Genomic DNA, 70,973 nt, shown 5'->3' with positions numbered 1-70,973 from the left:
GATGATGTCTGTGCATGGCGCTAGTGATGGATAGGACCATGATGTGGCACCATCCCTATTGACATCTACAGGGTCGATGGGACCTGCACGAAGGACCCAGCGATCCTAGAAGCCTTCCTCTCTGTCATTCTTCTCCTTTCCCTCTGCTACAACCCATGCGTTCCCTAGGCCTATAAAAGGGAAAGCAGGGCGCCCCATGAAGGTTACGGATGATCTGATCTGACCCAATCTAGATTGACACAAGAGCACGACATGAGCACTCAGCTGAGCAGCAACCGAGCTCTCAGCACCCATTCACTCCTTTCACCAGAGACTTGGGATCCTTTCCCCCTCTCACCTGTTTGTAACCCCTGCTACAAACTTTCAGTGCTAATAACATGAGCAGTAGCGACAAACTAGACGTAGGAACATTCTGCCCGAACCAATATAAACCTTGTGTCCTCTAAGCACACCATCCGAGCCAGACGTGTAATACTAGAAATTTACTAATCGGTGGTAACTCGAAACACTGACAACCAGATTATAAAAAGCTTTGAAGGAGGTTTTACGAATCTAACAATGAATGGAGGTAAAGGGAGAATCTAAATGAATGACTTCTAGAGAAAGCTTGGATTCTCTCAACTATTCATTACTTATGATCGTTGTCAACTTCTTCATGGCCTTTTAAGGAATTTCTCTTCGGTTGGGTCAGGAAGATGCTGGTTAGGTGCTGATGGTGTCGAAGATTTCCTTATTGCATAATAATTCGAGGTGTTTCCAAAATTGGAGAAGAGCTCATCCTCGAATTCAAATATATTTTTCAATGGCGGAATTTCTTCCTCCTTTGGTGGTTTAGGAACTTGGAAGACAATTGAGGCTTCAAGTGGAGTAGCTAAAGGTTCAGGCTCAACTGTCAAAGGTTCTTCCTCAAGAGTTTTCTCAACTTCATCTTCTAGGCCATCATCACGAACGCTGGTGTAGGGGGTGTTTTCTAGGATTTTTCTCCCTTCACTAGCAGAGCAATGTAAGAAGACACCTCCAGAAGATGTATCAAGAAACTGTGCAGTCTCCCCACTAAGACCCATATAAAAGTGTTGTAAAAGCACAGGGTCTTAAGTGGTAAGGTCAGGGCCAGAATTGACTAGGTCATTAAAACATGCCCATGCCGCACTAAGAGATTCTTTTTCTTTTTGTTTAAAAGATAGAACCTCTATTCGAAGGCTAACCACTCCAGAGATGGGAAAGAAAGATAAGCAAAAGCTAGAGCATAAGGCTTCCCAATCTCCTCGTACACTCCCTATGGTTCGGGTATACCAGTGTTTATCTATTCCCATCAAAGAGAACGGAAATAGCTTCCACTTTAAAGTTTCATGTGACATGCATGCTTACGACAGGTTTGCTCAAACTCTCATAGGTGGGTATATGGGTTTTCATCACCTTCTCCTAAGAACGATTGTTCCTGGACCAAATTTATTAAAGATGGACACAACTCATAGCCTAGTGTAAGGTTAGGTTTCAAAGATTTCAGTGGCTCTAGTTGTGCGCCCGTGGGAGCAGCAAATTGATTGATAGGCATGATGTTATCCATGCTTAAAGATAAAAGATACAAGGACAAACCTAGTTCGATGAAATCACAGCAACCGTTTCCCCGACAATGGCGCTAGAAAACTTGTTGACACCTGTGGTGGCACACAGAGACAAAATCCACAAGCGCACGGGTATCGAAGTAGTTTTCACCTAGAGTATTATCGAGTATTGTATCCACAGGGAAACGTGTGTGTTGTCTAAACTCTAGTTTGTCTAGGGATAGCAATCAAGGTTTGAGATATGAGTAGAGACAATTCCTATGGTTATGACCCTATGCAAAGCAAGACTTATGATTCTAGTGTTCACTTTGGGACGCCGCTTAGATGGTAAAGCACCGCTAAAAGATAACTCTATCGACGCGACCACGGTCCTATTAATTTAAGAACCTGCTCAATTTGGCGTGGACTACAAAGGATAGACGGGGTTATCACCTCCCGCTGCTACCACACAACCAAGAAGCAGGGAGCACCACGCTTATGCTAACGATTAACAACTCTAATTCAGAGATCTAACAAGGACTAGAGCACTCAAAAGAACTGTGAACCCGTGAACAAAAGAGCACAAAACTTACTTTAAATAGAAATCAATTACCAGAAGTATCTCAGATGTAGACTTAGAGAAGCCTAGATCCACCAAAGTACAAGCCATAGAGGTAGCACCGACAGGCCGGTACTTTCCCCAAACTTTTCCCTTACTCTCTCTCTCTCTCTCTATTATATACAAAGAATAGATCCTAACTAGAGGACTAATCTCTCTTGAATGTGATGCCCTGATCTTGAGATGAGGATATGAATTAGGGTTTTAGATTGATCTCTAGGAGGGGGGGTACAAGGCCGTATATATAGGGGGTAGTGTTAATTCTAGACCCTCGAATCAGACTGACTTGAATAAACGATGTAGAAGTGATCTTTAAGGCGGTGGAGAACCGTCATTCGAAGGAGACACAGAACAGTGGGTCCCACAGACTGGCCGGTCTGCAAGTGGGGTCGGCCTTGGCAGCCCCTCACGGTCTTCTTCGGTGTGGTGTCCTCTGGGGTCCTCTGGAACCTTCTGGAGTTGTTTACGCCATGGTTAAGCACGATTTACTTTAACGAATAGGTCTGCCTTGATGGTTTTCTGGATAAACCCTGCTGAAAACACAAATTCAGCAAAACTCATGGAATTTATTAGTTTAAACCCCTAGACCTATGTTTGGTAATGGAATTAAGTATATATGCAGGTTATATTGATGGTTTATGATTGATGTTAATGACCGCAATAGTGTGCATGACTTGAATCTGCTGAGTGTCAGGAGATTGGCTGAGCTATTATCAAAGGTGATTGTTCTCCGCTTTAAGATCATCATTTTGACAAAGGAGGCACAAGCGCGCTTCGTCGATGGTCTCGTATGGGGCATCTGAGATGGTAACGTCTCTCGATGGCGGAGTGGCACTTTCGAGCATGAGCTTCTCGAGTGCTTCCCGAGGTGGCTCGGGATCTTGTAGATTCATATAACACTCGGGTTGCTCCTTGGACTTAGTGCCTCCTCTTTGGGTAGTTCCTTCCCTAGCTTTGGGTTTTTGAGGAGGAACTAATCATACTCCTCGAGATTAAAGATGGCAACGGGGCCCTGATACCCGACGGGTATTTGATCCATTAGGGGGCGGGGATGGGATCATATCTTTACCCGCGGGCATCTAAATGGGCAAGAATCCATCCCCGACGGGTATAGCGGGTACAAGAACATTCCCTGTTTACCTGTCCCCGTTACCCGTTGGGGAACCCGACTATTTGAGCTGTCATGCGAGTATTAGGCCTAAAGAAGCTCAACATAGGTATTTTGGTCCAAATTTGAACAATCATATATATAGTTTGTGTGTTCTAGGAACTATAGTTTAATTTTTCCTCACCATCTCCATCAGTAGCACAAGCACACTTGCCTCATGAGCGCTCGTGCCCCTCGCTTCCTTAGTTCGGTCTCTCTACCACCTTTGCTCGTCCTCCTCGCAACATCGCTCCTTCTCCTCGGCATCTCCGAGACTCCAACACTTATACCCGGGTGAAGAAGAAACGTCTCCGATTGCAAAGCTGCAACCCCAAGTGTCCTTATTTATTGGGTATGCAATACCCGTCGGGTATCTGTTACCTGACCGATACCCGACGGGTATGAGGATGGGTAAGAATCTATACCTGAGATAGTTAACGGGGACGGAGACGGGATGAATTCTCCATAGCGGGAAAGAGAACGTTCTGACGATACCCGACGGGTACATCCCCATTGCCATCAAAATATAGGATAGGCTCATCATCCTCTGCGTGTTCCCAATCTTCTGGCATATCAGCCATGTCTTCGTTGCCATTGGCGATCATCCTGATGAACTGGGTAGCCAGATTGTTGAAATGTTTGGGAGAGTGAGAACCGCAGATGGGGTGATCCTCGGTATGATGTTTGGTAGGTTCTGCCAAGGCTTGTTGAAGCCAACTAGAGTAAGTTGCCGCCGGTTTCCTTAACCCGGCCGGAAAGCCAGGAAGGAGATGATCGGGTGGCAATTATAGATCTAATCGGGGGTCTAGTTTTGATCTACCCAGAGTCGGAGGGTGGCCTCGAGATCACTTTTTTAGCCAAGCTTGGTGAAGACGTCATGTCCGTAGCAGTTGAGATGTTGAGTGAGAGCACAGGGCCCAACATTCATAGCTTCCTCCAATCCAACGAGGAACGCACAGATCGGGGGATGCTGCTCCTCCTCCTCCATGAGTAGTTTTGCTTCTTGCAGATACAAGTCCCCAAACTAGTCGGTGATGAAGTCGAGGCTGCCAAAGGTGATCTTCTTGTCCGGCTGCATCCTCTCCATGGCACACAAAAAATCTGCAAGTGCATGGATACCGCTGTAGCTTTCACCTAGAAGTATTCCAAGTATCATATCCATAGGGAAACATGTGAGGTTAACTACAATCCAACTTAACCCAGAGTAGCAACAAGACTTAAGAAAATCGGGAGTGTAGAGGAGATCGCTAAGGTCTTCTAATTCTAATCTCGATAAGCTATGTCTTCTATTGTTTAACTGGGGATATTACTAAGGGAAACACAGACAGAGTATATTTCCTATAGTAACTAAATTCTGCTAGGCCAACAAATGGGAGGTAGACTACAGAGGATTTAATGAGGCTATAAGAGTCACCCTCGCGAGCTACCACCGATCCAGAATATAGGGTACATCCACAAGTAACCCGGTCTAAGCACCACGCTTACACCTACAATTACTACTTTAACCTAGAGCGTCCTATAGATTAAAGCACTCAAAGAGTTATGAACCTGATGAACAATATAAACACGATGCTTACTTGAATTACAAGTTGATTACCAGAGAAATCTCACATGCAAGGTTGACTTCCGCCAAGGTACAAGCTGTAGAGAGAGCACCAATAGGCCAGCATATCCTCCAAACTCTTTCCTCACTCTCCATCTCTCTATTTCTAAAGACTAGATCCTATGGAGGACTAATCTTCTCTTGATAGCTGGCTCTGATCCTCATGAGGAGAATATGAATTAGGGTTTTAGGATCTGATGAGGGAGGGGTAGGGGCTGCTATATATAGGCTAGAGATAGAGTAGGGGGCAAGGAATCTAGGAGGAGTAAGGGGCAAGGAGTCTAGGAGGAGTAGGGGGCAAGGAATTACCACGTCATCGATCCGCGTCAACTCTCTCGACCACCGTTAGATGAACCGACCTAAAACTGCCTTAGAATCAACGGTATAGATCGTAGGAAGGAGTACGTGGCAGCGGAGGGTGATGGGCCACCCTCATGGGCCAGGCGGCCTCCCTAGTGGGCCAACCAGCCCACTATCGTGCAAGGTGGGCTCCTCCTTCTAGTGGCGAGGCTTGGGCTCCATCTTGAGTCATCTTTCGTAGGTTTCATGGGTTGAATCACTTGTTGATGTTGCTTTGCTTGTTTGGAGTGTATGATAGTGGTTCCGGGAGCTGTTTTCTAGATAAATCCTCCTGCAGTCATGAAATCATCAAAGCTTGTGGAATTCATTAGTTTAAACCCTGAAACCTTCATTGGTGATTACATTTATGCCCTTATACATGTTTAATTGATGGTTTATAATGGTTGTTAACTATCGTCAACAATTCCCCAAAGCTTAACCTTTGCTAGTCCCTTAGCAAAGCTAAACTCAGCAATGGATCAAGAGTTTCTACTATCCTTTCACGCCTCAAAAGTACACAAGTGTTCAATAAAAAATTCTCCTCCGAATTAGAATAAACTGATTTGACTTTCAAACTTACCCGTATTACCTTCAACCATGGGGCTTCTCATCCTTCACTTGGGTCTTGAGCAATTAAAAGACAGAACGATCAAGTTAAGCACTATGTCTCAAATTCTTTGTTACACTATTATTCTAGAGTTTTTATAGATTTTCAAAATAAAACTCAGAGCTTCCATTGTATGACACTCTCAAGTCTCTCAATATATGTGGTATTTGTGGATCCTCACCAAGGCAATAATGATGTTATGTCTTTTTCTCTTTCTACCACTAAGGCTTATATGGAGTTCATAGGTAGGGAGAAAGCTAGGGCATACTTGTAATGCATATATTATAAAGTCAAACAATGGATTCAAAGAGGATTGAGGCATACAATCAAATCAAGATATGCATGTATGTGGATATATGGTGGATATATATGATGGCTAACCTAATTCTACTATGCTCCTTGAAAACATATCTCTTCTTAAAACTCGAAAACACTTCTTATTCATCTCTCTCTTTTTTAAGGAGAGCATCTAAGTACCCATTGTTTTAAATATCTCGTACACTTGTCCATTTTTTTCTCAACTCTTTTTTTCTCTTTTTTTCATGAATAACTTTTGCATAGCCCCATGTCTCTTTTCTGCAACAAAACTTTGAGAGATAGTAACAAGAACTTGGAACATTTATTTGATGGACGGGAAACCTAACAAACATGTTTTTGTGTTCACCCCCAGTGTAGGAGTAGAACATTTTTGGGTAGATCTAGATGGAAGGCATGTTTTTGCATCTACCCCCAGTGTAGGAGTAGTGTATATGTGGGTGGTGTGTACATAATCTTGATTTTAAGAGCATGACAAATCTCACATAAGGGTCAACAAGGCTTGACAAAACTCAATGCAAAAGCAAGTAGCATATATGTGGAAGTTTTCCTAGCATAAATAACATGTATGGCTCTGGTGGAAATTCAAGCTTTGTCATACAGGAACTCATCATGTAACATTTTTATATTTTTTAAAGATAAATCTCCAGAACTTTAGTGTCACTAGGAACAAGATAAACAACAGCTCAGACCTTCTCATATCATATCCGTCAATTACCTAGACTTAGATCAAGCATTCGCTACCCACGAGTTTTAAGTTTAGAGTAAATCTTTATATCAAAATAGTCGTATCCAAAACTCGAGAGAATTCGAGGCTGAAAACTAGGTACTTGAAAGGAATTACAATAGAGCAACTATTTATCATTTCCATTTAAGAGATTACTCTGAGTCCTCTTTATTTTATTCAGTTCCTAAAAATGAATTAAAGCAAACTAGACACACCTTTTTATTTTGTTTTCAATTCTACCAGATCACATATTATTAGTATAACTATATATATTTATTATATAGATAACTTATTATTTTGTTTTTTATTCACCATTTTCTTAACTATTTAAAAGAAACTAAAAACTAAAACAAAAGGGGAAAGAATACTTACCTAGATATACGGGAGTGCTTCTCCCCCAAGCTAGCTTTTTCGGTGAGGGCTTGGTGTTGTAAGTCCTTCGAACCAGACTTCTCCATGTGAAGTTCATAAATTAAGTACCTCGGTTTAAAGATGAGGATTCTTGTGATGATGTCTCTAATGGTGATATCACCTTCTTCTGCCAAACCTGTCTTGGTTTTGAGTTTGATTTTTGGTTTGACAGGTTCAGGACCTTCACTTGTAAAAATTTGGAGAATCGACTGTTCTCCCCCACATTTTGCTTGAAGTGTGTCCTGCTCATAAAATAGGGTTAAGATCAAGTGCATGGGCTCTGTTGGTGGGAAAATACCAATAGAACCAAAATTTTACTTATTCTTCTCTAACCTTAGGCACATTGAATAAGATGAAGTTGATGTTATGTGTTTTGTTTAATTATAACATAAGTGGTACGATCAGAAGGTTGAGCATGAATGTAGCATTTAAGTTCATTTGGCAGAAAAGATTGAGTTGCTTAACCCATGGAAGAATTGTCTATAAGGTATTAATCTTTACATGATTATGACTATCATCTTCTGGAGATAAGATGTGCACTTTTTAACTCATTTGGTTAAGACTATGAGATCAAGAAAGTTGTGCTAGGAACAAACTTAAAGAACAAGACATGTTGAGCTAATTTGGTTTGATTAGGTAAATTGTAACTCAAACATATTTTGTTTCTTATTTTTGTGCCTACCAGAATCAAGGATTTTTTTTAAATAATGACCATTTACCTTAGGATGTTACCTTTGTCATTGGAGCGTAATGTCACAATATGATGAAGGGTAGATGACTCATGATGGTCCTTCCCTTTTTCTTGAAGTTTTCCTTATTCGGCTAGTCTCGCAGCTTGAGCTGTTCATGAGCTTCATGTTTCCTAGATCACACCTTTTTTCTCATCCTTTTGTCATGCCATCTTTCTACTCTTCGATCTTTTGTCACCTTGTTAGACCTTCTGTCTCAGTCATTGTTTTATTCCTACAAAGGATTAGTGGACAACACATACCCGAAGGAATATATAATTTTGAAATATGGGTTGTTTGTCTAGAATTTTGTAATTTTCCTCTATGCTAATGAAAAGATAGTGTTAGAATTATTTTAGTATAGTTTTTCATTTATCATGTTCTATACACGCATGGCTTCAAGGCAAAGGTAACTTGCAACAGAAGACAAAGTGAATGATCTTTGATACTTACAATTCATCCATCCATGATGAATGAGTTGTGTCTTTTTTGCACAAAGTTTCATCATGTGCCTTACTTCATCTCTAATTTGAATCCATCTCGTGACTTACCCAAATTGAATTGAGAATTTCCTACAGAGGTTAGTCCAACAAAATATCCAATGTCTACACAAGTAATTTTTAGTTCAATAACCAAACTAGACTCCATGTCTAATTTGGCTAAGGGAGGCTATTTAACCTAAACACCATGCTTAATTTAAACGCCTATGGAAGTATGCGCAGTACTTCCAAACTAAAGCTTACTATGGCAGGTATAGGTAGGATGAAAGCATTATAGAGATTTATTCAAATAGAGATGAAGGAGCATGATTGTTTATTTAGCAAATTGAGTATGGCTTAAAGGTAGAGACAACAAAAATAATTTAGCAACATGACAAGAGATTTTTTTAGAGAAGTCCACCCCCCATGCTTGAATTTTGGAAATGCAAAATCAAGTTTAGATGTATGTGATTAAATGTTGCATGATAATTGGTTGGACATACCTTGCGTCATCATCCTTCATCCATTTTTCTTTAAACCCTGAATGGTTAATGACAAAAATACCCGAAGGAATATTTTCGCAATTATATTTCTATGCTCACTTCACAAGGGCATTATAGCAAAAGAAGAAAACTCATATTATCTCTCGAAAGCGCTTGTTTTAGGACAGAAGCTCATCCTTGGGAAACCTTCTAATTGCACTCAAGTTGGTGAAGTGGTTCCCCTCCAACACAAACCTCTGGGTACCTATCTCAAGATTCACACAATGAGATCTGCAATATTTATGATAAACATATGCATCTACAACCACCCTTTCAAAGTCTTTATGAACAAGGAGAATGAGGGGTTGAAGATCTCATGTGTGGCAATGTTGGAGAGACCAATTGGTTCAGGAGATTTCTCATATGAGCATGGATTTGATGAGGTGTTCATGAAATAACTTTCATACTCATTGATGTTATCTTCCTTTTCAAACTCTAGAGGTGTTTCTTCATGAATGTCTATAGGTAGAAACATTGTCTCTATTATTCCATGCCTATGACATTCATTGGCTATTTTGTTGTCCAAGATTTTCCTTGGTTTGGTGACTCTCGGGTTGATCTTGTTCAAGGCCTCATCCATCCATTCAATGGCAATGACACATAAGTTCTTAATATCCTCTAGCCATTGTTGTTGCTCTTCTTGGTCATCCTTGTGGTCTTCAAGACTCCTATACTTTGGTTGTCTTAGTGGATTTTTAGGGTCATCATGAGACTTAGGAGAGAGAGCATAAGAGGGATCATCGGGGTTAAGGATGGGTTGAGAGATGGGTTCAGATAGAATATCTAATGTGGGCATAGAAGGGGAGAAGATAGGATTGGCTTCTAAATAGCTTAGCTCTCCTTCTATGGCATCACTAGACATGCCATCCTTGAATTCTTCCCTATGTCCTATATGAGAATAAAGATGCTTTCTAAGAGATCTCTTCTTGAAAGGATTTGAATTATATTCGTTTGAAGGTCTCTTGTGAAACTGAAAGTTAAAGCTTTTCCCAAAATCATAAAAAAGATCATCCTCGCAAGAAATTTCAAAATGTTGAATTTCTTCTTCACTTGGAGGATTTTGGGGTATTGATTGTTCAGGATTGACATCTAAATCTTGGGATTGGAGTGGTTGTGATTTGGCTATCAAAACTTCTTCTTCTTGTTCGGGAGATGATTTCTTCTCTTTCTCAGGGAGTTCATTATGAATGCTAGTGCAGGGAGTCTTTCCACTAATTATATCAAGCATAGCTCTTGCTTCACTAGTAGACAAATGAAGAAAAGCTCCTCTAGAGGCTACATCAAGGGATTCCCTAGTCCTTGCTAAGACCCATGTAAAAATGTTGAAGAAGCATAGGGTCTAAAATAGCAAGGTCCAGGCCAGTGATAATAAGATCATTAATACGATCCCATGATGTGCCAAGAGATTCTTCTTCTAGTTGTCTAAAATTTAGAACCTGTTTCCGAAGGCTAACCAATTTAGAGATAGGAAAGAAACATAAACAAATTTTAGAGCATAACGTTTCCTAATCTTCTTGCATACTTCCTATGGTTTGATTATACCATTGTTTAGCTCTTCCCGCCAAAGAGAATGGAAACAACTTCCATCTTATGGTTTTATCAGACATGCCAGCAATACGCAAGCATGCACAGGTCTGCTCAAACTCTTGTAGGTGTGAGTATGGGTTTTCGTTGCCTTTTCCCGAGAAGGATTTATCCCAAATCAATTTTATAAAACATGGGCGTAGCTCATAACCAGGTGTTAGGATAGGCTCTGAAGATTTTGGTGGCTCGAAGCTCGCGCTCGTGGGTTTAGCGTATTAATAAATAGGAGTGGAATTCATAATGGAAAAGAAAAAAAAAGAATGAAGGAATAAAAAGATAAAAGAGTATGATACAAGGTTAAGCTAGGTTCAAAGTTAACTCAGCAACCATTTTCCTGGCAATGGCGCCAGAAAGCTTGTTGGTATATTTAACATATATAGATAAATCTACAAGTGCACGGATACCATTGTAGCTTTCACCTGAAAGTATTCCAAGTATCGTATCCACAGGGAAATGTGTGAGGTTAACTACGATCCAACTTAACCCAGAGTAGCAACAAGACTTAAGAAAGTCGGGAGTGTAGAGGAGATCGCTAAGGTCTTCTATTCTAATCTCGATAAGCTATGTCTTCTATTGTTTAACTGGGGATATTACTAAGGGAAACACAGATAGAGTATGTTTCCTATAGTAACTAAATCCTACTAGGCCTACAAATGGGAGGTAGACTATAGAGGATTCAATGAGGCTATAAGAGTCACCCTCGCGAGCTACCACCGATCCGGAATATAGGGTACATCCACAAGTAACCCGGTCTAAGCACCACGCTTACACCTACAATTACTACTTTAACCTAGAGCGTCCTATAGATTAAAGCACTTAAAGAGTTATGAACCTGATGAACAATATAAACACGATGCTTACTTGAATTACAAGTTGATTACCAGAGAAATCTCAGATGCAAGGTTGACTTTCACTAAGGTACAAGTCATAGAGAGAGCACCGACATGCCAGCATCTCCTCCAAACTCTTCTCTCACTCTCCATCTCTCTATTTCTAAAGACTAAATCCTATGGAGGACTAATCTTCTCTTGATAGCTGGCTCTGATCCTCATGAGGAGAATATGAATTAGGGTTTCAGGATCTGATGAGGGAGGGGTAGGGGCTACTATATATAGGCCAGAGGTAGAGTAGGGGGCAAGGAATCTAGGAGGAGTAAGGGGCAAGGAGTCTAGGAGGAGTAGGGGCAAGGAATTGCCATGTCATCGATCCACGTCAACTCTCCCGACCACCGTTGGATGAACCGACCTAAAACTGCCTTAGAATCAACGGTATAGATCATAGGAAGGAGTACGTGGCGGCGGAGGGTGATGGGCCACCCCCATGGGCCAGGCGGCCTCCCTAGTGGGCCGACCAGCCCACTATCATGTAAGGTGGGCTCCTCCTTCTAGTGGCGAGGCTTGGGCTCCATCTTGAGTCGTCTTTCGTAGGTTTCACGGGTTGAATCACTTGTTGATGTTGGTTTGCTAGTTTGGAGTGTATGATAGTGGTCCTAGGAGCTATTTTATGGATAAATCCTCCTACAGTCATGAAATCACCAAAGCTCATGGAATTCATTAGTTTAACTGCTAAACCTTCATTGGTGATTACATTTATGCCCTTATACATATTTAATTGACGGTTTATAATGGTTGTTAACTACCGTCAACAATTCCCATATGAGACACGATATTAATCTAAACGCGAAAGGCCCCTATCTGGCGCACCAACTGTCAGATTCTTTAGCTTCGGCAATGCCTAGCAATGTGATCACATAGACTGATCCAGATGGTTGCACATGAGACACATAGATTTATACTGGTTTGGGCCCCTGGGAAGCGAGTAAAAGTCATACGTCTAGTTGCTACTTCTTGTATTCATATGCTCGATTACAGGGGCTGTTGCTCCTAGCTATGAGGTAGATTGGAATGAGGCGATGGTGTCGTGGTGGACGTGATGATCGCGGAGTCCTTACCCCTCTTTATATAGGCAGAGGGGTAGGGTTACAACAAGGGCGATTAGCGCTACAGATTTGATTCCAAGTTTGTTATAACAAATCAATTCTATCCTACCATAGCTGTGATGGTGGTAGATATCCTTGATACGTCATGATCTCTAAGTTGGTAGTTGTGCCTAGTCCTCGCAAGCTTCCTCCTTGGTTGTCCTCCGTTGATGGGCTAGATATATGGTCAGTGAGGGTACCCCAGGCCCATATCTCTGACAGTCGCAGCGGCATGCCGGACTAGGAGAGCAGAGGCCGATGCCAGCCCCTTGGAACCATGGCCCACGGGCATGTCCTTGCTCTTCCATTGCGCATTAGGCCAACTAAAAGGTCAAGATGGTGGACTAGAGGGGGGGTGAATAGTCCTTTCTAAATTAAATCGTGCCGGCTAACCGAAACAAATGTGGAATTAAAACAATCGGTCTAGCCAAGACTATACTCCTCTATCAAAGTTCACAAACACCTTATAAAGATCCTAATTAGGCAACAAAGGTATCGGGCTAGCTAGAGCTCACCTATCCAATTCTAGGAGTAAGGTCACACAAACCTATGCCACTAGTATTTTACACACCGGGGAGCTCCTACACAATTCTAGTAAGCAAAAGCACAAAGCTCCTAAGCTCACTAGCAATGCTCAATAACAAGGCAACCAATGCCAAATTAGAGAGTGCAAATACTTAACTACACAAACTAAGCAATGTGACTAACAAGGTTACACAAACCAAATTAGCCACGCAAGGGAGCTACTTCTATGCTACACAAGCAAGAAGGTAACTAGTGAGCTACGCAAGCTAACTAATTATAAGAGCAACTACACAAGCACAATGTATATGAAAGTAATTACAAGCTTGTGTAAGGAGATTGTAAACCAATGGGAAGAACAATGTTGACACAGTGATTTTTCTCCCGAGGTTCACGTGCTTGCAAACACGCTATGTCCCTGTTGAGACAAGCTCCAAGGTTGCCGCCAGTCCTCTTGCTAGTGGTGACCCGCAAGTCACACTCTCCCACGTGGAGTGCCTACCACAAGCTCTAGCACTTGACCCAGTAGGACCACTTGTCGCCCTTCGCATCTCGCTCTACTAGGGTTGCTCTTCGTAGCTCCCGTGGGGCGAGCACAATGCCCCTCACAAAGCTCTTCTTCGGAGCACCGCACAAGCTTCTTGCGGGCTTCGATAGAGACCACCACCAAGCCATCTAGGAGGTGGCAACCTCTAAGAGTAACAAGCACCACTGGCTTGCAAGAAGACCACCTAGTGCCACTCGATGCAACCTCATGATGCAATCGCACTAGAATCGCTCACTCACTCGATCGGATGAACACTATCAAACTCAAGTGAGTTAGAGGGCTCCCAAGCACTACCACATAAGCCACCAAGGCTCTAGTGTGCTCAGCTCTTCACCGCTCTCGGCCAAAGGCTGACCAAAGGGCTATTTATAAGCCCCCACATGAAAAGAGCCGTTGTACCCCTTCACTGGGCACAACTTGAGGTGACCGGACGCGCCAGTCAAGATGACCAGACGCACCCGGCCAGCGTCCGGTCAATGGATGCACGCCACGCGTTGCCCCGTTCAACCTCAATTGCTTGATCTCAACGGTCAGCTGCCGCGCGCCAACGGTCAAGTGATGACCAGACGCACCTCTACGCCAAGACCGGACGCGCGAGCCTCAAAGTCTGGTCGTTTTCAGAGAGTTCCTGAGCCTCTATTTTGCGACCAGACGTGCCCGGTCCCTAGTGACCGGACTCGCCTCTGCGTCCGATCCCCTCTGGATCAACTCAGTGTGCTACGTCAGCGTACGTCATCACTGACCGGATGAAGGCCCTGCGTGTCTGGTCTCTTTTACCGTGCAGTGACCGGTCACTTGACCGAGACCGCGCCCAATTGCTATCACTGACCGGACGTGCCGGTCCTGCCGAGGCCAGCGTCCAGTCACTCATAGTGACCTCCTTTTGCCTCATTTCTTCACCGAGTTGATCCTCATCAACTCTAACTTCTTCTCCTTTGCAAATGTGCCAACACCACCAAGTGTATGTGTGTTAGCTTTTCACAAACATTTTTAAGGAGTTAGCCCCTCAACTTGCCACGCCACTCGATCCTAGCAACGATGCAAAGTTAGATCGCTCAAGTGGCACTAGATGACCGATATGCAAACAAGTTTGCCCCTATTGATAGTACGGTCATCTATCCTAAACCCGGTCATAAACTTCTCTACGCACCTATGACCGGTGAAATGGAATGCCCTAGGTTATACCTTTGCCTTACACATTCCATTCCATCTCCTCCATTGTTGATGCAACACATGCACCAACCAATCACCAAATGATATGATCCATTCATATCATCACGTGATCATATTGGTTCATCGATCTTGACTTCACTTGCTCTTTACGATTGCCTTCATCCATCGGTGCCAAGTCTTGCTCAAGCTTCACCGTCACGTGGTCCATCGCTCCAAAGCCTCCAACTTGCCCTTCATGCTTGCAACCAGTCCATCAAGCCAAGTCATGTCTTGGTCTTCTCCACCTTGATCACATGACTCAATGTCATGTCTCATGTGCAATGAGCTCCTTCATCACCACACGTGTGAGCTTTGCAACATCTTCGAGCCATTTCCACCTCCATGGCATATGTTGCTCATACACATGTACATGTGGACTAATCACCTATGTATCTCACATAAACACAATTAGTCCACCTAGGGTTGTCACTCAATTACCAAAACCAAACAAGGACCTTTCAATCTCCCCCTTTTTGGTAATTGATGACTACTCTACAAACATATGGAAATTAAGCTCTTTTGGATTCATGTTGCTTGCCCAAGTAATTTTACCATGTGTAAATGATTTTGGACAAGTACCACAAACCCAAAATGGTAGTATTAGCTCCCCTACATATGTGCTAGAATGTTTGGTTTGAAGCTCGCACATATGCATAGATTGGAATTGTGGGAGAGTAATTACTACCAAATGATGCTAAGGTGTATAGAATAAACCTTTAAAGTATGATACCAATCGGAGTTGCACTTTTAACACCATCCTTAGCACCATGAGTAGCTAGACAACAAAAATACTAGAAACCCCATGAGATCAACATTATAAGCAAGGTTCTAGTACCACGTGTAAAAATACAAGTCTAGCTACCAACCTATGCATGCTAGTTATCAAATCATCATTCAAGTTCTACAACTAGCATACACCACACAAGCATGCATATCAAATTTAAGAAATTTATGCAATGTAAGCAAGCACATGACTATGCACATATCAAATGCAACCAATCAAAGTTCATGAGCTTTCTCCCCCTACTTGTGTGCTTCTCTTGTTCAAGAATTTTGATCCATCTCTTTTCTTCAATGTTACTCCCTCTTTGTCCATGTCCATGTCCAACCTCTACTTCTTTGTCTCAATCTCTCCCAAAGCTTTCATATCTTTGTACAATCTCTCCCCCTTTGTCATCAATTTTCATAAAAGGTGTGCTTCTTATTGATGCAAAGATTTTCATTTGGGGTAGATGGTTGATGCTTGAATCTTGCATTTTTATGGACATCACTTGATTGTTAGAATGACACCACTTGTAGCCCTTGAGATACCACAAATAGGATCTTTGTCCTTGATACCAATTTGTGGGACACCTCCTCCTATGTCATATCATGGGTCATCCATTTGCTAAACTTGAACTCTTGTAGGTGAGGGATGCATTCTTTATTTGATGATCACTTAAAGTTGAGGATCACTTATGGAACCATCGTCTTGCATGATTGATACCACGTGTAGATGTGATACCACTTGAAAGAATTTTCTAGTATGGAACCACTTGTTGGATTTATCAATAAAAACCATTTCTTGAACCTTTGCTATCTTCATGAGTACCACTTATAGGATATCACTTGTGAGTTGATCTAGACATCACTTGTGAATTCTTGATGAAATACTAGAGTCTAGATACCTCTTGAAATAAACAAACTAGATATCCATTTGCATTGTTGTCTTGTGCTTGTACTCTTATCATTATCATGAGCTTCTATGGTTGACTTGAACTAAATTGATTTCCCTAAGCTTCCAAGTCTGGTTTGAATCAATGACAAGCTTCTTCACACCTCTTGCAAGGGTTATCTTGCTAATGTTGTACTTGTCACTTGTTTAGCAATCCAAATTAAATCAAGTACTTGGGTTCGCTAGCTCATGAACAAATTCATATACTAATCACTAGATCAATTAATCATTTAAGCAATAGTGATAGGCTATGAATTTAAAACTTTCATTTGTTATGCATGATCCTATGAAGTATGAACTATATGCACTAACCGCATACTAGTAAGGGATAAAATGATCATGCATATTACAATCATACCTTTGCTATGTTGGAGTAGAGGATAGTCATATAGATTCCAATTCATTACTCCAATAGCAATGTGAAGTCCAATTAATAGCTTGGTGAAGACCAATCATCATAGATAGAATCCATTCTTCACCCATATGAGATGACAATCACTAATATGATCAAGTGCACTATCTTGTTGTGGTTAACTTCATCTTTTGATCAATGCTTGCATGAGAGAACTATTTGGAATACCACTTGAATTGCCATGACTAGCTCACTTTTGAGTGTTGCTTGCTTTTCTTGATCAAACCTTTTGATTGCTTCAAGTAAGCATCTCAAATGTTCCTCGGATCACCACTTCCATGTTAGCCTTCCAAGTACCATACTTGGTTTTCCTACACATAGGCGGCAAGCCTCTACACTTAGGGAGAAGTGACCTCTCTCCAAGAACCATTCTTGACACTCACTTGAAATAACTTGATTGATTGATCCAAGTGATGGACTTATCTTGATGAGTAACCTTGATTCCTTCTTTAAGTCCTTTTATTTCTACTTGTTTAAGTCATTTTCTTTCTACCAAATGATTTCCAATAGTCACTAGAACTTAAACTTCATCTTCATCTTAAGTTTGATCTTGATTTTCCAATTTGAGTACCAAATGTGTGCAAAGTACACTCCACAATCAAATGACCTTGTGCTCTTTGCTTGTTATGCTTTTAGATCATCTCAAAACCAAACTTAGGTGTCTCAATCACTTATAAACATGATTTCAATTTGAGGACCTTTCAATCAAAGTGACTCTTGATCAATCCAATAATTGTTACTTTTCTGATAGATTCTGTACTCTTCAAAGAAAAATACATATCTCCCAAAGTATAAATTCAAATACCATGAAATTTGGTGAAGATGTGATTCACTAAGTTATCTAGCAGCTATAAAAATTTGAGCTTTATTTCACTTTTAGATTGCTACCAGATTTCAATTCTTCCACCACTATTGCATGCTGAAAACTGCTGCACTATAGCTGAAAAGATCCACTCCAAAACCAAAGCATCTCTTATTCAATTCTCATGAAATTTGTACAGCATCTTATAACATAAGTCTAGATCATGTATACAAATTTTTATGCCAATCCAATAAGTTTTGATTACTCAAACATGGCTAAGATCACAGCTCACTCGGATTTTCAATATAGGACATATTTCAATCACTTGAGCTATACTTCATCAAATGTGAATCAAACTTGAAACCAACTTGTTTGAATACTTTCACAAGACATAAATCCATTCAACCACTCACTAAATGTCATCTTATGAACTTATCCAACACAAATCAATCCAAACTTGATTATTAAGCTATTTATCCATTCAATCATCTTATAGCAAGCAATATTGCAAATTTATCCAATTCAATCAACTCATATGCACCCAAATGAAATAATCAACAAGAGATATACCTTAGTTAGCTCATGATCAATCAATTTGCAAGCTTCAACTCAAATTCTTGCAAACCATCAAATATATATATATATATATATATATATATATATATATATATATATATATATATCTAATAAATCATCCACAACTTGAATATGTCACTTGTATGTTGAGCACTTTTGGACTTCACTAATTCTTGACTTGGCATTGGGATAGGATGTGCACGAAGCTTCATAACTTGACTCAATATGTGATGAACAATGTGAGATCAATTGAATCAAGCCTCCAATGCCATGGTACCTACAATTATTCATCCACTTTTTGATGGTATCCAAATAAGTTTGGGTTCTCTCAAGTTAGGAACAACATACTTAGGCAAAGCCTTAGTATGAGTAGCGGGTTGTTTTGCAATAGCAACCATAGAGGTACCATTACCATCCTTCCTAAGCATAGAATCATCATCAATTGAAATAGGCTTAGGAGTGTTACCTAGGGGACATGAATGTGCCATGTGTCCCATTTCCCGGCATAAGTAGCACTTTCTCTTTGATTGAGCCTTTTCTTTCTTGCTCATGTGGTGCTTCCTATTGCCTTGCCTTTCATGGATTGCTTGAGCCTTCTTCTCAAGCTTGGTAGGACACTTAGAGGCAAAGTGTCCCGTATTTTCACACTTGAAGCACTTGATGTGAGCATAGACTTTCTTCTCATCTTGTGTTTTGCTCATCATCTTGGCATCTTGAGTTTGCATTGGATGCCTTGCCTTTCCACTCCTTCTAGTTTTCTTCTTCGTTATCAAGTCACCACCATCTTCATGATATATCTTGACTTGCTCTTGGGGTGTCTTCTCTTGCTCAACTTGTGGGTTTGGTTGGGGCTCTTCTAGTTGCTTCACCACTTGCTTGGTTGGGCACATTGAGGTAAGATGACCCCAAGTGTGGCACTTGAAGCACTTCACATGCTTGAGCCTCTCTTTTTCTTTTATCTTCTTGAGCTTCTCAATGTTAAGGAAACCATTTGCAAGGTGCCGCTTCATGACATCGGTAGCACATGGTATGAGAGAGCTTTCTTTGTTGTAGCTTCTTCATCTTTCTTTCTCTCTTTCTTTCACCCTTTGTCATCTTCTTTTTGAAGCCAAGGCCACACTTGTCACCATAGTTTCTTTGAGTCTTCAATATGTACTCAAAGGTGACTTTTGAGTTGTAGCACCTCTCTAACTTGTTGCTCAAATTCTTCACTTCACTTTAAAGCTCATTGTTCTCCTTAAAAAGATTAGTCTCACAAGACACAGAAGTAGAACAAGCATTTATATGTGAAGAGCATGGAATATCTAATAAATCATCACAAGAGGTGGATACATGCTTCTTCCCTACATCACAAGAGTTAGTCACATGTTGCAATTGATTACTTGACTCATATGATGAGCTCTCATTATTTTTAAGTTTCTTTGAAAACACTTTAATGAGAGAAGCATGTTGTTCTAATAATTCTTCATGAGATGCAAGTAGTGTCTCATGAGTCAACTTTAGCTCACCATGTAAAGATTTAAGAACATCAAGTAATTTCTTATGTTCTTCACATGAGTTCTTTAGAAATGAGTTTTTATTTTCCAATTTCAATGTTTTAGCTTTCTCATTTTCTAAAGATGTGGTTATGCTAGCAAGTCTACTAACAAGCTCATCATATGAATCAACATGATAAACCACATTAGCATTTGATACCTTGGTGTCACCTTGTGACATGAAACAATGTGGTGTAGTGGAAGGGCTTGTAGTAGCATCGCAATCATGGCTCGAGAATGAACCATCATCACCATCAAGTGTGGATGGGGTAGGATCATCATGTACATCACTTGAGGCATCACCATCAATCTTGTCAAGTGATTTTATGGTAGCATCATCATCATATTCACTTGACCATGAGGTGGAGCAATCTTCCACAATCACCAAATTATGGTCATGCTCAACATGCTCATGTGCCTCCTCCTTGGGCTCCTCCTTCTTGAATTTTCCATCATCCCACATAGAAGAATCACCGAAAGTGTGCTTGATTGATTCCCATATCTCACGAGCGGTTCCCACATAGTTTATCCTTTTCATTAAATCAAAGCTCAAAGCATCCATTAGATAACAACAAGCATGTGCATCAAGTTCATAGAGAACTCTTTGAGCTTTGGTGAGATTTCTATGGTCCAAGACATGGGTGAGACCACTAGTGACAATCCACCAAAACTTAGGTCCCTTTGTACGAAAATGATCAAGCATGTGATTTTTCCAAAGTGCAAAGTTTGTGCCATAAAAAATATGTGTCTCACAAACATTTAGCCCACTAGACGCCATCCTCTCGGGTCGGTGAAGACCACAAATGAGAGACCTAGCTCCGATACCACTTGAAAAGTCGAGATGACGGACTAGAGGGGGGTGAATAGTCCTTTCTAAATTAAACCACACTGACTAACCGAAACAAATGCGGAATGAAAACAATCGGTCTAGCCAAGACTACACCCATCTATCGAAGTTCACAAACACCTTATAAAGATCCTAATTAGGCAACAAAAGTGCCGGGCTAGCTAGAGCTCACCTATCCAATTCTAGGAGCAAGGTCACACAAACCTATGCCACTAGTATTTTACACATCGGGGAGCTCCTACACAATTCTAGTAAGCAAAAGCACAAAGCTCCTAAGCTCACTAGCAATGCTCAATAACAAGGCAACCAATGCCAAATTAGAGAGCGCAAATACTTAGCTACACAAACTAAGCAATGTGACTAACAAGGTTACACAAACCAAATTAGCCACGTAACGGAGCTACTTCTATGCTACACAAGCAAGAAGGTAACTAGTGAGCTACACAAGCTAACTAATTACAAGAGCAACTACACAAGCATAATGTATATGAAAGTAATTACAAGCTTGTGTAAGGGGATTGCAAACCAATGGGAAGAACAATGTTGACACAGTGATTTTTCTCCCGAGGTTCACGTGCTTGCCAACACGCTACGTCCTCGTTGAGACAAGCTCCAAGGTTGCCGCCGATCCTCTTGCTAGTGGTGACCTGCAAGTCACACTCTCCCACATGGAATGCCTACCACAAGCTCTAGCACTTGACCTGGTAGGACCACTTGTCGCCCTTCGCGTCTCGCTCTACTAGAGTTGCTCTTTGTGGCTCCCGTGGGGCGAGCATAATGCCCCTCACAAAGCTCTTCTCTGGAGCACCGCACAAGCTTCTTGCGGGCTTCGATAGAGACCACCACCAAGCCATCTAGGAGGTGGCAACCTCCAAGAGTAACAAGCACCACCGGCTTGCAAGATGACCACCTAGTGCCACTCGATGCAACCTCACAATGCAATCGCACTAGAATCACTCACTCACTCGATCGGATGAACACTATCAAGCTCAAGTGAGTTAGAGGACTCCCAAGCACTACCACATAAGCCACCAAGGCTCTAGTGTGCTCAGCTCTTCACCGCTCTCGGCCAAAGGCCGACCAAAGGGCTATTTATAAGCCCCCACACGAAAAGAGCCGTTGTACCCCTTCACTGGGCACAACTCGGAGTGATCGGACGCGCCGGTCAAGATGACCGGATGCACCCGGCCAGCGTCCGATCAATGGATGCACGCCATGTGTCGGCTGCCGCGTGCCAACGATTAAGTGATTACCAGATGCACCTCTGCGCCAAGATCGGACGCATGAGCCTCAAAGTCCGGTCGTTTCCAGAGAACTCCCCGAGCCTCTATTTTGCAACCGGACACGTCCGGTCCCTAGTGACCGGACTCACCTCTGCGTCCGATCCCCTCTGGATCAACTCAGTGCGCTATGTCAGCATATGTCATCACGGACCGGACGCAGGCCCTGCGCATCCGGTCTCTTTTACCGTGCAGTGTCTGGTCACTTGACCGAGACCGCGCCCAACTGCTGCCACTGATCGGACACGCCGGTCCTGCTGAGGCTAGTGTCCGGTCACTCACAGTGACCTCCTTTCGCCTCCTTTTCTTCACCGAGTTGATCCTCATCAACTCTAACTTCTTCTCCTTTGCAAATGTGCCAACACCACCAAGTGTATGTGTGTTAGCTTTTCACAAACATTTTTAAGGAGTTAGCCACTCAACTTGCCACGCCACTCGATCCTAGCAACGATGCAAAGTTAGATCACTCAAGTGGCACTAGATGACCGATATGCAAACAAGTTTGCCCCTCTTGATAGTATGGTCATCTATCCTAAACCCGGTCATAAACTTCTCTACACACCTATGACGGGTGAAATGGAATGCCCTAGGTTATACCTTTGCCTTGCGCATTCCATTCCATCTCCTCCATTGTTGATGCAACACATGCACCATCCAATCACCAAATGATATGATCCACTTCATATCATCACGTGATCATATTGGTTCATCGATCTTGACTTCACTTGCTCTTTACCGTTGCCTTCGTCCATCGGCGCCAAGTCTTGCTCAAGCTTCACCGCCACGCGGTCCATCGCTCCAAAGCCTCCAACTTGCCCTTCACACTTGCAACTGGTCCATCAAGCCAAGTCATGTCTTGATCTTCTCCACCTTGATCACATGACTCAATGTCATGTCTCATGTGCAATGAGCTCCTTTATCACCACGCGTGTGAGCTTTGCAACATCTCCGAGCCATTTCCACCTCCATAGCATATGTTGCTCATACACATGTACTTGTGAACTAATCACCTATGTATCTCACATAAACATAATTAGTCCACCTAGGGTTGTCACTCAATTACCAAAACCAAACAAGGACCTTTCACCTACCCAGATTGATGTGTCGGTTGGTGATACCTAAGCCATCGAATGAGGTGATGGTCCAGGTGGAGCCCTGGAGGTAGGCGAGGGGGGAGCTAACGCTGAGGAGCGCAATGCACACCATGTCGATGGCGTTCAGGCTGCAGCCGGCGGTGCGAGGGCACTTCATGCGTGATCCTGGCGCCACTCACGGTGGTCACCGTGGAGGTGTTGTACCTAGCCTCCATGCGTCTAGAGGGGACCAGCGGGTCAGGAGGAGGAGGAGGAGGGAGCCTAGCGAGGACGTGTTCCTGCTGCATAGCGTGGTCGCGTCGGGCGCCATGGTGAAGGAGCCCGTGACGGCGCTGGACTCGATCAACTCGGAGTGGTACTCGGTGAGGAGGAAGCAGGTGTTCGTGGACAGCGACACTAGGGGAGCTTCGTGGGCGTGTCCGTGGTCGTGCGGCTTGTCGAGGCCGGCGTGGTCGAGGTGCTCAGGGAGGTGCTCGACTGTAGCTCCTCCTCGCCAACGGCGCGACGCCATCCACGTGGTCGCCGCCCAGGACCGCAACGACGTCCCGAAGCTGCTTCTTGGCAAGCCCCTCGTTCGCGTCCATGACCTTTTCATCTTCTTTTACATCTATTGATGCGGCAGGGAGGGACTACAAGAGTCCTCTACGGTTAGCGGTAGAGGCGGGGTAGCCAGACGCGGTGAAGGCGCTTCTCGCGACGAGCGTGAGGGTAGATGCGAGGTGCGGCACGGACGGTGCCACCACGCCCCACGCTACGGCGAGGCACGACGATGAGCAAGGCGGTCGCGCTTCTCCACCTGTCGCACGATGCGCGACGTGCCTGGGAAGACCACATTCTAGAACGCCGCAGAGGAAGGCCACGGCAGCCGGATCATGGACTTCTTGGGCCTCGCACGAGGCGATCCTGGTTGCTGCGCGCAAGGGCGAATGGTGATCGTGTGCAAGTTCACGGAGGCTGCCACGAGCGAGTGCTGTTGTGGCGCCGCGCTCACGCATAGTGGGCTTGTACGCGTATTCCTATACGCATACGTGCCTGACAGTGGACCCATGTACGCTAGAGGTGTTGAAAATGGCATTGATGATAGAGAGACGGAATTATAATGACGTATCTCCAAATAGGCGAATTGTAATGGCGTATCTCCAAATTTTTAAAAAAAACTTACCACCTTGCCTCCGATGGGGTAGGAGAGGTCGCCGATCCACAGAAGGGGGGCCGCAGGAGGGGAGTGCGACCGCCTAGATCCCGATGGATCCGTGAGATCCGCCAACAAGAGAGCAGTGGGGGTCGCGTGGCCACTGAGGTTGAAGAGAGGGGCCGCTGCCGGGTGGAGGGGAGATGCTACCGCCGCTTTTCCGTAATTTGGGAGGACAGAGAAATGAGATAGGGTTAAGGGCTATTTATATAAGGGAGGAAAAATTGAGGTATGACTACAGTAGAGACATTTACGATTGTGGATAATCCTTTTACAGTTGCGGGGTGGTAAGTTGGCCACTATTTTGTAGCTTTATTAATAATAGCAAATATGTTTGTGCGTTGCAACAGAGCGTACAACTTATTACGCTGATGGCTGCAAGGATCTTTGGAGCCTACCTCTTAGCCGACCCATATAGTAGTTACCTCTTCATTTTAATACATGACCCACTTATCTCTTTCACGAAGTTGCTTGATTCTCGTGTCTAAGTCGGTTGTAAGCTTGCAGCACGTTTTCTCTCTCTCTCTCCTCTCATCTTTCCATCTCCACATTTAGCGTGCTTATAGCCTGATACATACACCTGCTAATGCCTTGATGTTGACAAATGGCAAGCAAAATGATGCGCAGGCAGCCCCAGTCCACCCAAGACTTTTGGGAAGGCACCGATTGAAGCCTGACCGTTGAACCGGTAAACCAGGGAGTTGAAACCTTGTCGTGGTCATACACCTGAAAAATGCTCTCATGATTCATGAAAGTTGAGTCAATGTAAACGTCCTTGTCAACGAGCCTTGACTCGGAGGACACTCGGGGCGCTGACCAATCGGGCAGTACCAGAGCGGGCCGGAAAGATGGATTCGTTGCGTCAGAGGAAGCTCTCGCATCACAGACCAATCCAACAGTAACAAAGAGACCGGAGGGTGGTCAACCAGGAGACAGAGTCTGCACCAGCATGCCCGGCGCCGCTCCATCAGTAGGTTGACGTGCGGCACCCTAGTTCAAACGGTCCGTCTCGCTCGGGCATCCGGCGACCAAGTCAAAGTGTCGTCACGTCTCCATGATTTAGCAGGCCAGATCGACCTAGCACAAAGTTACGCATTTCTTGTCTTCATTCAGCCGGACCCGCCGCCCTCCCTCGCCGGGCCCGTCCGGAAGCGCTGCCTGGTGGCGACGGTCGAGCGAGCCGCACGGCCGGCGCGCGCTGGAGAGTGGAGACCTGCATCGCGTCGCGCGGGCATGTGAGCGGGGGCGCGTGGCTAACTAACCGCTCACATCACATGGCACTGGCACGCCCCCCGCGCGCGGTTGGTTGGTTTCGCACGGCCGGCCGGCTTGCGGTCCCCCGTCCCCGTCCTATGGGTGTGGGTGCTTGGTGTCGACCGGACGGTGCCGCGAGGCCGTGGGGGATGGACGGGCGCCGCACCGGACAGCGGGTGCGCGCTGGATCGCAGATTCACAGCCACGGAGCACGAGCGTGGATTGTACGCTGCCGCGCGCCGGGATGGGGCAGGTTTTCGGTCAGGGGGTTAGGGAGGATCTCGTCGCTTTCTGGTTCGGATCCAGGTGATTCCACCGTATGGCCCAGGGACAAACCGAGCTTTTTCGAGGGCAACGGGACGCCGGATGCTCATTCGAGACTATCCCGCTCCGTTGAAACTGGAGAGGCCAAACCGGTTGCTTGTCGTGACGCATCGTGCACTGTGCACATCACAAGCCTAAGCTAAGCAGCGCGCGTGTCGCTTGAGAGGGAAAAAGAACGAATGCGTGATCGGACAAGTCAACTGCTCGTCTTGGATGGAACGGTGCCGTTTTTCTCAAGTCATTACTTGTCCCTCTTTCGAATGCTTATCGTGCTAACAGGGAGATGCTTGGCAGTTGCCATGACAGAATACAGACCTGAACAAAACAGGGGAAATTAACCTTGTCCCCGAGCAATTCTTACGAGCAACAACCAACACAATAGTAGTTAATTAGCAAGCCCATCAATCAAGTCTAACGAACAAAGAAACAAAAGAAGGGAGATGGAACAGCGTGGTTACGTGAGCTCCCCTCCACTCCAAGACCAAGCAATATCTACAGGTTCTAGTACGAATCAAGCATGCAGCAGATGCAGTGCACGGCGCTCCATAGCAAGCCAGGTGCAGCAAGGACGACGGACACGGTCACCCGAGCGTGGTGGCGAGCCCGCCGGCGCGCATCATCTGGCGGAACTCGTGGAAGTCGACCCTGCCGTCGCCGTCGCGGTCGACGTGGCCGATCATGCGCCGGCACTCCTCCGCGGTGCGGCCCTGCTTCAGGCCCAGCGACGACAGCACCGCGCCGAGCTCGTCCACGGTGATGTACCCGTCGCCGTTGGCGTCGAACACCCGGAACGCCTCCCTCATGTCCTCGTCCTCCTCCGCGCCTGCCGCTTCCTCCCCCTCCCCGGCGCCAGCGCCGCCGTTGCCGTTGCCGTTGGCGCTGCTGTCGCCGGCCATGATGGTGCGGTAGAGCACCCCGAACTCCTCCACGTCCACGCACCCGTCGCCGTTGGCGTCGATGCGCGCGATCATGGACGCCAGCTCGTCGCCCGGCACGGACATGCCCAGCTTGCCCAGCGACTCCTCCAGCTCCTCCCGCGTGATGCGGCCGTCGCCGTTCTTGTCGAACAGCTCGAACACGCGCGCCAGCTCCGCCGAGTCGGCCTTCTTGCTGCTGCTCCCGTTCCCCGCTTGCTGCTGCTGCTGCTGTGCAGACGATGACGACATCTTCTTGGGAGAAGAAAGCGGCGTGGAGGGTGCGTCGGCGGCGGGCGTGGCAGTGCTCTCGCGGCCACTCGGGAGGATGGATGTGGGGAGGAATGAGAGGAGGCCGCGCGTCAGGAGGGCCAGCTTAACGAGAGGGGAGGAGGACGATAGCATGGTGGACGACACCGTGTGGGCTTGCTTGCCACTGTATTTGCCTTCTGGTGGTGGTGTGCTATAACTACAAGCAAAGCTTTCCTACCCATGGGCCATGGACCATGGTTGTATTTATATCACAATTTCTGCTTGTTCAACTTAGCCCTTGTTTAGGCCCCGTTTAGATCCAAATTTTTTTGGATTTTGGCTCACTGTAGCATTTCGTTTGTATTTGGTAATTAGTGTTTAATTATGGACTAATTAGGTTCAAAAGTTTCGTCTCGCGATTTCTCGACCAACTGTGTAATTAGTTTTTTTTTTCGTCTACATTTAGTACTCCATGCATGTGCCGCAAGATTCAATGGGATGGTTACTGCACAAAAATTTTTGGATTCTAAACAGGCCCTTAGTTATGCCAGAATCCAAATTTTGGCACTATGCAAAAAGAAGATTTCCCGTCACATCAAACTTACGGTACATGCATGGAGTACTAAATGTTGACGAAATCAAAAACTAATTGCACAATTTGGTTGTACTTTGCGAGACGAATGTTTTGAGCCTAATTAGTCAACAATTGAACAATTATTACCAAATACAAAAGAAACACTACAGTGCGCTACAGTACCTTGAATTTTGGCTGCGCCAACTTTGAGGGCAAACTAAACGCGCCCTTAGTTTTCTTTCTTACAGAAAGGAATCAGTAGACTTTACCTGTATGTCAGAAGAGCCGATGCAGCAGGAACTTTTTTTTGTTTCCACATCAAGAGTTGACTTTGTGATAAATAAAAGTAGAAGTCTATTATAATATCGTAGATAGATGCTGTGTACCCACAAAAAACGGTGTAAACACGACATGTTTGACTCTTTATTCGCCGGGATGTAAGGGCTATTGCATTTTGCAGTTCTTTAGAGGACGAACAGGAAGATAAAAGTTTCATGTGAAAACCTACAATGAAACAGACGGAAAGGGTTACCGAGTTTTCAACTGTTTGCGCTCCTTCGGTCTGACTTATGATAGATGTACATGTACTGACTTATGATAGATGTACATGTACTGTTGTACTTTGCCGGAATCGTGTTTTATGCTACGAAAGCATATAGTCATGTCAAATAAGTCAATTAATACATATTTCTAGAGAAAAAGGCATGTGACATGCCTTTTCTCAGACCCCATTTTTATGACTATCTAGAAGACAAAACTTCAGGAAACACCATGCTTACAATATCTGATCTGTTGACGAAAATGGTATCATTGCCCTTTTTTTGTGTTTATCCCTTAAAATGCTCCTACTTGTTTATAGAGAGGCGTAGAAGTATTTGCTGTGAATATTTCCTCATACTTGATGCCACGTTGAAACTCGCTGAACCAAACATATACATGGGGGTGCCAAGATAAAGAGAAAAAAAAAACACAGCTATTTGCCCTACCTGACTTTATTTTTTCAAAGCAAAACCTGATCACACAACACAACCGACAATTTTGTTCTTTACTACTAAAAGACTTGCCTCCACGTTTATGTTTAATACAGAGAATCAAAAGGGCAGTGGAAATGTTAAGCACTTAAGCCCCTCGATTCCCCGATGTCAACTAAAAACAAATTTGTGGAAACAATTTCAGCTTGAAATACACTATTCGTATTGTAGCTATCAGCCCACCTGTAGGCTAATTTAAATTGTTCATCATCTCCTCACGTCTCCCAATGGAAAACGGTAAGAAAAACTGAGCTTCTGAAGGAACAGGACAAACAGGTGAGAAACATACACCAACACCGGCTCCGAATTTTTTATACTTTGGCCCTTTTTTTGAAAATTTCTCACAAATAGACCTCTGGCGGAAAGAATTCAGGAAATGGACCCACGCCATTGATGCTAGCGTCGAGCTCCTGGGCACGGTCCATGACCTGCCAGGGGGCTCGGCGTCAGAGTGACCGGCGCCGAGCTCCCAGCATTTAACCCCGGCCCAACCTTCTTGCCCGAGCGTTCTTCCTCTTCTTTCTCCTCTCTCTCGGGTTTTTCTCTCCCCACTTCACCCTACCTCACGAATCGACATATTGGACCTTGAAAACCTTGATTTGATCCGTAGATCTTCGAGAGCAAGGTATCCTCGCTCCCCTCGTTTTTTTCGCATCAATTAGGTATATATTAGTCAGATTTTTGGACCTAAGAATCGTCATTACTTAGGGTTTCATTGTATCCCTCAATATATGTATTATACAACCGTAGGTTGATTCCAAGGCGTGGAAAAAGCTAGCAAACCTAGGCGCATGTAGTTATGTTATGGGTTCATTGTTGTGGATCAAATGAGAACCCCTAGGTTTAGGGTTTAATGTTAACTGTTTTCGGTTCTTAGAACGAAATTGGTTGTATTGTAGTTATGGTTCTCATTGATATTTATTTGTGATGTTTTGATGTAAGTTTGTTAAATTACATCCGTTTTGTTAGATGGAAGAAATGTTTTGGGAGGAGTTTTGGTGAAAACGGGGTCGTCCTCGAGAATTATACCCCGACGCGTCTAGCAAAGATGCCCCCATCCCTCCTGACCTCCCTGTCCCTAACTGTGACTGTGGTTTCCCGGCCCATGTTTTTCAATCGAAATATCCGGACACAGCGGCGCGTTGCTTCTACACATGTAGTCGGTTTAATGTAAGAAATTGTTTGCACTATCCTTTTTCTTTATTTGTGTAAGTATGCTACTAATATTTTGTTGGAATCTCGTTGTGTAGGACCATGAGAGGTGCTTTTTCTTTCAGTGGATCGATGGTGCAGACAAGTTTGATCCTAGTTACCTCTTGTTCGACGATTGGTTTAGAGGGAGACATCCACGTGAGCACTTCAAGCGGTGGGTTCCACCCCCCTAACCCTTCACCAATGACGGCTAAGGAGAAGCACCTAGCCACAGTTAGACGACTCGAGGAACCTCCTCTGTGCGATTGCAGAGATCGAACTGTGATAAACCCTGAGAATACATTAGAGTTTGTGTGTCCAAACAAGCATGAAGTAAGTGCAAAGTGTATGTGTTGAAATCTTGAGCTATATGTGTTCATGTACTAATGTCTCATTATTTAGGTGTTTTCAATGGCGAAGTGTCGTTTCAAGGAGTGGTTGTATGGTCCTAAGAACCAATGGCCGGAAGAACCGCGGAGGGTTAAGGAAAAGAAGAAAGAAAGGGTAATCTACAAAGCACCTCCTGTCATGTGCAAATGTGGTGTAAAATCCAACTATGGCCTAGTCCCTTCGGAGCTTGGAATAGGCCATTATTGCGGCCATATGATTGAGTATGATGAGGTTCGTTATTTTTCTGGTAAACATGAAATCGTATTTTGTTTGTTTTGCTAAGACATATATGATATAATATTTCTTTTGAACAGAGCACTAGGAAATGCAGGTGGGAATGTTATGATGGTCAAGCTAAGTTCTTGGATGAACTGAAGAAGAGGCAACTAATTGCACGGAAGAGGGGATATGGACCTGACTACGTCAACATATTCGTTAAACATCACAAAGAAAAGATGCGTGAGTTTGCTAGACAGCGCGGTATTTATAACCCGATCGATGTTGGGCTTAACAAATGGGGATTGGAGAGGGGATGATGTTAGAGGAGGAGAGGGCAAAGAATGAGGCAAGGGAGGAGACAAGAGTACAGATGCAGGTCTTGAACGAGCATGTTGCTACATTATGTGCCAGTGAGTACTTGAAAACCTTTTTTTTCGTTGCCTGGTTTTAAATGTAATATAATCGCGTTGCTAACTGATTGCATTTTATACATGAAGGGATTGGTTGCAGCAGGGAACATGCCGCAGAGGTGGCTCGTGCAAGGTATGAGGAGAAGAAGTTAGATGACCATAGATCGTGAGCTAGTCGCACCGTTCAATCACCGATTGTGTTGTCTGATGAGGGAGACGAGGATGCAGACGACACTGCCAGACTGAGTGAGCTCATTGCTCTAGCAAAGGCGGGCATGCAGGCGCAGGAGGCTGAGGACGACACTGGCAGACTTAGCGAGCTTATCGCTCTAGCAGAGGTGGGCATTCAGGCGCAAGAAGCTGAGGACGACACTGGCAGACTGAGCGAGCTCATCGCTCTAGCAGAGGCGGGCTTAGAGGAGGAGGAGGATGACGACGCATTCTTCACTCAGGCCGCAGCGGCCGCAGATGAAGCGGAGGCCGCTTACTACAAGCGACAGGCAGGTCAGAGCAACATAGTTGAGCCTAGCTACAGCAACAGGGTTGTAGTAGAGGACTGGTACTCGGATGATGAGTTGCTTACTCAGTGCGTTTCAGACTGAGGATTTGGAAGTTCATTTGCCCCTATGTCTACTGTCGTCACGTAGTTGTAGTATTAATATGTTGTGTAATGTGGCATAGTATTGAACTTTTCATTATGTGGTTGTTTTCATTATCTATGGTCTTAATATTCCGCTTAATGATACGGACGTATTGAAATATGAACACGTGCTGCAAAAAAACCTAATGACATACGGCATTATATAAATCAACACACGAAACATATTAAATGGCATGTGACTATATGTACCGAACCTGGGTACAGAGTTTCCTTCGACTAAACCTAACATGCCTTAGGTAATTAAACCTGGGTACATGTGAAAAAGATAAAGTCATCCTAGTAGTGTGGCCATATAGCAAATTGTGTTGCACCTTCTCCATAGTAGCCTCCCGTTGTTGTTGGTGGTGGTGGCGGGGGTGACGGGGGAGGCCCCTTGTTCTTGTGGTTAGGGCAGGTGCAATATGGATCATTGCAGAGTGCCTCCTGTGAATCAGCACCATTGTTGTTGTCGTCCTGTTCGGCGTCCTTGTAACCGCTGCTAACTTCCCTTTCTAGATCGAAGATACGGTCCTGTAGGTAGTAGATGTACTCCGCATGCGGATAAATAGGTCGAGGATCGACCCACCTACTGAACCCATAGTTTTCTTCGGTCAAGGAAGACTACAATAAGTATGTCATGTAAGTGATATACAAGACAAACATATTGAAGAAATAAATAGTAATAGCAATTACCCATGCTCGCGGGCATTTGAAGAAACGACGACCTCCATCTATTCCCTCGGTGAACATCTGCACTAGGCAGTCCTCACCATACATGCATTTTAGTCACTCTTCTTTCTTTTCATCGTATCCTCTCAGTGGTGTCTCTTTGGTGAAATCACTTTTGCTCTCAACTAGGAACCTCTCATAAAGAGCTTCCTCAAAGAAATCGGGACCAAGAGGATCCTCCCACCCCCAGATAGTTTCCTTCCCCTTTCCTCTCCCTCTAGATGACCCTCCAGATATTGGTACTGCAACGAAAGCAAATGCTGAGGGGTGTTCTTCTTCCTTATTGTGTGTGTGAATGAGAGGGAGTGAGTGGTTATTTATAGGTTGAGAGGAGGAATGGAGGCCTCTCAATGTGCTATGTCAGCGATCCGTGTGCCTCTTCACCTCAGCCCTTGGATCAAACAGTCATAAGATGGATGGTGGAGATAGAGTGGAGTTGTGCTTCCTTGCATGCCAGTACTATATTAGTGATGTGATAATTTGATGATGTCCGTGTATCTGAAAAGTCTATGTTTATTGTCTGAAAAACATAGATTCGTTCACTGTTACTTGGTAATCCTAGATTCATTTACAAAGCGTATGTACAATACGTTTGGATTATACACGTTCTAATAAATTTATAGTTAATCTGTGTACTATATTTGTGCCTTTGTAGAAGTGTAGTATGATTAAAGGTTCACGGGAAAAATTCGCAAGATACGGTCTTGTTTTAGGAGCATCCACAGTTACAAACAGAGACATCAATATATATTCCAAACATTTAATCATCCAAGCACAACGAACATCACAACCAACATAATATGTCATGCAAAGTCCAAATAGTCCACAATGTCCATACAGTCCCAAATAGTTACAGAAAAGTAAATACAAAATCCATAATAGTTCATACTAACAACTACCACATCTCTCACTGCCTCCTACTCTTGCCCTTACCCTTGTGACCCAGAGCGCTGGTGCCTGGAGTGTAAGGGTCACGCAGACGGCATTGCCTAGTGCCTAGAGGCGGTGTAGGATGAGTCGAGGGAGCGTCATGGAGCTGAGAGGGGTCAAGCTCATCATGCCTCTTGTCCACATCATTGTCGTCGTCGTCCTCCTCGTCCTCGTCCCCATCCCCTGTAGCTGCTTGACTAGAGGAACCCAAGCCTCCTCTTCCTACAGAAGGAACATACACGTCTTGCGTCGTGTCTGTCCTACAACCACAACGACCAGCCGCACGGCGTAGATGACGTGACAGCCTCTGTTGTACAAAACTATGTTAACTGAAAGAATATAACATATTAATGATATGTTTGAAAGAATATTTTTAATCTTACATCCAGGAAGCCAAGTATGTAGTCGTCATTGACTCTCGGCCGAACTCGCTCGATCTCTTCAACTGAGCATTTCAGTGTATTGCCCTGCAACAAAGTTCTCAATAATAATACTTCTGAACAGATAGCATTAGGTTTTGTTTTCTTTTGTACAAGAATCTAACGTATTATAAGGGCTATACAGCTTGAAGGTTGCACTAACTACAATAGATAACTCCTAATGTTGGTCCAAGAACGCCTAATGTATTGTTATGCAACTTAACATACAAAAATAAGGCAATTGGCTTACCACTCTGTCCAAGATTGGTCATGCCTCCACCTGCCTTCCTGCACGAGTCGACTGGTCATGCGCCGTGTCTTCATCGTCGGAGGACTCGATGTCGGCGTAGTAAGCTTCGGTCCACTATAGCCTCAGCCTGCACCATGTCGTACGCTGGTACCAAGCTTGGTACCGCCTGAACTCATGGTTCATGTGCGGCTTGTTGTTGTCGTCCACGTTGTCGTGCATCTCCTCCCATTCCTCAATAAAGGACTGGTGGTGCCTCTCCTAGTCAAAAATCTTCTTGTTCCTCTGACGATCCAACCTGCACATATGTCATCGTTACATGAATCCATGTACGTATCACCATATTAATAGAAATGGACCATCATCATGAGACATTTGAAATATCAAAACACTTGCTTGTGTAAGTCAACGCCAGTCGAGAATAGAGCCATAGGCCAAAGCTGTCTCACTCCAAATTGGCGTGCAACCCTATCTGGTAGGTGGAACTCGACAGCATAGAAGCAGATTAGAGGGCACCTCATCCTATAGAAGTCGTTGTCGGCCCCACAAACGTTGCTCAGCTGAAAAGGAAGTGCGTCCTCTCCACCATATGGCTCCCACTCCACCTGCAATATGTCCAAATAAGATGTTAGATGGTATACTAATCCTTTTCAAAGCAGCATGGAAAATAAAATTTACTTACACTAGACGCCGTCAGCATATCTAGCTCGTTCGTGTACTCAATGTACGCCCGATCTATCCTCATGTGCGGAACCCTGACCTGGTCCCAAAGGTACGCCCACGTCGGCTGGCGACTTGGAGGCTGACCTTGGAACCACTCACGATGATCCAGAACCTCTGGACGGCCAACTAGAAGACGAGCCCACATCCACAGCTGTAATAGGTACACGCATCCACCAAGTGACGGGTTGGACGAAGACCGACGACACCCCTTGCACAGCTGCCGGTATAGAAAACACAAGACTGCAGAGCCCCAGCTGTACTGACCCACCTGGTCCCAGTCACTGAGGCAGTGGATCCACATCCAGGACACACTGTCACCCATGGCGTCGGGAAAGAGAATGCAGGCAAAAAGGTGTAGGATCCACGCTCGGCAGTAGTACCCAATCGTCTCCTCATCTGCCTCCTCAGGGTACTGTGCGAACTCTGCACGTAGCCAGGAGATGGGAACTCTGGAAGTGCGAGCCCTTTGCTCGCCAAGCTCACGCCCAAGGAAGGCCTCCACTCGTGCTCTCCAGCCCTCTGACCTGCACTGCCTGGTGACTGGGTTGCCATGAATCCTTAGGCCTAGCATCTTCTGACAGTCCTAGAGCGAGACTGCCGTCTCCCCGAAAGGTAGGTGGAAGGTGTGAGTCTCCGGCTGCCACCTATATTTAAGACAAAGCAAGATTACTTGTCAAAAAGTCAATCGCATGAACAAATGCCCATGAATGGAGGCAATGATTCACTTTAATACCTGTCTACCAACACAGTTATCGTTGCTGAGTTGAACTTGGACCACGTATCCCCAATAGCAACTTATTGAATGACTCTACCATGTTGCTACACTGAAACTCGTACCTCCAGCCACCGGCGTCGTGAGCTCTCATCCATTTCTCTAAATCCCTCATCAAACCTATGAGCCATTGTCTACCTTCTGCATTTGAGGTGGTTCTGACTTGCTCCAACTTTTCCTTAAAGTACTTGTCCTCAAGCTGTCGAGCAGCCTCCTGGAACAGATCAAAGTTACCCTTGACACCATCCTTCCGGAGTAGATTCTCGGCAAGGTGCCGAGTACACCAACGATGGTGCAATGGTGCATACCCCTCTATCTGCTCTCGCACGACATTAAGTATGCCCTGATGCCTATCAGATATGACGCCAACCTCCCTGCCAGGCCCAACCATGTGTATCCGGACTAGCCTCAAGAACCATCCCTAACTGTCATTGTTCTCCTTCTCAACCAAGGCAAATGCCAAAGGAACCAACTTGTTGTTCGCGTCACAGGATATGGCTATAAGAAGTGTGCCCTGGTATTTGCCAATCAAGAACGTACCATCAATGGAGAAGACGGGACGACAGTGCCTAAAGGCCTCTACACACTGAGGGAAGCACCAGAAGGCACGAAAGAATATCTGCCTCCCATCCTTCCATGCATTAGGTTTTGGGATGTACTCATAATGCATGCATGGATTCACCGCTTTGATTACATTGAAAAGAACTGGCAGCTGCTCATACCCATCCTCTCAGTCCCCATATATCATCTTCCACGCTCGCTGCTTAGCCCTCCATGCTTTACCATAAGTTATCACATATCCTCCATACAACGCTTCAACGGACCTGATAATTGTCCTCACCTTCATGTTGGGTTCTCCCTGTAAAATTCTCATCAACCGTTTGGCAATGAGGGTAGATGTCAATTGTCGATGCCTCAATGTCAGCTCATGGTCAGCACAATTATGTGGCCCAACAACTTTTGTGATCTTCCATTTTTCGGTTACCTGTTGCTTCCTTGCACAAACCCTCCATGGGCAGCGTTCCTTGTCACACACAACTGTGTAACGGCGCTCCACATATGAATGCAATACCATGTAAGGCCTCTTTCGTATCACTGCAAAAGCCCGCAACCACCTCTTCAAAGCAGGGAGGTCATTGAACACCCTCCCATTCTTAATTACCATGTTAGGACCAGCCTCAGGAGCTTCTAGGAGCTCATCATCACGTCCTTCTGCAAACGCCTGATCCGAATGAGCAAGATCGTTGAACTCGTGAACTCTAGGATCATGGCGGCCGGGAAAGATACGCCTCATCATCTCAACATCACTCTCCGTCAGCTCTCCAACAGGGCGATCATCATCAGAATCAAGAGCCCTAGCCATCTCATATGGCTCCGAATCATGCATAATTTCAACACTATTTGACCCACGGAATCCATCTCCAAAGTGCACTTGTGCAGCAACAGGGGGCACATCCACATTCTCAGGAATGTCTCCTGCAACATCATTACAGAAATGAGGAAAGAATAAAAGAAATAGATGTAAGGAATGGGGTAAGCTCCCAAAAACCATAAGGTTAAGACACTTACTCGGATGATTCTGTGTCAAAGAGATCTCATAAGGAGGATCTGCCATGGAAAAATGAGTCTGACAACCATCTCCAAATACCGCATTAGGGGCAGATTGAGCATCGGGAACCGTAGGTGCAATCTGCATAGGTAGGTAAGGTTTCGGAACGGGAGGGTCGATGTATGCCTGATGATCCATTGCTGGGGTAAACCCATGAGGGATGAGATCAACTAACACCCGACGCACAACCACGTCCAAACATTGCAGCTGGCTCTTCATAGCCGATCTTACATAGTTCTCCCACTGATCCGCACAACCAATTGAGATCATTCGCCTGAAGATGTTCGGAGGACAACCTAGGTGCAGTACACCATCAACTGCAATGCCATCATCTCCAAGGCAATGCAGCTCCTCCTGAGCCCTTGCAACCATATCACTAAATGAAGGCCTATCATTGAGTAGCACAGGCACGCTTTGCATGTCAAGAAACTCAACATATCCATAGCGATCGCTTTCAACGGTGCCTCCATGATATATGGTCACTAGGTTGTCCATCTAATTCAAACAAGTAACGAAACACATGTCCTTTAATCCAAATTAGATAATAGATAGTACCTAACAAGTACTCCCTCCGTTCCTTAATATAAGCTATATAGTTTTTAACACCAATATTAACGCATGGCTTGGGGAAGAATGTGAGACCGAGGAAAAAAAGGAAAATCAGGCCATCTTCTCTCTCTCAATCAGATTGCTTCCTAAATCTAAGAGATTGGTTGGGGCATGTGCTATGTACGGTGGGAAGGTTTCCAAACTAATCGGCATGGGAGCTGATACGTAACTATATTTTGGAATTTTCTTTAGAAATCTATATGGCTTATATTAAGGAACGGAGGGAGTACTTTCTAACTATAAACTAAATAATCAAGATAATAACTACGTATATATTTACACTGTACTCACTAAATAGTTAGATCATATGTAGATAACTAAAAATGTAACTACCTATCTGACTATATCTATGTGTCTATGTGTCTATGTTTCTATCTATCTATATATATATATATATATATATATATATATATATATATATATATATATCTCACTAGATCACTATATATATATATGTATATATATATATATATATATATCTCACTAGATCACTAACTAAACCAACTACCTGAGTCATCACATTAACTAATAAATAACAAATACCAACTAAGTAGGTACATTGCATATTCATAATTTTTACCTTTCCGGGCCGGCGGACGATGGGCGTGGGTCAGGCCGAAGATCCGGGCCGGCGGTGGCGCGGCAGACGACAGCGGTGGCGCGCGGCGAGCGTGGGATGCCCGGGGCTACGCGTGGTGAGTCCGGCTCGACAGGCGCGACCTCGGGCCGACGGTGGAGGGCAAGGCGCGGACGGCGGTGGAGGGCGATGGAGGCGTCACGGCGCGGCACGGCGGCCAACCACGGGCGACAGTGCGGCGCGGGGGCGGCGCAGCGCTACAGCACGCCGAGGCGCGCGCACGCACGAGGGGCGAGCCGCGGGGCGGGGGGGGGGCGACCTCGGCGCGGCACGGGGCGGGGGGGCGCAGGCACGGCCTCGGGCGCGGGCGCGGGAGCAGGCGCGGCGAGGGGCGCAGCGCGGGCGCGGAAGCAAGCGCGGCGGCGCGGGCTCGACACGGGGCGACGGCGCGGGAGCAGGCGCGGGCGTGGGGGTGGCGCGGCGGGAGCGCGGGCGCGGCGGCGGCGAGGGCAAGGGCGGCGGCGTCGGCGGGGCTAGGGCGCGAGAGGAAGAAGAAGAGAGGAAAGGCGCGGGCCCGGTAGATATTTCCGAGCTCGACGCCAGAGTGACTGACGCCGAGCTCGACGCCAAGATCTACGGCGCCGAGCTTGACGCCAGTCACTCTGGCGCCGAGCTCCCTGGCAGCTCATCGACTGTGCCCAGGAGCTCGGCGCCGGAGACTCTGACGTCGAGCTCGGCGCCAGCATCAATGGCGCCGAGCTAAGAGTCAATTTTTTAAATTCTTTCCAGGAATCTATTTATAAGAAACTTTTAAAAAAAGAACAAATTATAAAAAATTCGGACACCGGCCCCTATCATGATGCGTGCAGCGTGCGGGACGCGTTTTTGCAGCTTGCTGGTAGTTGGTCTGCATTCTTTAAAGCGCCGATGGTGAAGAGAGAGAGAGGAATTGCAATGAGAACTAGTACAGGTCAACTGAAAGCGCGTCGCGCGTCGTCTGACTATCAAACTGCCACGGCCTCACGGGACCGTCGGGTGCGGATCTCGGTCGTCGATCGCTGCCAGCACGGTCCGCCGTCGGATCGGGCATGGGCGGCCGCCCGCGCGACAGGTGCGCGCGCAACCGCACGTGGGGCCCCGTGCGGGCCGCACGTGCCGACAGGCCGATGAGTAGCGGCAGGTCTGCCTGCGATGGCGGGTGGTGACTGGAGAGTGATGACAGGTGAGAGGGCTTCACTGGATTGCAGCTCATTTTGGGATTCCATCGTGGAGGCTTCAAATTGAAGTGGGCGGCAGCGGTACTCGGGTGGACGTGAGCTGGGGTGGGCGTGCATGGACTTCACGGCTCCGTAGATTAGTCCCCCGCGCCCAGAATCTCTTGGACATCGTGGATTAGCATAACGGCTCTGTTCGACTGACAGAATTTTGATCGAAACTGGCTAAAAAACACTGTTCTGGCTGAATTGTTGTGAGAGGAAAACACTGTTTCGGCTGAAAAAATAAGCTGAACAAGCCGAATATGGAGTAAGCCGAACAGAGTGGGAGATGTTCCCGCATCCGAGTCATTGCATGTGCAGCGTGCAGTAGCGGTGTAGAATTCTCGGAGGCAGGCGAGCACTGGCTGTGCTCCGCTGATGATGTTGGTTGTTCAAGCGCGGAGACAGCACCTAACCTAAATTAACACAGCGTGGCGTCAAGAAGTTTGACGAGAGTGCTCACACTGAAGTGGATAGTGGATAACAATGGAACAGTGCGACCAGCCTTTTTACACCGGGGTTGCTACAATCATCAGACCACCGCGAAGTCCAGTCCCAGATATGCCTGTCACGCGCAGAGTCCAAGCAGTAAGCACGCGTCGTGCTGCGTACAAGGGGAATGTATGGCCAGTTGGCCACAGCCGACATTGCCCAATCGAATATGATATATGACAAAACACACCTTGTTTTGCCCTAGCTCAGGGAGTTGCAAATTTGAGCATTTCCTTATCAGCAACCCAACAATGTAAATTTTTTCCTGTACATGATGGATCTTGCTAAACGAACTATGTACAAGGTGTTCCTATATGGGGAAAAAAATCACACGCACGCAAAAGAGAACACAGGCAAAAATGGCAAAACCGGAGGATCTGTTGTAGAAAACCGCGCACCTTCCAATCCATCTAATACTAATAGCCCCAAAACTGCAGAATTGCACCAACTACCCGCCACCTTGTGTCTGAAGCAACCTTGCATGGCATTGATTCCTCAGGAGGACAATCAGGAGGTCCAGGATTACACCAATTGGTCAATCACCCGCACGGCCGCACCCATCTTCAGTAAAGGCCACAGGGCATAACGTTTGGTAACAACCTGCAGAGAGCCAACAACCACCTTACCGTATGCACGGAAGCAGCCAACATGCATGATTGTAATGTACTAATGTGGTGTGCCTTCACATGTTCGAACAGCAAACATTGCTTTCACCTTGAAGTTCGAAAGACACTGGTAACCACAAACCTGGCTCATTCTGAAAAGAGTGGATTTATAACAGGACGGAAATTAATACCAGATAAATAAAGATTCTACACAAACCATGTAGACAAAAAGTTACCATTTTTTATGCCATGCTAGAACCTGAAAACAAATCGACTAAGGGCTTGGGTGGGCCGTTGGTCAGCTCCAGATCGTAGGATTTTTTAATTGTGAACATATTGCATCAGACAGGAACTTTATTAGTCCCTCTCTTTCAACATCCTTCTCCTTTTTAAAATCAAGATGACGAACCTGAGGCATGCCACAAAGGGAGAATCGATCAGAAGTTCAGAACTTCCTCCACACTTAGAATACTTATTGGAGGTTTGTACAGCAATAAGTAAACAGCAGATTTCTTTCATTCCAATTTCCGAATGATCATCTTTTTATGTATCTATGAGAGTCTCACTATTTCATAAGATAATTTCTGCCTCACATTTTTATATTAGAATAACAGCAAAAAACATGGAAGTGTTAACATTTTTCAGATGCCTCAAACCGAGTTCCTGTGAACACGTGATACAAGTATAGAACTGGCAATTTTATCATTAATCCTAGTCAAGCAGATGGATTCAGTGCTGCTGAAATTGGTCATACAAGCTCAACATACTATAGAAGTTTTGCCAGGTAGAAAGTACAGTTGAGATATAGTCAGATATGAAATGCTTTTAAAAGTTCCTACAGCAGAAACAAACAGCACACATGTAAATAAAATGCATAGTAGTTGGATAAAAGCAAGGTACTTTCACTACCATGTATTTTTTTAATACATGGAAACTAGTTGAAACAGCAAAAACGAAATACAGTGGCAGCTTTAATGTATTTACCTTCACAAGATCTGTTTGTGACAGACCTGATTCAGTGCTAAATGCAAGGCATTTAATATCATGATCACTGGCATATTCATACTGTTCTTGAAGACTTGGATCTTCCTGAGGAACAAACTGAGCCTGAAAATAGTAAATCCATCAGTAGTGATCATAATAGCTTCAGTCTCCACACTAATCTTTGCCCATGATCCTTATAGAACCACCTTTATGTTAGCTTTCCAAAGCTCTGCAACAAGTTCCATGCGTTCAGTTAACAGACCGCCACCACCCCTTGAACAGACAAGTACACTGATGCTAGGTTCAATCCTGAAGGCCACATAAATTATTTTATAAGTTATTCTTTTAGAACATAGATCACATAAATAATTGGAGTTTTTAGAATCAGTGACATTGGGATTCAGATCACCTGGACAGTAACCTTCGCAACCCCAGATCAGATGAAGGATTGTTAGGAAGAAATTTCTCAAGTGCAATGCTCACACCAACAGCACCTGGGGGTTTAGATTTCTGCACAGGTCATACAATTAAAATACCGAAATCATGGACAATATCTCTATATTTTCTTTTCACAAAATGAAAGGAGAAAGGTATTTTTTGTGACAAATCAGCAGCAACAACAACAACAATATATCTTCCTTGGACAAGTATGGGATAATATACAGCGTCTGAAAGAGGTCATTATACAATTACAAACTAAGATTTTGTGGCATCTATATGTAGTTATTTGTTAAGATAAATGGTTCAAGGTATATCCTTTAACACACAGGAGGCATCAAGTACAACTTACATATGCCTTATCCCAAGCTTGTTCCACCAACTAATCATATATCGTCCACCAACTGCCAGCAACTTTTCATGGAAACTCAGTCCATGATTACCTTCTTTTGAGTATACCTGTGTTGTGTTGAGATGGATAAATTGCAGTGCGATATCAAGAAATATGTAAATTTCAAAGGAGCAAAGCATCAACACTCGTAAAAGGAAAGCATAGAAAATGTGAAGAACATTGCAAAATATCTCCTAAATATTGACACACCACCCATTATTTCGTATGACTGAAGACTGAACTAGGAAAACCTAGTGAATGCAAAGAACATTGCAAATTGCAATATTTTGTTTTCTATTCTTTTCCAACTATATTTATTCTCAAATAACTAAGATAAGGAATAGATATGACATTAGAATGCTACGGTCTTTCATAATGAGGAACAAAATAGGGTTCTCTCCCAAGTGTGTTCTATAAAATGTTCCAAAACAATTTAGGGATGTAAGGTTACAGTGTTTCACCTGGAAAAACAAATCTTGTTTTAGGGATGTAAGGTTACAGTATTTCACCTGGAAAAACAAATCTGTATAGTAACATTCTGAGGGAGGCATGAGTACATCAATAGTAGTAATTGGTTGTTCTACCGACCATACTCTCAAACATCTCAGAAGCAAGGATAGATCATCAAGAGCCTTGCAAGCAGATTTATCTACAACAAGAAACACACAGTAGCAACAATTAAATGTTCCCAGCTTTAGCAGCTAATAAAACAAAGATTAAGAACCACTACATAGCAATAGTGCATACACAGATTCAGAAACTTGCAGTACAGAAAGGAAACAAGTGAGGCTTCATAGTTTATAATATATATGCTATTATCAAACAAGTTTCTAAAACATGTTAGCAGTCACATGTAGAAACCCTTTCAATAGTTGATCTGAGGATACAACGTGTAGAGGGGACTTGATTGGCCCAAACCAAATAAAAATACAAGTAAATAATGCATAATATATATAAAAAAGAGGAGGCTTGACTGGTGAAACTAGAAGTGATATTTACATTGCTTTCGCCAAGATGATCTCCAAATAATATAAAAGGGATGCAACAACTGCATAAAGCAACTACAAGCTTTGAGTAAAAGAACTTGACTGGACTGTAGACAAACCTTAAAATCTTCTCATTCACTTGAGGACTTCTATCCTTCAGGCGTATCTTTTTAACAGCATATTGGCGCCCATCTAGCTTGTTTTTTGCATAATGCAACACGACCAAAGCCCCCCTGACCTGTACAAATGATATCTTAAGAGTCATGCTAATCCATGAAAATACATAGACAGTTAAACTCCAACAAATACGATTCAATAATGAAGGTGTGGCCTTTAACATATATTTGGCTAGGAGCGCACCCTGGGCATCTGAGGATCCAGCCAGGGGTGTAAGCCCAAAAGCCTAAGTTTACTATAAAAATATAACATGGGCCCAACCACAATAACAGGTTCAGCCTGAGGCCCAGCTCATTTCTACCATGACCAACCACAGAATTCTATGTGAAAGTTGAAACATATTCATAATAATCATCGCACAGTAAATACACATTTGCCCACATTAGCACACCACATCACCAACCACCCTAAATTAAATCACAAGGCGGATAACATCATTTAACATAGAGTGGGCTAAGCTCCTCAGGCCAATAGTAACAAAAAGAATGGTTCAGATTTAAGGATTGACAACAATTGATCAAGGGGTTTATCCTCAGATCTGCTGTTGGCAGTTACCTAGTAAACATATAGTGGGGCTTAGTATATCAGGATAGGAGCTAACAAAGGCATATAATAACCAGCACATCAGCCTCAATCTGAAACAACCTTGCATAATTCCTTCTGTAAAACACAACTCCCTCTGTTCCCAAATAGAGGAACATTTTTTTTCTTCTTGCAGGCTTAGGGATGGAACTTTATCCATCTCTATTCTGATAATTGTCTGAGAAAATATTAGAAGACTATGATCACATGGAAGTTCTTTTCGTGACCAATATACCATTTATTTTAGAAAAGTTTTTACAGCTTGTCTGCATGTATTCCAAAGTAGCATCTATTTTTACGAACTTTGTAAGTATTTAAACATAGCAACCACTAATTCACAGCAATACAAACAGACAAATTCTTCCGACTTTGTAACTGATACATCCTGAAATAGTACAATGAAGCATTATCAATGGGGATATGATACTCACCAAGTGAACGGAGCTCCTCAAAATCATTCATATAACGTGAATTCGGCCTAGATGATGAATTATCATGTTATGACGGGCATCTCCTACAGCAGGCAAAGGCCCTCTAGTGGCTAAATTGCCGCACACAGTGGAGGGCTCATGGCCAGGCGCATCCAGGAGTCTATCTATTATTAGTAAAATAATTATTATTATTATTAGGGAGTTATTTCTATTTTTAGATAAAGGGATATAAATAGCTTGTAAGACTTTCACGGGGGATCAAGCAGAAATAATCTATTGTTTCCGGCTTCCCCTGGGAGCCGGGAGTTCCTAACCCTAGCCGCCTATACTGTTCACGCGTGAACAGTGCCGCGCTTACTGTAGCTACGCGAGGGTTCTAGGGCCGCAGCCGCCGCGCCGTCTTCCTCGCGTGCTCAAGCCTCGACCTCCTCCCTCCCACTTGTACAACCTGAGATCAATCTCCGGTAGGACTAGGGTTCCTATCACCTTGGTATCAGGGAATTCCAGGACGATGTCCACGACTCCGCAGTCCACCGGCGCCCTCATCCCGCCGGTTCCCACCGTCCCGCTGCCGGCCGCATCCTCCGAAATCTCGCAGTCATCCGGCACCGCCCTCACCCTGGAGGGTTTGGCCGGTGTGGTCGACCAATTCGGCAGCAACATGGATCAGATCAGCCGCAACGTGGACGTCCTCAGCCGCAACATGGCCGCCATGCAGCAATCTTTGGCGAGCCTTCTTCCGCCCCGCCCCCTCCGCCCACCTCGCAGCCGCCGCCACCACCGCCCGCGCCTACTACGTCCCCGCCAACGAGCTTCTCCTTCGGCATACCCCAGGGTAGCTCGGGGGTTCCCCTGCATCAGATGCGGTGGCCGGCCTCCCCGTCGCCCGTCCCGTCATGGGCGCTGATGGGTACGATGCCGCCAATCTACACGTCGGCCACCACCGTCACGCCATCTGCCGGGGCCGACCCTGTCGTGCCTCCAGCCCCGAGTGCCGGTACCTTCTACGGCGGCACCGACGGGACGCTGCTGTACGGCAGCGCCCCTGCCCCCTCGGCAGCGGGGGTCAGCGGCCACCCGGAGGACGGCGCGCCCGACAGCGTCCATGCCGGCATGCACAGCGCGCCCAGCGGCGTCCACGCGGGCGCCCATGCCCCACCGCGCTTCTACAAGCTGGAGTTTGCTACTTATGACGGCGCCGTCGACCCGCTCAACTGGCTCAACTAGTGCGAGCAGTTCTTTCGGGGGCAGCGCACCCCCGCCTCAGATCGCACGTGGCTGGCTTCCTACCACCTCCGTGGCGTGGCTCAGACATGGTACTACACGCTCGAACAAGATGAGGGCATGCCCGCGTGGGAGCGGTTCCGCGAGCTGTGCCAGCTCCGCTTCGGGCCTCCAACGCAGGGCACACGTTTGGCGGAGCTTGCTCGGCTGCCCTTCTCCTCTTCTGTCCAGGACTACTCGGAGCGCTACAACGCCGTCCTCTGCTACGAGCGCGACCTCAACGCCCGCCAGAAAGCTCAGCTGTACGTGGGCGGCCTTCCCGAGCACATCAGGGTCGACGTGGAGATGCACCACCCGCCGGACCTACAGACGGCGATGTACTACGCGCGTGCCTACGAGCGGCGCACGGCGGCCTTCCTCCCTGCTCTACAGCAGCTGCAGCAGCAGCAGCGGACTGGCCGTGGCCCTCGGCCCGCGGCGGCGGCGACTTCTGCCTCTGCCCCGGTCCAGCCGGCTGCCACTGCCGCCCCCGGGCAGCCACGTACTTTCCGACGCCTCACGCCGGCGGAGCAGGTGGAACGGCGTCGACAAGGTGTCTGCTTCAACTGTGACGAGCCGTATGTTCGTGGCCATATCTGCAAGCGCCTCTTCTACCTCGAGACCTCCGACTACATCGTCGACGAGCAGGGGGTCGCGGCTGGGGAGGATGGCCACCCAGCCGACCGTCCGGAGGAGCTGGCCGACCCAGAGGCCCCCGCAGCCACCTCCCTGGTGGTTTCTCTCCACGCGGTGGCCGGCATTCGTCCGCCGAACGCCATGCTGTTGCCGATCACCTGCAAGAACGAGCGCTTCCTGGCCCTCCTCGACACCGGCTCCACGCACAACTTCGTCCAGGGAGCTGCCATGCGCCGCCTCGGTCTCTCTCCCTCTGGGGGCGAGCATCTTCGGGTCACCGTCGCCAACAGTGATCGCTTGGCTTGCGAGGGGATCGCACACGACGTGCCCATCCGCATTGAGGACCAGGACTTCGCCATCACATGCGTCGGCCTCAACTTGGGCGCCTTCGACTTCATCATCGGCTTCGACTTCCTCCGGGCGCTGGGGCCGATCCTTTGGGACTGCACGGCGCTCACCTTGGCGTTCTGGCGCGACGGCCGCCGGATCACGTGGCAAGGCGTGGGGGGGCCGACGGCGCCAGCCCAGCAGCAGCTAGCCGCGGTCGCCACCGCCCCCGGGATGCCCTTGCTGGACAGCCTTCTTCAGCAGCACCACGCCATCTTCGACGAGCCGACGGGGCTCCCACCAGCGCGGCTGTACGACCACCGCATTTACCTGTTGCTTGGCACGGCCCCGGTGGCGGTGCGGCCGTACCGTTATCCTCAGCTTCAAAAAGACGAGCTGGAGCGGCAGTGCGCTGAGATGCTCGCCCAAGGCATCATCCGCCCCAGCACGTCACCGTTCTCCGCTCCGGTCCTCCTTGTTCGCAAGGCGGACAAGTCCTGGAGGTTCTGCATCGACTACCGCGCCCTCAACGCGAAGACCTCCAAGGACAAGTTCCCCATCCCAGTGGTGGATGAGCTTCTGGACGAGCTTCACGGCGCCCGCTTCTTCACGAAGTTGGACTTGCGCTCTGGCTACCATCAGGTGCGGATGCACCCGGACGACATCAGCAAGACGGCCTTCCGCACACACCAGGGGCATTATGAGTTCTTGGTGATGCCCTTCGGACTCTCCAACGCCCCGGCTACCTTCCAAGCGCTGATGAACGACGTCCTCAGGTCGTTTCTTCGAAGGTTTGTGCTGGTGTTTTTTGATGATATTCTGATCTACAGCTCCTCTTGGGCGGAGCACCTACAGCAAATCGGCCTCGTCCTCACCGCCCTCCGCGCCCACCGCCTCCACCTCAAGCGTTCCAAGTGTTCGTTTGGGGCCTCTTCGGTGGCCTACCTCGGGCACGTCATCTCCGCGGCGGGCGTTGCCATGGACGCCGACAAGATCGCGGCGGTGGCTGCGTGGCCAGCTCCACGTTCCGCTCGGGCCTTGCGAGGCTTCCTCGGACTCGCCGGCTACTACCGGAAGTTCATCCAGGACTTCGGTGTCATCGCAGCCCCACTAACGCGTCTCTTGCGCCGAGACGCGTTCGAGTGGGACGACGACGCCGAGGCGGCCTTCCAGGTGCTCAAGGGCGCGCTCACCACGGGCCCCGTGCTCCAGATGCCCGATTTCGACAGGGTCTTCATCGTCGACTGCGACGCGTCCGGCGCGGGGTTCGGCGCCGTCCTGCATCAGGGCGCGGGACCCCTCGCTTTCTTCAGCAGGCCGTTCGCCGCTCGCCATCTCAAGCTTGCCGCCTACGAGCGTGAGCTCATCGGGTTGGTGCAGGCTGTGCGGCATTGGAGGCCCTACCTTTGGGGACGCCACTTCGTGGTGCGCACGGACCACTACAGCCTCAAGTACTTATTGGACCAGCGACTGTCTACGGTACCTCAGCACCAGTGGGTCAGCAAGCTCTTCGGTTTCGACTTCGCTGTTGAGTTCCGCCCGGGTCGCTTCAACACCGTGGCGGACGCCTTGTCCCGCCGCGACGCCGACATGGCCCCAGATGCCTCCTGCACGGCTGCAGCAGTGGCTGCGCTCTCCGGGCCGACCTTCGTCTACTACGACCATGTCCGCCGCGCCTCGGCTACAGCTCCGGATGCCGTCCAGCTGCGTGCCCGCTTGCGCGCGGGCGACCTGGCCGCCCCATGGCGCGAGGACGGTGACCTCCTGCTGCACGGCTCCCGCGTGTTCATCCCCGACATCGCTGACCTCCGGCACCAGGCTATTCAGCTCGCGCATGGTGCTGGCCACGAGGGGATACAGAAGACTCTTCACCGTCTCCGCGCTGATTTTTTTATCCCCGGTGATCGTTCCTTGGTGCAGGACTGGGTGCGCACATGTGTGACGTGCCAGCGCAACAAGACGGAGGCCCTTCAGCCGGCCGGCCTCCTGCAGCCCCTTGAGGTGCCGTCTCAGGTGTGGGCAGACATTTCTATGGATTTCATCGAGGGGCTGCCCAAGGTTGGCGGCAAGTCGGTCATCCTCACCGTCGTCGACCGCTTCTCCAAGTACGCGCATTTTATTGCGCTCGGCCACCCCTACACGGCGGCGTCGGTCGCTCGCGCCTTCTTTGACGGCGTCGTCCGGTTGCATGGGTTCCCCCGGTCTATCGTCAGTGACAGGGACCCCGTGTTGACCGGCCACGTGTGGCGCGACCTCTTTCAGCGAGCGGGTGTGACTCTACGTATGAGCACAGCCTTCCATCCTCAGACGGACGGCCAGTCGGAGGTGGTTAACAAGGTGATTGCTATGTATCTGCGCTGTGTTACAGGTGACCGGCCGCGCGCTTGGGTGGACTGGCTCTCTTGGGCGGAGTATTGCTATAATACTTCCTTCCATACCGCCCTTCGCGCGACTCCCTTTGAGGTCGTGTACAGCCGTTCCCCGCCCCCGATCGTCCCCTACAAGCCCGGGACGGCCAATACCGAAACAGCCGACACCCTTCTCCGCAGCCGCGACGAAATGCTCGCGGAGGTCCGTCAGCGGCTCGTCCAAGCACAGCAGCTGTCCAAGAAGTACTACGGCGCCAACCACAGGGATGTTGAGTTCAAGGTGGGCGCGTGGGTCTGGCTGCGTCTTCTCCACCGCACCACGCAGTCCCTGGACCCGCGCGCCAAACGCAAGCTGGGGCCACGATGGGCCGGTCCGTTTCGCGTTCTCGAACGCATCGGCCGCGTCGCCTATCGTCTACAGCTTCCAGAGGGCGCCCGCATCCACGACATCTTCCATGTTGGTCTTCTGAAGCAGCACCGCGGCGACCCTCCGACTGCACTCGGCGATCTTCCACCGACGCTCGATGGCCGTGTGCTTCTTGCACCCGAGCGTGTGCTGCGGGCGCAGCAACGTCGTGGCGCCTGGAAGCTCTTGGTCAAGTGGCATGGCCTCTCCGACGACGACGCCACCTGGGAGACTCTTGACGCCTTCCGCGACGACTTCCCCGACTTCCAGCTCGAGGACGAGCTGTTTTCGCAGGCAGGGAGAGATGTTATGACGGGCATCTCCTACAGCAGACAAAGGCCCTCTAGTGGCTAAATTGCCGCACACAGTGGAGGGCTCATGGCCAGGCGCATCTAGGAGTCTATCTATTATTAGTAAAATAATAATTATTATTATTAGGGAGTTATTTCTATTTTTAGATAAAGGGATATAAATAGCTTGTAAGACTTTCACGGGGGATCAAGCAGAAACAATCTATTGTTTCCGGCTTCCCCTGGGAGCCGGGAGTTCCTAACCCTAGCCGCCTATACTGTTCACGTGTGAACAGTGCCGCGCTTACTGTAGCTACGCGAGGGTTCTAGGGCTACAGCCGCAGCCGCCGCTCCCTCGCTGCAGCCACGGCGCCGCCGCGCCGTCTTCCTCGCGTGCTCAAGCCTCGACCTCCTCCCTCCCACTTGTACAACCTGAGATCAATCTCAGGTAGGACTAGGGTTCCTATCATATCAGGTCTCCAAAATAGAGAGCACTCTGAAGAGATCTATTTGATGCCATCAGAAAGCCAAGTGACAATTAGAGATGATCAACACCAAGATAGTATTGGTAGAAATAAATCATGAGTTAGTAGAATATAAACAGGTGTGGCTTACCATTTGTTACCCAAAAACATGACTGAAAGTTTCCCCAAAAACAGGAGTCAGAAATTAAATCCTTAGCCCATTCAGAAAGAACCTGGTTAACACCAAAATGGGAAAAAAATGACCATTCAGTTGGGAGTGGTAACAACGAAAAATAAAAGGCAAATATATAGACAAGACTATATGCACCCCTATGTTGCACAGCTCTGCTGATATTGTTGGCAAAGCAGCTGAAAGAGAATCCTTCGATGCACAGGCTATCCGAAGCAGATGTACCTAATTAAGATTCCAAACAAGGTTCACTACTTAAGGAGAAAATATCACTCAAAGACAGTGTTGTGAGAGAAAAAAGATACCAGAATTAAATCCCTTTTCTTGTTTCGTGAAGCATCATCTAACATGTCTGAAACATAAGATAGTGCATTTGAAGAGCTAAAGTCTGAATCACAATCTTCTTCATTCCAAGGTTCCTCTGCAAGGTCAGTGTCCTACTAGTATTGATAAATATGCAGTCAGATTAGGTTGAAGCACAACCTTTTCAACTTAAATCAATTATTGACAGGAAAAGCAGGACTGCAGGAGCAATAGTACAAATCACATAGTGTAATATCGGAAGACAAACAGGTGACAAATTAATTGACATGGCAATATACCAAGCAGATGAATATTATACAGTTAGAATAATGCATATGTTGAGACTTGAGACCGCTCCACATGTTTCACTTCTATCAAACCGTCAGATAAACAATTGAGTTACTTAGGAACAAAGGTTGACACTGGACAAAAAGGGCATGCCAGTGCAATCAGTCGAGTGTGTAAACATAAGAACATTGCAAGTAAAATTGAAAAACTCCATCACAAGTAAAAAAATCAAACCCAAGAGGGTAATTACCAAAAGGACTTGACAGTTGACATACAAGTCACGATATAAATGGTTTTCCTTCAATCTAACATTGTTACATACCAATATTACATTTTCGCCTTTTTCATAGCAGTATTACTCATAATGGCCTAACCTCGAGTGACCCTAGGTAAACTTTTCTTCATTTCTTTGTATAATTATAGAAATGTGTTGTCATAGTTGATTCATGAAATACACTAAAACAAAAGGAATCTGCAATAGTTCTGTTTTATTACCTCGGGTTCATTTAGACTGCTAAAACCCCTTTCAGGAGTATCTGATGTATTTCCTGTATTGCTAGCAGACAAAGTTTTGCTTTCAGTTTCAGTTTCCTCATCCACAACATGTAAAGTTGGAGCTGCCTCCCATATGGCACCATGCTTTGTGGCATGTTGCTGTTCAGCTTTATCACCAGATGAGCCTTTAGCATTATTGACCTTAACAGCTGAGACACGGGATTTTTCAATGATGGTCTTCCTCTTGCTTCTAACATTAGATTGAACTTGAGATACAATATTTTTCCTGCCACTATCTGTTGTCAGATCTGGACCTTGGCGACTCCAACAAGTATCATCATATAACTGACTATATAGATCGAAGGAGTTATATACGTAAGAGATTCCAGGGTAAGGATCACTGCCAAGGCTAACTTCCACATCTTCATCAGTAGTTGAGCTCAAACCCAAGAAAGAAGCCTACAACAACAGATAATATGAAATCTCAGATATGATCAAAGAGCAACAGATGAAATAATAATATAATATCATGAATACATGAAGCCAAAGATCAATGAAAAAGGTTCAGTGCAAAGGATGCATCCCTAATTTCACTATGCCTTACAATAAAAACAAAGTAAAAGAAATTGTTATACAGTCTATCAGAGGCAATGTGGAAACTTACAGTGCTCACTGAAACATGTGCTGGAGCAATCTCAAACAGAAACTCTTGCGCAGCCTCAAACAAATTGAAAATCATAACACGTCCTTCTCGGGAATAAATGTTTGCCTGATAACAATACATGAGTCAAAGGTGAAGAGGCAAAAATGAATCATCACAACTCGCTAATATAAAAACAAAGGTATAATTTGGAGGCATAAATTACTCATAATTTGAAGTACAATGTAAAACAATAAACTTCAATATTATTGATTCTCTTGACAGATATACTAGAAAACATACTTGCGCCTTTATTAAATAAAGTGATACTCAGACAATTATTTCACAGTTCAAACACAAACAGAGCAAACATATACAACTTCAGCAGTTGCCCTTCCCCAGTGGAATGCATGCATGTAACCCGAACTGTTCTTATAATTTTACAGCATGGCAGTTGCAAGACAAATAGGGCGTACCCAAATAGGGCGTACCCAGTGCAGAGAGCTCCCGCTCTGTGCGGGGTCTGGGGAAGGGTATCAGTGGCAAGCCTTACCCTCGCCTATGCAATGCGAACCCGGGACCTTCCGGTCACAGGCGGTAAGACTCTACCGCTTGCACCAGGCCCGCCCTTCAGTTGCAAGACAAATAGAGTTCAAGGAAAATTATTACATTAACAGAAAACCAAAAAAGGAAAACTAACTTAAGAACTAAGTGATAGTTAAGTTAAAAGTCTACGTCGAGAAGGCCACCCACCTGGCTCAAATCTGGATGTTCGCAAAATGTGTGTACCCCAATGAGAATCAGTTTCGGTACTCACCTTCTTTAAGACAAAGCATGGGGGATGTCGACTCCCAATTGTCATTTTTTAAAGAAAAAAAAAGACCTGAATCCCACTAATTTTAATGAGGTTTTTCATATTAATGCTAATACCTGTGGTCTCTTTGAAAAAAAATGTATCATGTAATATGGTCAGGTGAAGTCTAATATACCTGATCAGCAAGAAGCGAAAGTAGCCGATCTGCATCTTCTTTAGACAATTTTTTTTTCAGGTACGATCCGCAACTTTGGGCACTTGTGGGGGTAACCAGGAAAGCATCCACATTTTAAATCAAGAGTTGAATGTCTAGCACCATTAACAACAAACAAGAATAGGTAAAATCACGACGGCTTAGAGGAAGACACTTACATTACACTAAGAATAGCTGAAATATTTAGATCATCAAAGCCCATGCCGTCCGAATAAGGCCTGTTTAAATTATTCAATGGTAACAACACTTCACTTGTTGAACATGAGTATGGAAAAAATCTATGTGTATGCACATTAGAAAATACCTGATACATATATTACATCGTGTATGAGGTGATTCTGTTAGTCGCTGAATTCTCACTCTTGGTAGTAGGAGAATTCTTACTCTCATCGAGAGAGGATGACACTAGGAGTTGGGGCAATTTTCTTGTCTATTTCTCACACAAGCTCATACAAATGTCATGCCAACCTAAGGGGTTGGGGTTACATATTTATAGGCTGCTAGCCAGCCAAGCATATGCCAAGATGCTAATCTAAGATGCTAATATGCTGTCCTAGCTAAGATGCTGTCCTCTAGTCTAAGATGTTGTCCTCTAAGATGCTGTCCTCTAGTCTAAGATGCTGTCCTAAAAACAGAAAAACAGCCACAAGGACCATGTGAGCATCACAGCCCCACAAAGACCAGCCACACATGAGACTTATCCATCATTCTCCCCCTAAGTCTTGTGCGTCGTCCTGTGGGAGAGTTGAACCATCCCGGTCCTGGAGCAGAGCTCAAGGAACTTGATCCTCCCAAGGGGCTTGGTGAGCAGGTCCGCAAGCTGGTCATTGGTGTTGATGTAGCTCGCCTTGATGCTCCCTTTCTCCAAACAGCCTCGGATGAAGTGGTACCTCACCCGGATGTGCTTGCTGCGTTCGTGGAACACGGGGTTCTTTGCCAGGGCCAGAGCGGACTTGCTGTCCACCCTGAGCTCCACCGCTCTAGTGTCTCTGCCGAGGAGATCACCAAGCAGTCGAGCGAGCCACAGCGCCTGAGTCGAAGCGGTGGAGGCCGCTATGTACTCGGCCTCGCAGCTGGACAGGGCCACCACCTGCTGCTTGACCGACTGCCAGCTAACGAGGCACTTGCCGAGGAAGAAGAGGATCCCACTCGTGCTCTTGCTGGTGTCGATGTCGCCGGCGTGGTCGCTGTCGCTGTACCCGACGAAGTGTGCCGCCCCAGGGCACCTCGGGTAGTAGAGGCCGTGGTCGAGAGTCCCCGCAACGTAGCGGATGATCCTCTTCACAGCCTGCTGGTGCTCCGTCGTCGGTCGCTGCATGAACCGACTAACGTAGCCGACGGAGAATGCCAAGTCCGGCCGTGTGTGGGCGAGGGTAGCGAAGGCTCCCCACAAGACGCCGGTACTGCGTAGCGTCCACCTCCTCCGTCGTGCTGTCGCGGCTCAGCTTCAGCCTCTCCTCCATCGGAGTGAGAGCTGGGTTACAGTCGGTGAGCCCAGCTAGCTCAACGACGCGCTTGGCGTAGGCGGTCTGTCGAAGCGTGATCCCAGAGTCATCCTGGTGCACCTCGATTCCCAGGTAGAAGGAGAGAGGCCCCAGGTCACTCATCTGGAAGGTGGCCTTCATCTCTTCCTTGAATGCCGCCACCTCCGCATCCTTGGTGCCGGTGATCACCAAGTCGTCGACGTAGACACCCACCAGCAGGGCATTTCCTCCATTGCCCCGTCGGTAGATGGCCGCCTCATGCGGGCTTTGCTCGAAGCCCATCCCCTTTAGCGTGGAATCCAACTTGGCATTCCACGCCCTCGGTGCCTGCCGCAAGCCATAGAGGGCCTTGCGCAGGCGGAGCACCTTGCCCTCCTTGCCGGGGATCGCAAATCCCGGCGGCTGGTGCACGTAGACCTCCTCCTTCAAGTCGCCGTTAAGGAACGCCGACTTGACGTCCATGTGATGAACACGCCAGCCCTCCTGGGCAGCTAGCGCAAGGAGGAGTCGCACGGACTCCATCCGTGCCACGGGAGCAAAGGCGTCGTCGAAGTCGACCCCCTCCTGCTGCACGAAACCTCGTGCCACCAAGCGAGCCTTGTGCTTGACGATGGCGCCGGCTTCATCCCTCTTCAGCTTGTACACCCACTTAAGTGTGATCGCGCGGTGGCCACGTGGAAGGTCAGCAAGCTCCCAGGTGCGGTTCTTCTCAACCGCATCCATCTCCAACTGCATCGCGGCGCGCCATGCCGCGTGTCTCTCGGCCTCTGCGAACGACCGAGGCTCGCCGTCGTCACATGCAAGGTGCAACTGCGCCTCCAGGTCCTCCAGGTCGTGAGGCACCAGTCCCGGCTAAGGATGAAAACGGAACGGAAATATCCCGAACCGAACCGCATCGTTTTTTTATATTTAATCCGATCGAATCCGTATTTTCTTGTCCGACTTTATCGTTTTCGCTTTCGCATTTCAGATATTTCGTATTTCAAATGTAAAAGTAGAAAACGGTTTAGACATTTTTCCGACCGTTTTCTACTTTTCTACTTTTAATTTGAAATATTCCGAATTGAAAATTTGGTTTAAACCGAATTTGGCCAACTGCACAGGTCATACAGCCCAATTACAGGTTGTTCACCACGCAGCTGTGTTCTTTCTACTGGTGGCCAGCTGTCCTCTCTTATAGACGGCGCTCAGCCTCATCTCTCTTCACCTCATGAGATGGTGCTAAATGTCAGGAAACCAGCAGCATCTACACGAAAGCCCACCTGGGCCATAGCCCATCAAGCTCATCGATTTAACCCCCACCTGCAAAGTCAATCATTTGATAGTTTTTGCATCAGCCGAATAAATCTTTGTTACTCAAAAGAAAAATCTGAATAAATCTTTAAAATAAAATATTACATCTATTCTAAAAAGATTAATAAAATTATTCTGACTCAGTTCGAGTTCATGTTTCTATAATATGCACTTGTTAATTATTATATGCACTTGAACTTGATCATGTATGCACTTAGTCATGCACTTGGTCTACGGGTCGGTATTCCGTATTGAGTTTTCGTATACCGACCGTGTTCGATATAATTCCGCTCGAATTGTTTCGTTTTCGAAATTCTCGATATTCCGTAAGTTCGTGTTCGTTTTCGTGTTCGGTTTGTCCGCTTTCGTTTTCGTTTTCGTATTCAAATGTAAAAGTAGAAAACGGTTGAGGAGTTCTCCGTTCGATTCCGTCCGTTTTCATCCTTAGTCCCGGCACCAACTGGTCGCCGAGAAGGTTCTCCATCGTACGGTACCGCAACGGCTCACCGTCGTGGTACGCGTCGATGCGCTCCTCGTCGTGAGAGAGCGGAGTAGTGAGCTCAACCGGGCTGTGCTCGACACGAGCTGGTGTTGGAGTAGACGTGCCCGGAGAGGTGCCTGTCGGTGCTGGAGTGCGTGGCGTTGCCGGCTGTGGTGAAGCCGGCGAAGAACTCATCGCAGCCGAGGTCCTGGCTGGAGAGCGTGGAGCTGTCGGAGTAGCAGGCGCCGGGGTCGGTGGAGGCTCGGGGACTGGGGTAGACGCGCTCGCCGAAGAAGAGCTGCCTACTCCCCCAGCTCCCTCGAAGTGGACGTACTCGACAGTGAAGTCGTCGTACGTCGGAGCCGAGCCATCGTCCACCGCCTTGTCCCACGCCCATCCTCGCCCTTCGTCGAACACAACGTCGCGCGCCGTGCGCACACGCTGTGTCTTCGGGTCGAGGATGCGGTAGGCCTTCGAGCCCTCCGCGTAGCCGATGAACACTCCCGGAGTGCTCCTGTCGTCGAGCTTGCTGATGTGGCCAAGCTCCTTGGCGAACGCGAGGCAGCCGAAGACCCGTAAGTGGGAGACCACCGGCTTGCGCCCATGCCAAGCCTCGTACGGCGTCCTGCCGTCGAGCGCCTTGGTAGGTGAGCGGTTGAGGATGTAGACGGCCGTCACCACCGCCTCTCCCCAGAAGACAGCCGGCATCCCCCTCTGCTTGAGGAGGGCCCGAGCCATCCCCACAACCGTCTGGTTGCGCCGCTCGACGACGCCGTTCTGCTGCGGGCTGTACGGCGCGGAGTAGTGGCGCTGAATGCCCTCGTCAGCGCAGTACGACGCGAATTCAGCCGCCGTGAATTCGCCGCCGTTGTCGGTGCGCAGCACGCGCAGCTTGCGGCCGCACTCCGCCTCCGCAGCAGCCTGCGCGCGTCTGATGGCGTCCGCAGCCTCTCCCTTGCTGCCGAGGACCATCACCCACATGTAGCGGGAGAGGTCGTCGACGAGCAGCAGGAAGTAGCGTCGTCCTCCCGGTGTGGCCGGTGTCACCGGGCCACACAAGTCCCCGTGCACGAGCTCGAGCCTCTCCTTGGCTCGAAAGCTCGCCCGTTGGGGAAAGGGGAGTCGCCTCTGCTTCGTCAACACGCAGACGTCGCAGAGCTGCTCCACATGGTCGAGGCACGGCAGGCCTCGCACCATCTCCGTGGCACTGAGCCGCTTCAGGGCCTCAAAGTGAAGGTGCCCGAAACGCTCGTGCCACTGCCACGCCTCGTCGTCCCGACGAGCAGCGAGACAGAGGGGTTGTGCCACCTGCACGTTAAGGGCGTATAGTCGATTTGCGCTTCTGGATACCTTGGCAAGAAGGCGACGACGACGATCCCAAATCCTCATGACTCCGTCCTCAACCACCACGCGCGAACCGTTCTCATCCAGCTGTCCCAAGCTGATGATGGAGTTCCTCAACGCGGGGATGTAGTAGACTCCGGTGAGCAGCCTGTGCTCACTAGACACGGCGGTGAAGATGATGGAGCCGACGCCCTTGATCTCCACGCCGGAGGCATCCCCAAACTTGACGGAGCCTCGGACGCTAGAGTCAAGCTCGGTGAAGAACTCCCGTCGACCGGTCATGTGATGGGTGGCGCCGGTGTCGAGGCATCACCCGTCAGTCTTGTCGTTGCCGGAGCTGTCGCCGAGAAGGGCGTGTGCTTTTGGCTCGTCAAGGTGGAGGAGAGCCGCTGCGGCCGGTGCCGCTGGAGGTAGCTCGATGCTGGCATGTGCCATGAACAGAGCCGGCTCCTCCTCCTCCGCCTGTGCGACGTGGGCCTGGCCGCGTCGTGGCTGTCGACAGTCCTTGGCCCAATGGCCAAGCTGGCCACAGTTGCGGCAGACGTCGTCTCGTGCCGGCTTGTGCCTGCCGGCGGCGCCGCCTTGGGCGCCTCCGCGGGCATCACCCTCGGCACGTCCTCGCGCCCCGGCCTGGACGTCTCTGCGCGCCTTGCGCGGCTTGCCACGCTTGCGGCCGCCTGTCGCGGAAGAAGGCTCCCCCTTCCTCCGGTCACCTTGGCTGGCAAGCCACTGCTCCCGAGTGAGAAGGAGCTTCCCGCCAGTGGTGATGGGCCCCGAGAGGGACTGTGGCTCATCGCTGTCGACGACCTTGAGGCGACCTATCGCCTCCTCGATCGACATCGTGGAGAGATCCAGCAGAGACTCGATCGAGCGAGCCATCTGCTTGTACTTCTCGGGGACGCAGCGGAAGAGCTTTTCGACAGCTCTCTCCTCGCCGTAAGTGTCGTCGCCGAACTGCACCATCTTCTGCAACAGAGTGTTGAGACGGAGAGCAAAGTCATCAACGTCCTCACCTGGCTTGAAGGCCAGGTTCTCCCACTCCTTGCGAAGTGCCTGCAGTGTGGACTTGCGGGCGCGGTCGCTGCCGATGCGTGCCGCAGCGATGGCGTCCCAAGCCTCCTTGGCAGTCCGCTTGCTGGTAAGCGAGAACTGCATCTCGGGCGGGACTGCAGCGATGAGAGCATCCAGCGCCCGTCGATCTAGGTCGTAGTCGACGTCGCCGTACCGGACTGCCTCCCACATGTGCCGCACCTGGAGCTTTACCCTCATCACCGCAGCCCACTCGACGTAGTTGGTCTTGGTGAGGGTAGGCCACCCACCGCCGGGACCGACGTCCCTGACAACAGCCTGGAGCCCGTGGTAACCACGGTACCGATCCAGGGAGAGAGAGCCACGCTGCCTGTGAAGGCCGCGCTCTCCATCGACCCGTCGGTACCGATCCGGGGAGAGAGAGCCACGCTGCCTGTGAAGGCCGCGCTCTCCATCGACCCGTCCGCCACCGTTGCCGTGCGCGCCTCCTCCAGGAGCGCCGCCGCCGCGTCCGCGCCTGTCTGGGCTGCCGCCGCGCTCGTGGGCGTGCGCGGCTGCCCCAGGAGCGCCACCGCCGTGCGCACCTCCTCCAGGAGCGCCGCCAGCGCGTCCGCGCCTGTCTGGGCTGCCGCCACGCTCGTGGACGTGTGCGGCTGCCCACTGCGCCGCCCGCGCTCGCGCTGCGTCCCTCTCTAGCAGCTCGAGGTCCGCGTCGGCGGTGTCATCAGCAGAAATGGAGCTGCCGATGCTGCCGCGCAGAGCCTCGACCTTCGCCGCCGCCGCACGCGCTGCATTCGCCGCCGCCGCTGCTTCCGCCTCCGCTCTGGCTGCTGCCAGCTCCGCTGCTGCCAGCCTCGACGCCCTTGCCGCCGCCGCAGCGGTCTCTGCCGCCGCTCGCTCGCGTTCCTCTGCCGCGGCAAGTTCGGCCTCCTGCCGACGCCGCGTGCTCGAGGCGACCGAGCGCTGAGACTGCCCTGCGGACATGACGCGCTACCGGGGGGCTGCTGCGTGGGGAGAGGGCTGCTTCAGACGAGCTGGGAGAGGAGTGAACAGGAGCGGCCGGAGGAGCTGCTGCTGCCAACAGCTGGGGCTGTTGTGGGGCTGGGAGAGAAGATGAGCAAGAGATGCTCAGGCTACAGGATAATACGGCTCTGATACCAGTTGTTAGTCGCTGAATTCTCACTCTTGGTAGTAGGAGAATTCTTACTCTCATCGAGAGAGGATGACACTAGGAGTTGAGGCAATTTTCTTGTCTATTTCTCACACAAGCTCACACAAATGCCATGCCAACCTAAGGGGTTGGGGTTACATATTTATAGGCTGCTAGCCAGCCAAGCATATGCCAAGATGCTAGTCTAAGATGCTAGTCTAAGATACTAATATGCTGTCCTAGCTAAGATGCTGTCCTCTAGTCTAAGATGCTGTCCTCTAAGATGCTGTCCTCTAGTCTAAGATGCTGTCCTAAAAACAGAAAAACAGCCACAAGGACCATGTGAGCATCACAGCCCCACAAAGACCAGCCACACATGAGACTTATCCATCAGATTCTGATGTTACTTTGAAGTCCTCCCCTAAAATTGAAGCCCTAATTGATGTAGAACCAAAAGGTGCAGTTAAGATCATGTACAAACAGAAAAGGGTTAATAAAGGGGCACAAACTAGATCATGGAACTAAGCTCTGATTGCTTCTATTAGTAAACCAGTTATTCAACCCCAACTCCAAATATAAATCAAAGTTAGCTTGTTTTTTCTGCTATTGATGGACATGCAGACAATAGACAAATATCAAATTCAAATAACACCACCCAATTACACCCAAAAGACAATGGTTAAAATCTAGCAATGACAAGAAACAATAAAAACAATAAGTATTAGACGGGGAGCAATTCTCAAAACTATCAGCAGAATATAAGGTTGACAAGGAAGAGGCTGAGCTTGGGCACCCACCCTACAGGCTGAACTTTCTCACCAACTGAACAAACGAGATGGCGAAACGACGAAAGTCTACATAAGCACAGCCGGATGATCGGTGAAACTTCCGTTTCCAAAAAAAAAATGAAACGAAGACCAGTGAAACTGAAATATGAGACAATGTGAGAAGGCCAGAGCAGTGGTCGATACACCACACCAAAATCATCCGCAGCGGATAGGAATCATGTATCAACAACAGTTAGGCAAATCAAACTGCTCCCAGAAAACAAAAGTACTGGCACACAATAGATTGTGAAACACCACTCCGGAATACAACTATCAGCAGCAGGAACACATGAGTCGCAGTTGGAGACTTCGAAGCAGCGAACCAGACGCCAACATGGACTTAACTCCTTACGCGCATCGCGGCGGTCAATGAGGAACGACACGCAACAGCAGGTATTCGCCCAAAACCGACTTAGCGAGAGGAGAAGCGGTTAACCGGAGAAACTTGGTGATGGTGCGTGACTTACAGGGCGGTGAGCTCCTCGTCAAGGGCGGTCTCGTCTCCTTCGAGCTGCGCGGCGTGGTCCTTGGCTGCCTTGCGGCCGGCCGCGCCGCGCTTCTTTTTCTTCCTAGCGCTGTGGCCCATCGATTAGAGCAGCTGGAGCTCGCGGCGTGGCGGCGTGGCGGGCGTCGCCCTCGCCCGCCGGAAGAAACGGGAGCGGAGATCTGCGCTGGCGTGGCGTCGGGCGGAAGCGCGGCTTTAGCCGTGGGACTTTAGGATGGACTAGAAATGGGGCGCGGCGTTGCCGCGCCTGCCCTGGACAGCTCATACATATATACCGAAGACATTTAACAGTTCACTATTGACATTTAACAGTTCAGTATTCATAGGTAAATGAAGCATATAGGATCGTATTGTAATATGCTCTTTGAGGAAGTATAAATGTTTTATTCGTTAACAAAGAGAAGAGATTATTCAGATAATGATATATTATTGAGGTGCAACTTTATTTGTTTATATAAAAGCATTTGTTCCGATGTCTTTGAGAACCTGCAATTAGCCATGTACGTGAATTGGAAAATGAAAAGGAAGAGCCACATGTAAAACAACATGCACTATTTTTAGATTAAGGTATGATTGTAATTTATGAGCGTGAGGCGTAGACACCGGTAAAGAGTTAAAATTTCTGATCAGAGGTAGAAGAATATGCTCTTAAATTTCTATCATGATCTTTTTTTTATGAAAGCTTATGAACTTCGAACAATTAGATTTTTCACGGAGACCTCGTCCAAATTAGTTTTGTGTCCAACCTTAGAATTAAATAACTCAAGCTCTGTTGAGTTTTTTAGGCCGTGTATGTTAACTCGTCCAATTTTTACTGAATGTTAACTCTTTTAACAATGAATAAAGGTACACACGCTCTCTGTTGCTACGTGCTGCTCGCGGGCCGCCCTGCCCGTGCCGCTGTAGGCGTTGCTCCTTGCGAGGCAAACGAGTGAAAGGCTTGGTGTGTGGGGCCCATGTTCCATCAGGTCATCACAGCAGCACGTGAAAGGCTGAGCCAAACTCCATCCTTTATCGATCCACTGCACTGCTGCACCTTCAGCTTCCAAACTATTCCCCCATCTCTCTTCAACACTCCCTGTTCTTGCTAGCACTGCGCACAACGATGCTCTTGAGTTGAAGATCAGATTCACAAGGAGCAGGACCAAAGTAGCAGCTCTCTCTCTCTCTCTCTCTCTCTCTCTCTCTCTCTCTCTCTCTTCTCCAAAATCAACAAAGCAGCAATTCTTCATCCCCTTCACCTGCCCAGCTCTGTGAGCGAGGCCTTTGGTCAAGCTGAAGTGAGGCCGGCGCGCAGGCATGGTGTGTGTGGCGGCGATCATAGCCCATCCACTGGAGCGAGTTCTAGCCTCTACAGCTTGGTCTCGGCCTATGCTCGTCGCAGTCAAAGGAGAGCTCCAGCCCCTGCGGTGCGTGCTCCCCATGGGCGAACTCCAGCCACGGCGTCGCGGCCTCGACGCGTGCTCGTCGCCGACGAGTTGCAGCTGGGAGGCGCCACGCCGAGGGCACGCTGCCACCGCTGGGCTCCACTCACGCCGGCGCAGCGGCCGCAGGGGCGCCGTTGCCTGGCACCCGCCGCCGCATCAGGAGGGAAGGAGAGAGAGGGGGGAAGGGGAGGGCGAGATGGAGGTGAGAGGCAGCAGCTAATTTATTTTTTTTAAAAGAGATATAATCAAAGGTGGCTTGTATGTTGATTTGAGAAAAATCTGAGGAGGTTTTTGTAAAAATTATTGAGAGGGTCTCTGGAGTGTGGGTTCATTTTTGATAAAGAGAAGGTCTTGTTTGCAAAAAACCCAAAGCCCATCCGATCTGGACCGCGGGTTGATTTTGAAATAACCTGAGGTGTTTTTTGCAAAATAAACTGAGAGGGCCTCTAGAACGCGGGTTGATTTCCGAAAAATACAAAGGTTTTTTCGAAAAATGGCCGCGGCTCGCTCGATCTGGGCCGTCCGCGCGCCCGATCGAACGACCGAGAAAAGCCCGTGACGTGGCATGCTGGCTGGCCAGCTTTTGGAGGCAGGATTCATATGGTAAGATGGGATGGGCACTGGGGCGCCTTGACTCGAGTCCAGCATGACTGTCGAGTGGGCCCGGGCCACGAGCAGCGTGAGGCGGTGAGATTTTGGGTAGTTTTGATAGCGTCGGATCGAAAGCGAAACGGCGGCTATGTCGCAGCCCACAGTACACTGTACAGTACTAGACGACTATCGGCGGTAGCTACTGTGTACGGTAATGCGCGGCACAGGCCGTCCGCCGGACGGTGGCCGCGTAACAACCACATCTCATCTAATCATCCAACCGTTTAAAAAAACTTACCTCACCACATCATAGCCTCGACGACGGCGCTCTCCACCAGGCTTCTCTCTCCACTGCACCTCCTCTCCATCATGCCTTCGCTCTGCGGCCGGCATCTCCTCCGCACTAGAACACAACAACCCATCTTTTTCCCTCTCCACCGTGCCTCCCGCTCGCCGCAGGCTTCTTCAGCGCATGGACCCACTGCTGACTTCTCCACAGAACCTATCGGGACCTTCTTCATCGAAGTAGCGAGCTCCACGCCATCGGCAAGCTCTACACCAGCGAGCTCCACGCGCCAACGAGCCTCCATTCTAAAGCAGGAAGAAGATATTGCGCTGAAAGCGCATGTTGCAAACATATGTTTCAAGTGTTTCAGATGGTTCAGAGGTATGTTGTGGGTGTTTCATATGGATGTTGCAAAAATAGATCGGGATGCTGCATATACTGTAAGTGTTTCAGAGGCATGTTGCAAGCATTTGTTCAAAGTGTTTCGTCTATTTCAGACTTATGTTGCAAGCATTTTGATCTGGATATTGTATATGTTTCACACATATGTTGTAAAAGTATGTTCTAAATGTTTTAGCTATTTCATCCTTATATTGCAGTAAGTATTTTCATGTTGCAAGTGTTTTATCTGGATGTTTCAACATAGGTTGCATGTGTACGTTTCAAATGTTTTATCTGCTTCAGACTTATGTCGCATTTCAAGTGTTTTCATGTTGTAAGTGTTTCGTGTTTTAGAGGTATGCTTAGAAAACCATAGGGGCACGCCCGGGGCATTGGGGGAAGGGGCGTGGCAAGCCAAAGGCCGACAGATGGGGCGCACAACGCGCTTGGGGTCCTACGGACGGAACTTGCTCGTCCTCATACAGGCTCCCGAGTCTAGCCTACGCGAAGAGAGGAGAGGGTGGGGAGGGGAAGGAGTAGTGGGTGCAGCTACCGTGTGCGTGCGGGGCGGGACGGGGCGAGGCGGACGGGAGACGGACGTGCGCGTGTAGCAACGATACGGTGCAGCGGTAGGCACGGGCGAGTGGGCTGGGGCAGCAGCATGCGCGGGGCGTTCGGACGCTCTTATCTACTCCGGACGTCCGGGCGCTAGTAAGTCCCTACTGTGTATAGCCCAAATTTGTCCACTTACGGCTTGTTTGAAACGCAAAATACGAAATGAATAGGAAATAAGTGTAGGTAGGAACAGAGGATTAAAAAACACATGAATAATTGTATATTTATTTATGTTTATGACTAAAGTTCTATCATAACATAGGCATATTTATTTATGTTTATGACTAAAGTTCTACCAAAACACAGGATTGAAAAACAAGTTTACAAAATAATTATATTTTTTAAATAATTATCCTTAAAGTTCTATCAAAACACGTGAATAATTATATATTTATGTTTAAGATATCATATAATTATATATTTTGATAGAACTTTAGTCATAATCATTTTAAAATATACAAATTTATGTTTAAGATATCATATAATTCAACAAGTTTATAAAAATGTACATTAAATAAGACGTATTGCTTCATTCGCAGCCGATACCGGTATGGCTGGTGTTGACTAGTATCGGCCGATATTGACCAATATTTTGACCAGTATAGGATGATGATGTTTTCGTAGTAGTCTAGCCACCTATGCGAGATATATCGGTGGGTACCAAAATGATATTGACATATCCTTGGTATTGCCTTCGTCTCAAGAGCATCTCCACTGACTAGTGGTCCTCTAATACCTCATTCTATCGTTAAAAAATATTTCATTTTGGGTTAACGATGTTTTTTTTTCTTACTCCAATAGTCCTTCAATATATCTTCTTTTTTTACGACCACCAATATTCCCTCCATCTCCTTAAAAAATAGGAGTTACGTTCCCCCCAATAGCACCATCCTCACCCCATAATTTTTCATCCATTTTTCTTTCTACACATTTGTGGCCTACACCTTTCATATAAGTATTGAGGGAGATATATTGCGGAAATCTTCGCTGTCGACCAGGTGACAGCTAGCCCTCCGCCGACAACCCCCCTCTTTTTTATTTTCTTTTTCTTTTTTATTCGTGTCGTAGGTTGGTTCGGTAGGTGAGTTTCTTTTTTTATTTCGTTTTCTTTTTTCAATTTCGTTTTCCCTTTTCTTTTTTTCCTTTTCCTTTTCCTTTTATCTATATTTTTATTTTATTGCCTTTGTGCGTTTTTTATTTTCTTTTTGCTTTCCTTTTTTATTTTTCTTTGTTCTTTTATTATGTGGCCTTTTTTCTTCTATTCACTTTTTTATTTTAATCTTTATTTTATTCATTTTCCTTTTCCCTAATTAATTATTTTCCTTTCATTTTCTATTCATGTTTTTATTTTTCTTTTCTTCTATTTACTTCTCTTTTTCTCTTTTTATGTTTCATGTAGATTATTTTTTCATTTTGATTTTCATCTTCTATTTTATTTTACTTAATTAATTTTTACTTTTACTATTTCATGACTTATTTATTTATTTCATATGTTACATGAGATACATGTCATGTTTGTGTAGTATATATGTGATCTTTTTTAATTTACTTTTTCTTTTCTTATTTATGTTATTTATTTTTATATAATTAATCATTTGTTATTTAAGTTTTTTATTTTTATTTTTGTTATTTTACTCTATTTAATTACTTTAGTAATTTTATATTTTTACTCTTTTTGTCAAAATACACGTGATGTTCACGTAATATACATGTGATGTTCTATGATGTACTTTGTGATATTCAAGCAATATACATGTGATGTTCTTTGATTTATTTTGTGATATTCACTCCAGCGTACAAAGATGCATATAGGCGCGTAAAAGTTCATGTGAGTTCTATCATATACCATGCACCGGCTGAATTGACATCACCATATATCTCTATCTCTATAACTAAAATATTCATAAGAGAATCGTTGACAGGCGTATGAAACAAATCATCGCTCGCCCCCGCTCCCTTCGTGCAAAACAAAACCTTGACCGCTCACTCGCTCGCTCGCTCGAATGACCGCCCGGTTTCGTAGGCTCCCTCACAGTCTCGCACGTGAGACCGCCCGATGCTCCCCTTGGCCTGTCGCTCGCTCCAATGTCATCCAGTGGAAAAGGAAAGCCCTAAATCACAGCAATCCCCAATCCCATTTCGTGCACCCAGCCACCAAGCGGGCGAGCAGTGCCCCTACAGGCTGCAACCTAGCCCTTCTGCGGTTCTACCCTTGCTCGGTTGCCCCCTGCTGCTGCACAGTGAGCTATACAGTGCGTAATTTTATTAATTAGTGATTTTAATCCATATCACAACTCACAGGTCATGTGTTAATACTTGACCATTCTTATAAAATGAAATATTTGGTCATTTCGCATCTCTTGTATTATAACATGACTTCTATCTTCTTTACAGTAGTTTTTCTTGAGTTTACATAAGCCTAGAGGGGGTAGGCTATGCTTTTATAATAGGTTTATACCATTAGTTGATGTCAATTTTAGGAATGACTGTTTCTAACATATTTCTCTCTTTTTTTAATTGTTGTGAAATGCCTGGAGTCATCTTTTATACCATTAGATATTTTTTTATTGTGTTTAACATTATCTATCCATCCATCCATCTCTCATCCCTTCTCCGCGCCATAAGGTGATGTCAAGTAATTATTTTTATCATGCGCTCACTGATTTTACTGAGTTTGTTTTGCCTCTTTGATTAACAGCCATAATAAGATGTAGAACTGATATGTCCATATTATGTTTACAGTTGAGCAACTGACTCTGAAAGTCAAGCATTATTTAAAAAAAACATCCATCAGCTGATGTACACAAGAAGGTATGAAAAATCTTAGTTTCTCTTATGATTTATTTGTGCTGGTTTACCACATCTGGGGGCGATGCTTTTGATCTATTTTATCTTGATTCATTGTATGCAAATGCAATCGAGATCCCTTAGTTTATCCTTCACTGCAGAGTTGTATTACTTACAGAAAACAAAGACTATGTGTATTTAATACTTGGAAGTACTTATTATAATTATTTTCTTGCAACTAATGCCATCCATGGCATTGTATTATAATTATTTAACACTCAGTGTATTTAATACTATGTGTATGCAAATACAGTTTAATGCTTTGATAGTTAGATCATGTAGTATTTCATATGATCACCCATGGCATTGTGACATCAGATTGAAGTTGTTGATTCAGGTGTTACATAGTATCATTTTTTATCTGTTTAGTTTGTGGCTGTGGTGCTCATAGGAAGCTCACTGATTTTTTTTCAAAAATCAACATAGCTTTCGATTGGTTGTATGCCCAGCCTTTAGACTTTCTAAACATGAGATAGTAGTTTTTCCATTGCCATCATTAATCACCTCATGTTGTCAGTCAATTAATAGAACATGACCCTATATAATCCCTACTACTGGACGAGCATACCAAACAACCTGCTGTCGCCTGTAAAGCTAGGTAAATGTCGATTCTAGATGAAGTGAGAATAGAACACTCGCACGAGTTTAGGGAGTGCAAAGAAGGTGCAACAAAGATGACAATGTCTAAACCCTTATCAGGAAGACGATAATTTCCCTTTACATTTGTCTTAACAATGGTGTGTAGATAGGAACCTTAGCTAAGGTAGTTTGCAATATGTAGTTAGGCATGCATCTCCCAGATATATCTAGATTAATGGTTGTCGGTTTCTATTTTTCCTGCACCATTTCTACTAACTGCTAGCTCTTAAGTGCTAATTGCAATTAATATTAACTATTTCACTGTTTCTATAATAGATTCATACAATGGATAATACTTCTCATGCACCATTGGGAGACAAGACTAACACTGCTAAAGAAGGTAATATAACATCGTGTCAAATATTATATGGCATGTACTATGTGTATGGACTATGGTAACTTATATTACTCTAAAATTAACTACAGCCGATGCTAAAGAACGTAAGAGAGAAAGGGATAGAGCTCGATGGCTTCAACAAAAGGATGCAATTAATAAGAGGTGTTGTGAAAATATCATTAGAGAAAACACTAGCATTTTCTTGTAACTACCAATTGTAATGCATGCATCCTAACATATTGCCATGGCGTGATGAATTGACACTTATTTTTTCTTATAGATATATCTAATGTGTACAATTTTGTAGATGATGAAGCTGCATCAAATAAGGAAACCGGTGATCCTGGTGAAACAGATGATTGGCTTCATAGGAATGATTCCTATGATCCTATCATACCAACAATATTGTTGATGAGAACATGTCCACTCAATTATCATGTAATAAAATATGCTAAAATATTTTAGGTCTTTTAAAATTATATTGCAATAATATGACCGAATATAGCTAATGAATGTATTTATATGATTTCATTGATAGATGAGCCAGAAATAAAAACTATAGAGAAGGAGAGCACTATTGGTACAAAAAGTACATCGAGAAGTGACTACAAGAGTGGATGGTACAAAAATATGATGCCTGAATAGAGGAAAGCAAGGCGTGAGCGTCAAAGGCTGTACAATGTTGAACCCAAGCGTAAGGAGGCATTGAAATTGTCTAAGAAAAAATTCAAAGAGGTGCGGAAGCACACCCTACACCTAGAGTCTATCGCCATGGAGAACCCATTATATATTCCTGAGGTTGTGTAGCCCACTGCGAGCGCATCTAGAAATCATGGAACTACAACAAAATCTAGTGATTGGGTTATCCTAGAGTTCAGTGCAACACCTCTTTATATTCCTCCACCTTATGAGGAGGCCGATGATGAAGGATGTAATGAGTTGCTGTCTAGCCATATGACACAAAGATCACATGTTCCATCTGGACAAAGACATGCATTGTTAACGCATTGTAACACGATGTTTGAGCGTCGCATTGGCTCAAACACAAGGGCATCTAATAAAGATGGTGACTGAATGGTTGAAGACCGAGTGGGTGCTAACACACCCTTGACTCAATCAGTCGTGACCAACAACGGTATATACTGATGCTTCATTATCCCATTTAGGGGACCTATATACCATATATACCTAACCAATCCATGGTAATTCCATGATTAACAGAAAGGGCAGGACCCAAAATTTAGGCTACATCATCCACACCGACGGCACCACTGTTTGATGATTGTGAATGCATGGCTGAAGAATACCCGAATGATAACACACCCTTGCCTCAATCAATCCTGACCAACAACGATAAATACTAATGCCTCATGACCCCATTTAGGTGACCTATATTGTATACCATATTATACCTAACTCAACCATGGTCATTACATGATTATCAGAAAGGACAAGACCTAGCCCTCAGCCTGCATCAGATGCACCGATGACACTACTATTTGATGACAGTGGTAATTTACACTATTTTGTAACATTCTATAAACTATTTGAACTCCTTTGTTTATTTTTACCCAAAGTTCTACTAACTCATGTATCTTTGACGACCATGGATGATGACGAGGGAGATATATTTGAAGATGATGATGAAGAGGATGAGGGATACCTATTTGTCGGGCAAGTTATTTGTATGAAAGACAGAATATAAATCAAATCGTCCACTACTTTATCTAAACAATTATGGCTTAAATGTTATTTCAGAAGAGAAAGATGATGATGTCCAAGACAATGACCTTGAGGAAGACATGACTTCTGTCCCTAAAGTACTAGACTAATACGATGAGATGTATAGTAACATGCCTACAGATACCCATATGTTAAAACCTGTTGCAAATTGTGAGCACTGCGATGCGAAAACGTTTGAGCATTGAAAGGTCCTAATGGCTAGAGGGGGTGAATAACCTATAAAATTTTCTACAACAACACTTAGCAAACCAGTTAGACAAATATGAGGCGAAGCGAGTGTTGCCTAGCTTACTAAAAATACAAGCCATCTACCACAATTCTAGTTTATATAGTCTCTATCCATACAATGGCTATGTCACTACACTAAGTTAGTGTGCTCTCAAAGGCTAACTAAAGAGCCACACTAACCAAACTAATAAGCTCTCACGACTAGCTACACTAGATAGCTTGACAACTAGTTTGCGGTAATGTAAAGAGAGAGAGCAAGATGGTTATACCGCCGAGTCGAGGAGTGAACCAATCAATCAAAAGAATGAATACCAATGAAGACCAATCACCTCAGAATCAAATGATAACACAATGATTTTTGACCAGGGTTCACTTGCTTGCCGGCAAGCTAGTCCTCGTTGTGGCGGTTCACTCACTTGGAAATTCACGTGCTAATTGGCATCACACGTCAAACCCTCAATAGGGTGCCACACAACCAACACAAGATGAGGATCACACAAGCCACGAGTAATTTACTAAAGTACCTTTTGGCTCTCCGATAGGGAAAGGCCAAGA

At 46.6% G+C, this 70,973-nt stretch overlaps 4 protein-coding genes and 1 pseudogene across 11 annotated transcripts; 1 reads left to right on the top strand and 4 right to left on the bottom strand.

Moving 5' to 3' along the window:
* Window positions 1-23,169: 23,169 nt before the first annotated feature.
* On the top strand, window positions 23,170-23,833 carry LOC136492018 (protein VAPYRIN-like; annotated as a pseudogene).
* Window positions 23,834-26,313: 2,480 nt separating this feature from the next.
* LOC136493294 (probable calcium-binding protein CML17) lies at window positions 26,314-27,330 on the bottom strand. Its single transcript, XM_066489361.1, has one exon. The coding sequence runs from the start codon at window positions 27,251-27,253 to the stop codon at window positions 26,516-26,518; it is 738 nt and encodes a 245-aa protein (XP_066345458.1). The 5' UTR covers window positions 27,254-27,330; the 3' UTR covers window positions 26,314-26,515.
* A 12,763-nt stretch (window positions 27,331-40,093) lies between these two features.
* On the bottom strand, window positions 40,094-61,566 carry LOC136490866 (eIF-2-alpha kinase GCN2-like). 8 transcript variants are annotated; one of them, XR_010767891.1, is made up of 19 exons: window positions 61,287-61,566; window positions 60,393-60,427; window positions 53,516-53,552; window positions 53,370-53,429; window positions 53,173-53,254; window positions 52,208-52,312; window positions 51,544-52,002; window positions 50,763-50,894; window positions 50,596-50,682; window positions 50,419-50,500; window positions 43,442-43,560; window positions 42,846-42,985; window positions 42,298-42,404; window positions 41,917-42,017; window positions 41,714-41,816; window positions 41,508-41,630; window positions 41,291-41,358; window positions 40,760-40,932; window positions 40,095-40,675 (listed from the first exon to the last, which is right to left on the bottom strand). XR_010767891.1 is itself a non-coding variant. In XM_066487061.1 (11 exons), the coding sequence occupies exons 1-11, from the start codon at window positions 61,403-61,405 to the stop codon at window positions 50,275-50,277; spliced, it is 1,233 nt and encodes a 410-aa protein (XP_066343158.1). In that variant the 5' UTR covers window positions 61,406-61,566; the 3' UTR covers window positions 49,901-50,274. The 8 variants fall into 8 exon arrangements, 1 of the variants encoding a protein (XP_066343158.1); XR_010767890.1 differs by lacking the exon at window positions 41,291-41,358 and having other exon boundaries at window positions 40,099-40,518; window positions 40,633-40,675; XR_010767894.1 differs by lacking the exon at window positions 41,291-41,358 and having other exon boundaries at window positions 40,099-40,518; window positions 40,633-40,675; window positions 40,783-40,932.
* LOC136492017 (eIF-2-alpha kinase GCN2-like) lies at window positions 41,332-42,476 on the bottom strand. The gene is made up of 5 exons (XM_066488181.1): window positions 42,405-42,476; window positions 41,929-42,017; window positions 41,714-41,816; window positions 41,508-41,630; window positions 41,332-41,358 (listed from the first exon to the last, which is right to left on the bottom strand). The coding sequence occupies exons 1-5, from the start codon at window positions 42,474-42,476 to the stop codon at window positions 41,332-41,334; spliced, it is 414 nt and encodes a 137-aa protein (XP_066344278.1).
* Window positions 58,123-60,372, bottom strand: LOC136490865 (uncharacterized). The gene is made up of 2 exons (XM_066487060.1): window positions 59,427-60,372; window positions 58,123-59,327 (listed from the first exon to the last, which is right to left on the bottom strand). The coding sequence occupies exons 1-2, from the start codon at window positions 59,824-59,826 to the stop codon at window positions 58,123-58,125; spliced, it is 1,605 nt and encodes a 534-aa protein (XP_066343157.1). The 5' UTR covers window positions 59,827-60,372.
* Window positions 61,567-70,973: the final 9,407 nt, after the last annotated feature.

Source organism: Miscanthus floridulus, chromosome 11, assembly GCF_019320115.1.
Source record: "Miscanthus floridulus cultivar M001 chromosome 11, ASM1932011v1, whole genome shotgun sequence".
Classification (NCBI taxonomy): domain Eukaryota; kingdom Viridiplantae; phylum Streptophyta; class Magnoliopsida; order Poales; family Poaceae; genus Miscanthus; species Miscanthus floridulus.
The sequence above is the reverse complement of the archived record's forward strand: the minus strand, read 5'-3'. Positions and strand labels throughout refer to the sequence as shown.

What these genes read in the sequence shown, in the direction of transcription:
- LOC136493294 (XM_066489361.1), bottom strand. Translation starts at nt 27,253, where the DNA reads ATGCTATCGTCCTCCTCCCCTCTCGTTAAGCTGGCCCTCCTGACGCGC.
- LOC136492017 (XM_066488181.1), bottom strand. Translation starts at nt 42,476, where the DNA reads ATGCTTTGCTCCTTTGAAATTTACATATTTCTTGATATCGCACTGCAA. An exon ending in TCCATCTCAACACAACACAG is followed by an intron (nt 42,018 to 42,404) that starts GTATACTCAAAA and finishes TGACCTGTGCAG; the next exon opens with AAATCTAAACCCCCAGGTGC. An exon ending in TCTGATCTGGGGTTGCGAAG is followed by an intron (nt 41,817 to 41,928) that starts GTTACTGTCCAG and finishes TGTGGCCTTCAG; the next exon opens with GATTGAACCTAGCATCAGTG.
- LOC136490865 (XM_066487060.1), bottom strand. Translation starts at nt 59,826, where the DNA reads ATGTCCGCAGGGCAGTCTCAGCGCTCGGTCGCCTCGAGCACGCGGCGT. An exon ending in TGGCGGCGCTCCTGGAGGAG is followed by an intron (nt 59,328 to 59,426) that starts GTGCGCACGGCG and finishes CTCCTGGAGGAG; the next exon opens with GCGCGCACGGCAACGGTGGC.
- LOC136490866 (XM_066487061.1), bottom strand. Translation starts at nt 61,405, where the DNA reads ATGGGCCACAGCGCTAGGAAGAAAAAGAAGCGCGGCGCGGCCGGCCGC. An exon ending in CACATGTTTCAGTGAGCACT is followed by an intron (nt 52,003 to 52,207) that starts GTAAGTTTCCAC and finishes CTGTTGTTGTAG; the next exon opens with GCTTCTTTCTTGGGTTTGAG. An exon ending in AGAAAAGGGATTTAATTCTG is followed by an intron (nt 50,683 to 50,762) that starts GTATCTTTTTTC and finishes AATCTTAATTAG; the next exon opens with GTACATCTGCTTCGGATAGC.